The 72,089-nt window shown below is 44.5% G+C and overlaps 1 protein-coding gene across 1 annotated transcript; it reads right to left on the bottom strand.

The window, feature by feature from the left end:
* Positions 1-14,416: 14,416 nt before the first annotated feature.
* LOC135571361 (polypyrimidine tract-binding protein 3-like) lies at positions 14,417-61,648 on the bottom strand. Its single transcript, XM_065017162.1, has 11 exons — positions 59,933-61,648; positions 45,298-45,465; positions 44,407-44,517; positions 39,346-39,520; positions 34,209-34,283; positions 28,486-28,604; positions 27,748-27,781; positions 27,202-27,294; positions 18,009-18,225; positions 16,323-16,400; positions 14,417-15,204 (listed from the first exon to the last, which is right to left on the bottom strand). The coding sequence occupies exons 1-11, from the start codon at positions 60,065-60,067 to the stop codon at positions 15,072-15,074; spliced, it is 1,338 nt and encodes a 445-aa protein (XP_064873234.1). The 5' UTR covers positions 60,068-61,648; the 3' UTR covers positions 14,417-15,071.
* Positions 61,649-72,089: the final 10,441 nt, after the last annotated feature.

Genomic DNA, 72,089 nt, shown 5'->3' with positions numbered 1-72,089 from the left:
TGTAGTGGTAGAGTAGTGGTGTAATAATGTATTGTATTGTAGATATGTAGTGGTGTAATAATGTATTGTATTGTAGATATGTAGTGGTAGAGTAGTGGTGTTATAATGTATTGTATTGTAGATATGTAGTGGTAGAGTAGTGGTGTTATAATGTGTTGTATTGTAGATATGTAGTGGTAGAGTAGTGGTGTAATAATGTATTGTATTGTAGATATGTAGTGGTGTTATAATGTATTGTATTGTAGATATGTAGTGGTAGAGTAGTGGTGTTATAATGTGTTGTATTGTAGATATGTAGTGGTAGAGTAGTGGTGTTATAATGTATTGTATTGTAGATATGTAGTGGTAGAGTAGTGGTGTAATAATGTATTGTATTGTAGATATGTAGTGGTGTAATAATGTGTTGTATTGTAGATATGTAGTGGTAGAGTAGTGGTGTTATAATGTATTGTATTGTAGATATGTAGTGGTAGAGTAGTGGTGTAATAATGTATTGTATTGTAGATATGTAGTGGTGTAATAATGTATTGTATTGTAGATATGTAGTGGTAGAGTAGTGGTGTTATAATGTATTGTATTGTAGATATGTAGTGGTAGAGTAGTGGTGTAATAATGTATTGTATTGTAGATATATAGTGGTGTAATAATGTATTGTATTGTAGATATGTAGTGGTAGAGTAGTGGTGTAATAATGTATTGTATTGTAGATATGTAGTGGTGTAATAATGTATTGTATTGTAGATATGTAGTGGTAGAGTAGTGGTGTTATAATGTATTGTATTGTAGATATGTAGTGGTAGAGTAGTGGTGTAATAATGTATTGTATTGTAGATATGTAGTGGTAGAGTAGTGGTGTAATAATGTATTGTATTGTAGATATGTAGTGGTAGAGTAGTGGTGTAATAATGTGTTGTATTGTAGATATGTAGTGGTAGAGTAGTGGTGTAATAATGTATTGTATTGTAGATATATAGTGGTGTAATAATGTATTGTATTGTAGATATGTAGTGGTAGAGTAGTGGTGTAATAATGTGTTGTATTGTAGATATATAGTGGTAGAGTAGTGGTGTAATAATGTATTGTATTGTAGATATGTAGTGGTAGAGTAGTGGTGTTATAATGTATTGTATTGTAGATATGTAGTGGTGTAATAATGTATTGTATTGTAGATATGTAGTGGTAGAGTAGTGGTGTAATAATGTATTGTATTGTAGATATGTAGTGGTAGAGTAGTGGTGTAATAATGTATTGTATTGTAGATATGTAGTGGTGTAATAATGTATTGTATTGTAGATATGTAGTGGTCCCAGTAGTGGTGTAATAATGTATTGTATTGTAGATATGTAGTGGTAGAGTAGTGGTGTACTAATGTATTGTATTGTAGATATGTAGTGGTAGAGTAGTGGTGTTATAATGTGTTGTATTGTAGATATGTAGTGGTAGAGTAGTGGTGTAATAATGTATTGTATTGTAGATATGTAGTGGTGTAATAATGTATTGTATTGTAGATATGTAGTGGTAGAGTAGTGGTGTAATAATGTATTGTATTGTAGATATGTAGTGGTGTTATAATGTATTGTATTGTAGATATGTAGTGGTAGAGTAGTGGTGTAATAATGTATTGTATTGTAGATATGTAGTGGTAGAGTAGTGGTGTAATAATGTGTTGTATTGTATTGTACAGTTGAAGTCGGAAGTTTACATACACCTTAACCAAATACATTTAAACTCAGTTTTTCACAATTCCTGACATTTAATCCTCGTAAAAATGGTCAGTTAAGATCACCACTTTATTTTAAGAATGTGAAATGTCAGAATATTATTTGAGAGAATAATTTATTTCAGCTTTTATTTCTTTCATCACATTCCCAGTGGGTCAGAAGTTTACATACACTCAATTCGTATTTGGTAGCATTGCCTTTAAATTGTTTAACTTGGGTCAAACGTTTCGGGTAGCCTTCCACAAGCTTCCCACAATAAATTGAGTGAATGTTGGCCCATTCCTCCTGACAGAGCTGGTGTAACTGAGTCAGGTTTGTAGGCCTCCTTGCTCAAACACACTTTTTCAGTTCTGTCCACACATTTTCTATAGGATTGAGGTCAGGGCTTTGTGATGGCTACTCCAATACCTTGACTTTGTTGTCCATTAAGCCATTTTGCCACAACTTTGGAAGTATGTTTGGGGTCATTGTTCATTTCGAAGACCCATTCGCGACCAAGCTTTAACTGATATCTTGAGATGTTGCTTCAATAAAGTTCCACATCATTTTACTACCTCATGATGCCATCTATTTTGTGAAGTGCACCAGTCCCTCCTGCAGCAAAGCACCCACAACATGATGCTGCCACACCCGTGCTTCACAGTTGGGATGGTGTTCTTCGGCTTGCAAGCATCCCCCTTTTTTCCTCCAAACATAACGATGGTCATTATGGCCAAACAGTTCTATTTTTGTTTCATCAGACCAGAGGACATTTCTCCAAAAAGTACAATCAAACCGTAGCCTAACCCTAACCCTTTTTCATGGTGGTTTTGGAGCAGTGGCTTCTTCCCTTGCTGAGCAGCCTTTCAAGTTATGTAGATATAGGACTCGTTTTACTGTGGATATAGATACTTTTGTACCTGTTTCCTCCAGCATCTTCACAGGGTCCTTTTCTGTTGTTCTGGGATTGAGTTGCACTTTTCTCACCAAAGTACGTTCATCTCTAGGAGACAGAACACGTCTCCATCCTGAGCGGTATGACGGCTGCGTGGTCCCATGGTGTTTATACTTGCATACTATTGTTTGTACAGATGAACGTGGTACCTTCAGGCGTTTGGAAATTGCTCCCAAGGATGAACCAGACTTGTAGAGGTCTACAATTTCTTTTCTGAGGTCTTGGCTGATTTATTTTGATTTTCCCATGATGTCAAGCAAAGAGGCACCGAGTTTGAAGGTAGGCCTTGAAATACATCCACAATTGACTCAAATGATGTCAATTAGCCTATCAGAAGCTTCTAAAGCCATGACTTCATTTTCTGTAGTTTTCCAAGCTGTTTAAAGGCACAGTAGACTTAGTGTATGTAAACTTTTCACCAACTGGAATTGTGATACAGTGACAATTGTGAAATAATCTGTCTGTAAATTTTTTGGGGAAAAATTACTTTTGTCATGCACCAAGTAGATGTCCAAACCGACTTGCCAAAACTATAGTTTGTTAACAAGACATTTGTGGAGTGGTTGAAAAACGAGATTTAATTACTCCAACCTAAGTGTGTGTAAACTTCCGTCTTCAACTGTACGTAGTGGTGTAATAATGTGTTGTTTCCTGTTTGGTCCCCAGGGAGAGGATGGAGATCCGTAAATAAAAACACAAAAACAATTATGGGGTGTTGCCTTTAGAGGGCAGAACAGAATAGACAGTTGGTGCTTTGTAGCGGTGAGCAGTGTGATTGGGTAAAAGGACAAGTCAGTTTGTAGAGGTGAGCAGTGTGATTGGGTAAAAGGACAGTCCGTTTGTAGAGGTGAGCAGTGTGATTGGGTAAAATGACAGTCAGTTTGTAGAGGTGAGCAGTGTGATTGGGTAAAAGGACAAGTCCGTTTGTAGAGGTGAGCAGTGTGATTGGGTAAAAGGACAGTCAGTTTGGAGCCGTTACATGTAGTGCACTATATAGGGCATAGGGTGCCATTACAGACACACAGTTGAGACTGGTTTGATTGAGAGCGTGTGAGGGAGAGCCAAGAAGACAGGAAGACTGGAGGACTGAGGACAGTACAGAGGTCATGACATTTATTCAAGGCATGCTACAATTATAGTTGGGATTCTGGTGTAATGATTATAATAAGGATTATGATAATCATAGTTATAATCAATTCAAAAAACATGAATGAAAATGTTTCTATATAAAATACAGAAACTCCACTCAACCGTGCACCGCAAAAAAAAAAAATGTGAAAATATGTTTCTTTAATAGTTGTAATCTATTTGCATTTTAATTACATCAACTCGTAAAGGAAACCTGTTGTTTCTCACCACAAACCTTCCATCCCCACGACGTCACACACACTGCTTTACAAATCAAACTTGGTATTATATCAAAATACACAAGACAAGTTGTTTTTTTCCATGTGCTCATCATCTTCAAATACAAAAAAATATATAAAACGTTCATGTCTTGTTGTTTGTAGCGATCTTGGCCTCATTAACCTTTTTCTTGGCCAGACTAGAAAAAAAAGGACATGTTTGATTACAGCATTTGTTGTTTATTTTGGTAGTGAAACATTGGACTATTAGCTTTAGTCTCCGTTCAGTCTGTATCGCTGAAGCGTTAAAATTAAAAGGTCATTTTCTGATTGAGCCGACACAGGCGGCGTTTACCGAGAACGCAGCCTCCACTAAAACGCTAACGCGGGAACGTTGACGTTTAAACGAAATCGCGATGTTAAGGCCGAATCTCCCCAATACGGATGGAATAGAAACCCAGGTCTGTTATCAAGACTTGCCGTGATGAGACGAAGAAAAACACAAAAAAGAAAACCAGAATGAAATCAGATCAGAAGAGATACTACGACGTCCCAAATGAAACCCCGTCGCCAACAGATAGCACTCATTGGGGAACGTAAATAGGGGATAGAGTCCCATTTGGGATGCGCGCTGACTGGGGCTGCGCGCTGACTGGGTGCTGTGCAAATATAAGGCTCTTTAAAATGTATCATTTCTCCCTTTAATAATAATGGAACAGGAAATCAATTGAATTTCTTAATTGTCTCCCATATAATTCAGTGATTTAAAGTAATGTCAGGAAACACTTAAAACATTCATCAGAATCTCTGAGTCTGGACGCAAAGCGCCACGGTAAAGCAAATCTACTGTAGCGAACTCGAGGGGTGGCCCCGTGCGGGACTCGAGCCCGGGTCCAGCGAAGGACGCTACTCTGTCATCGTGACAGTTCGTTCTAATAGAGGAATCAATTCCTTTGGTTTCAGTGCTAAAGGTTACATTTAGTTCGTTTTTTTGTGTGTTTTGAGGGTAAGTGGGAGCAAATGGGCAAAGCCTGGTATCCAACCTGATATCATTACATTTCTGTAGTGAGCACAGCGTTCAGTCTGGTTGGACCAGGCTAGGAATGGACTCCGTTTTATTTTGATGGAAGCGACGATCTCGTCTTGAGCAATGACGGACTTTCATTTGAATAGTAGTGATGGAGAATGGAACAAGGAGATGAATAACAGATTCAATGAAAGGCACATCAACTTTGGTCCGGTTTGTTTTTTTGTTGTTTGTGATGATTCAGTATAAAACAAAAACATGAGGATTTTAGTGTCTCAGCCCGTTTGATAATGTAAAATGTTAGTCACAATTGAAAAGAAGGCATAAAATCTTTCATCATGGCTGAACTATGCTGCCTGAGTTAAGACGTGGCTTGGTCCACCTCCCAAATGTCACCCTATTCCCCATTTAGTGCACTACTTTTTACCAGTGGCCCTACATAGGGAACAGGGTGCCATTTGGGATTGCAAACCTTGAAACTATTCAGTCGGGACAGAGATGTAGAGAGTGCCGTGTGGTTCGATCTGAAGGTCAGAGAGACATAGAACATTCAGACATTCTAGAATCACCCGCTTTCACGACGATACAAAAGGTTTAGAGTCTGGCTTATTTCCCGTTCAGAAATGAAAAATGTTTCCAATAACATCGCCTATGAGACGTGAGAGAATCAATCCACGGAAAGATAGGTAGGATGAAGACCACGACCGAGGCAGCTCAGTAGCTCTGGTCCAGGGCGTCACTTAAACTCCCTGTGACCCGAGTTAAACTAAGACTTCTGCATAAATAACCAGGATGGTGGTTTATGAGGTTCACAGTCTGAACCAGCCCTCAGACACCACAGTCCTATTCCCTGTATACTATTCCTCACTGTTTTTGATGCACCCAACAGCATTGGGCCGAGGTCAGTGCCCGGGTCAGAAGTACTGCACTATATATAGAACATAGGTTGCTACTGAGGACACATCCTCAGGGGTTTTCAGCAACAAGAAAAACAAACGACTGTTGTTGTGAAAAACAGAGCGACAGACAACCATAACCAGTTTTTTTTTTTTTACCTTTTTAAAGAAAATATTGTAATGAAACACGTTATCACTGCAGATCAAATGAAAAATACCCTCTGATGAATAATATGAGCAACAAGTCAAATAAGATTACAGCTAAAAAGAAGACAAGATGGGAGATTTTCTAAAAACAAGCTTCACTCAAAAACAGCAAAATGGAGGAAAACCTGAAATGACCTGAGAGGGTTGTTGTGGGCCTCAACATCAGAGGAATAAGTGAACCTAGGTAACGTACGTATCACATAGGCTATGTACGTTAGGGTAGAATGTTATTCTATCTATCCAGGTGTATTTTAAAATGAACTGATAACCAGTCAACAGTAGTGCACTATATAGGGAATAGGGTACCATTTTGGTACCCCAGCATCTTTCAGTCATTGAGGGAAACACTACCACTGATTGTCCCTCAATGTGTATTGTGTAATCAGCTCACTACAAACATACTAGAACAATAGTTCACTTCTAACTGTAGAAACTGGTTTCACGTCCACTGTAGAAACTGGCTTCACTTCTAACTGTAGAAACTGGTTTCACTTCTAACTGTAGAAACTGGCTTCACTTCTAACTGTAGAAACTGGCTTCACTTCTAACTGTAGAAACTGGTTTCACTTCTAACTGTAGAAACTGGTTTCACTTCTACTGTAGAAACTGGTTTCACGTCCACTGTAGAAACTGGCTTCACTTCTAACTGTAGAAACTGGCTTCACTTCTACTGTAGAAACTGGTTTCACTTCTACTGTAGAAACTGGTTTCACTTCTAACTGTAGAAACTGGCTTCACTTCTAACTGTAGAAACTGGCTTCACTTCTAACTGTAGAAACTGGTTTCACTTCTAACTGTAGAAACTGGTTTCACTTCTAACTGTAGAAACTGGCTTCACTTCTAACTGTAGAAACTGGTTTCACTTCTAACTGTAGAAACTGGTTTCACTTCTAACTGTAGAAACTGGCTTCACTTCTAACTGTAGAAACTGGCTTCACTTCTACTGTAGAAACTGGTTTCACTTCTAACTGTAGAAACTGGTTTCACTTCTACTGTAGAAACTGGCTTCACTTCTAACTGTAGAAACTGGCTTCACTTCTAACTGTAGAAACTGGCTTCACTTCTAACTGTAGAAACTGGCTTCACTTCTAACTGTAGAAACTGGTTTCACTTCTACTGTAGAAACTGGTTTCACTTCTAACTGTAGAAACTGGCTTCACTTCTAACTGTAGAAACTGGCTTCACTTCTAACTGTAGAAACTGGTTTCACTTCTACTGTAGAAACTGGTTTCACTTCTAACTGTAGAAACTGGTTTCACTTCTAACTGTAGAAACTGGCTTCACGTCCACTGTAGAAACTGGCTTCACTTCTAACTGTAGAAACTGGTTTCACTTCTACTGTAGAAACTGGCTTCACTTCTAACTGTAGAAACTGGCTTCACTTCTACTGTAGAAACTGGCTTCACTTCTAACTGTAGAAACTGGCTTCACGTCCACTGTAGAAACTGGCTTCACTTCTAACTGTAGAAACTGGTTTCACTTCTACTGTAGAAACTGGCTTCACTTCTAACTGTAGAAACTGGCTTCACTTCTACTGTAGAAACTGGCTTCACTTCTAACTGTAGAAACTGGCTTCACTTCTAACTGTAGAAACTGGCTTCACTTCTAACTGTAGAAACTGGTTTCACTTCTAACTGTAGAAACTGGCTTCACGTCCACTGTAGAAACTGGCTTCACTTCTAACTGTAGAAACTGGTTTCACTTTTACTGTTGAAACTGGCTTCACTTCTAACTGTAGAAACTGGTTTCACTTTTACTGTTGAAACCTAAGCCCCTTTTTTTTTGGACCCCACCGGATTTGTTAAACGATCCGTATTTTCTTCAATAAATTGTAATAACAAGGCATTCTGAGGATGCCGCTGCAGAACTGCTTGGCCAAGCGAGCTAATAAAACTAGAATGAAAACCTAAAGCGAGTAACAGCACGTTATACATGCCTACATCCAAGTCCCAAATAAGTGTAAGACTTTGAATAAGTGTTCAAACTTTGAAATAATGACTGTGATAAATGTGTTAAAACACCTACAGGGATAGAGAGGCCCACGGTACACACTGTGGTATTTCAGAGTTTCCTCTTCATTTCTCTAAGAAGTGCACTCAAAGCACCAAACATTAACTTCCATTTCAAAAAGATCATATAATAACAGCCAACATATAAAACACAGTTCTCTACATGAATCAAATCTGTCATAGGATAGTGTCCGTCTCAAATTACACCCTATTCCCTATCTAGTGCACTAGTTTAAATGAATGCATCATATAGGGGATAGGGTGCGATTTGATAGACAGACACCCTATAAAACCTATTGATTATGAACACGTTACATCATAAGGCACGTAATAAGAAGTGAAGTAAATACACAGTAAATATGATTCTGATTTCTTGTCTGATTATAGTGAGGTTTTCATGTGACTTTTCTTCTCTTCTAGAAAAAAGAACAAATGACCCCCAAAAAAATGAAGTAACTTTTTCTTTTTCCTTAAAGAATCTTGACAATCATTTAGGATATAGACTTGAATAGTTCTGCTTTTTGTTAAGATTGTAAACTTCAAAACAATTATTTCAATTGATTTTTAAATATTTTTTTTTAAATTGTAGAAGCATTTACCGTTGCATTTATCTCTTGCCTTACGGATATTTTTTATTAGCATTCTTCTTCCCCTGGCTATTATGAGACATGACATGGGCTGAGGTTAGTTGACACAGTCCTAAATTACCCAGAATGCTACTCAGCGGGTCCACATGACCCTGCTTGGAATGTTAAGGCTAGAACACAGCAGCACTAGACAGACAGACACAGACAGACAGACAGACAGACAGACAGCACCTGGCCTGGACCTGGAGAGAACCCATAGAATTAGAAGGAATCCATTCTATTTCTCCTTCTAGTTCTAGAAGGGAATCCACATGGCTCATCTCTTGGTTTCTGAAGGACACAGCACTTGGACTGAAGCACAACTCAGTGTCACATCTCATGCCAGGCGTACATTGGTTTACACTCTCTTAGGTGGGTCTGTAAAACTGCAAGGCGAAAGAGAGGGAAGCCAATTCACTCTGCTCACTGTGTGGGATGGAGAGGTGGACACCCAGAAGAGAGCAAGGAGAGGGACAGGATCGGGGACAGAGTGAGTAATAACAAGGTAGAACAGGGAGAGGGACAGGATCGGGGACAGAGTGAGTAATAACAAGGTAGAACAAGGAGAGGGGCAGGATCGGGGACAGAGTGAGTAATAACAAGGTAGAACAAGGAGAGGGACAGGATCGGGGACAGAGTGAGTAATAACAAGGTAGAACAAGGAGAGGGACAGGATCGGGGACAGAGTGAGTAATAACAAGGTAGAACAAGGAGAGGGGCAGGATCGGGGACAGAGTGAGTAATAACAAGGTAGAACAAGGAGAGGTACAGGATCGGGGACAGAGGGAGTAATAACAAGGTAGAACAAGGCCATAAGTGCCAGGACACCGAAGCGCTCATCTGTTGAAGAAAATAGAAAACGTTTGAATCGAGTTAAAGATGTCAGATCAGGGCTAACAAACAGATCCACTGTTATTCCCATCATCCACAGACCATGGTTATGGGAGCCAGACAGACCATGGTTATGGGAGCCAGACAGACCATGGTTATGGGAGCCAGACAGACCATGGTTATGGGAGCCAGACAGACCATGGTTATGGGAGCCAGACAGACCATGGTTATGGGAGCCAGACAGACCATTGTTATGGGAGCCAGACAGACCATTGTTACGGGAGCCAGACAGACCATCGTTTTGGGAGCCAGACAGACAGACAGACAGACCATCGTTATGGGAGCCAGACAGACAGACCCTCGTTATGGGTTCCAGACAGACCATCGTTATGGGAGCCAGACAGACCATTGTTATGGGAGACAGACAGACAGACCATTGTTAAGGGAGCCAGACAGACAGTCCATCGTTATAGGAGCCAGACAGACCATCGTTATGGGAGCTAGACAGACCATCGTTATGGGAGACAGACAGACCATCGTTATGGGAGCCAGACAGACCATCATTACGGGAGCTAGACAGACCATTGTTACGGGAGCCAGACAGACCATTGTTACGGGAGCCAGTCAGATCGGGAGCTAGACAGACCATCGTGGGAGCCAGACAGACCGACAGACCATCGTTATGGGAGCCAGACAGACAGACCATCGTTATGGAAGCCAGACAGACCATCGTTATGGGAGCCAGACAGGCCATCATTACGGGAGCTAGACAGACAGATGATCATTATGGGAGCTTCACAGCCAGAAAGACCACCGTTATGGGACTCAGACAGACAGACCATCGTTATGGGAGCCAGACAGACCATTGTTATGGGAGCCAGACAGACAGACCATCGTTATGGGAGCCAGACAGACAGAGAGACCATCGTTATGGGAGCCAGACAGACAGACATGGGATGCATCCCAAATGGCAACATATTCCATATTTAGTGCACTACTTTGTGTACTGGATAGGGAATAGGGTGCTATTTGGGACATTCACATGTCCATTCCCCTCTCAGCAGAGCTTGTCCTCCAGCCAAACGGAGCTGTGCAGTCCGGTGTGGGCCAGTTGGCTTGGGTCATATTCAGTAGTGTACAAAGTAGAAAAGCTGTTTGCAACGGAAAACAAGAGTTCCGTAGTTACAGTCCCATCGCTGAAACTTCCCTACGGACTCGAGAGAGGCAAAGGTCAAGGGCCATGCGTCCTCCTGAAACACGACCCCGCCAAGCCGCACTGCTTGCTTAACCCAAAAGCCATCCGCACCAATGTGTCGGGGGAAACATCGTCCAGCTGGTGACTGAAGTCAGCTTGCAGGCGCCCGGCCTGCCACAAGGAGTCGTTATATCGCGATAGGACAAGGACATGCCGGCCTGCCACAAGGAGTCGTTATATCGCGACAGGACAAGGACATGCCGGCCGGCCTGCCACAAGGAGTCGTTATATCGCGATAGGACAAGGACATGCCGCCCGGCCTGCCACAAGGAGTCATTATATCGCGACAGGACAAGGACATGCCGGCCGGCCTGCCACAAGGAGTCGTTATATCGCGACAGGACAAGGACATGCCGGCCGGCCTGCCACAAGGAGTCGTTATATCGCGACAGGACAAGGACATGCCGCCCGGCCTGCCACAAGGAGTCGTTATATCGCGACAGGACAAGGACATGCCGGCCTGCCACAAGGAGTCGTTATATCGCGACAGGACAAGGACATGCCGGCCTGCCACAAGGAGTCGTTATACCGCGACAGGACAAGGACATGCCGGCCTTCCACAAGGAGTCGTTTAACTGTTTTCTCTCTTTTTTGACATTTCAATGATAACCATCACTGTTAAACAGAACAAAACAGCTGTTGTTGGTGTTATGGTGGAGTAGTGTTTAGCTGAGCTTCTCTGATACTCAGCGTCGCACCATGATGATGTCACACCGTGACGTCACAGAAGAGGAGGCCTGATCATTGGTCCCCCTCAATCAATGTCCTAATGTTACTTGAAATGGAGGCGGCCCATTGGTCAGGAGGAGCGTTGCTATCGGCTTCATCAGCCCTTCGATCCTTCCTCCGTGTCCGTGATGATAACCGTTCAACATGTGTCTCGGATTCATCCGTTTATTCTCATCCAGTAACTGAAGAGTTGCCAGACTACTGGTACACGTGGTTTAAACGACAATGATGTTCACAGTTCACCACTACATGACGTTGGTGTGCTGTTAGTTAAGGAGTAGAGGGGGTTGGTACTTCAGTTATAATGTAACAGTAAGGAGTAGAGGGGGTTGGTGCTTCAGTTATAATGTAACAGTAAGGAGTAGAGGGGGTTGGTGCTTCAGTTATAATGTAACAGTAAGGAGTAGAGGGGGTTGGTGCTTCAGTTATAATGTAACAGTAAGGAGTAGAGGGGGTTGGTGCTTCAGTTATAATGTAACAATAAGGAGTAGAGGGGGTTGGTGCTTCAGTTATAATGTAACAGTAAGGAGTAGAGGGGGTTGGTGCTTCAGTTGTATTGTAACAAGGCGATACAGCTAGAAGTGCCTGGTTCTCATCCAGTAAGGAGTCAGGTTCACCGTGTCAATCATGTCTAAGTGTCTGGCCTTTAGGTGGTGGGTCTGTAGGTGGTGAGTCTGTCTGTGGGTGGTGGGTCTGTAGGTGGTGGGTCTGTAGGTGGTGGGTCTGTAGGTGGTGAGTCTGTAGGAGGTGGGTCTGTAGGTGGTGAGTCTGTAGGTGGGTCTGTAGGTGGTGGGTCTGTAGGTGGTGAGTCTGTAGGTGGGTCTGTAGGTGGTGAGTCTGTAGGTGGGTCTGTAGGAGGTGGGTCTGTAGGTGGTGAGTCTGTAGGTGGGTCTGTAGGTGGTGGGTCTGTAGGTGGTGGGTCTGTAGGTGGTGAGTCTGTAGGTGGGTCTGTAGGTGGTGAGTCTGTAGGTGGGTCTGTAGGAGGTGGGTCTGTAGGTGGTGAGTCTGTAGGTGGGTCTGTAGGTGGTGGGTCTGTAGGTGGTGGGTCTGTAGGTGGTGAGTCTGTAGGTGGTGAGTCTGTAGGTGGGTCTGTAGGTGGTGAGTCTGTAGGTGGGTCTGTAGGTGGTGAGTCTGTAGGTGGGTCTGTAGGAGGTGGGTCTGTAGGTGGTGAGTCTGTAGGTGGGTCTGTAGGTGGTGAGTCTGTAGGTGGGTCTGTAGGAGGTGGGTCTGTAGGTGGTGAGTCTGTAGGTGGGTCTGTAGGTGGTGGGTCTGTAGGTGGTGGGTCTGTAGGTGGTGAGTCTGTAGGTGGGTCTGTAGGTGGTGAGTCTGTAGGTGGGTCTGTAGGTGGTGAGTCTGTAGGTGGGTCTGTAGGTGGTGGGTCTGTAGGTGGGTCTGTAGGAGGTGGGTCTGTAGGTGGTGGGTCTGTAGGTGGTGGGTCTGTAGGTGGTGAGTCTGTAGGTGGGTCTGTAGGTGGTGGGTCTGTAGGTGGTGGGTCTGTAGGTGGGTCTGTAGGTGGGTCTGTAGGAGGGTCTGTAGGTGGGTCTGTAGGTGGTGGGTCTGTAGGAGGTGGGTCTGTAGGTGGGTCTGTAGGTGGTGGGTCTGTAGGTGGGTCTGTAGGAGGTGGGTCTGTAGGTGGTGGGTCTGTAGGTGGGTCTGTAGGTGGTGGGTCTGTAGGTGGTGGGTCTGTAGGTGGGTCTGTAGGTGGTGGGTCTGTAGGTGGGTCTGTAGGTGGGTCTGTAGGTGGTGGGTCTGTAGGTGGGTGTGTAGGTGGGTGTGTAGGTGGTGGGTCTGTAGGAGGTGGGTCTGTAGGTGGTGGGTCTGTAGGTGGGTCTGTAGGTGGGTGTGTAGGTGGTGGGTCTGTAGGTGGGTCTGTAGGTGGGTGTGTAGGTGGTGGGTCTGTAGGTGGGTCTGTAGGTGGGTCTGTAGGTGGGTCTGTAGGAGGTGGGTCTGTAGGAGGTGGGTCTGTAGGTGGTGGGTCTGTAGGTGGTGGGTCTGTAGGTGGGTCTGTAGGTGGTGGGTCCGTAGGTGGTGGGTCTGTAGGTGGGTCTGTAGGTGGTGGGTCTGTAGGTGGGTCTGTAGGTGGTGGGTCTGTAGGTGGGTGTGTAGGTGGTGGGTCTGTAGGTGGGTCTGTAGGTGGTGGGTCTGTAGGTGGTGAGTTGCAGGTGAGCTTTCATAACTCATGCATATTGTGCAACTTGATTGTATAGCAGGGCTAAGTGTCAAGTATTCAATGATTGGTGTGTCTGTGATATACTTGGCAGAAACCTCCCAAGAGCGTTGAATACCTCTCTCCCATCCTGTGGGTTAGGGTCCTATAATGCCAGATAAAGGAGAGTTGAATACCTCTCTCCCATCCCGTGGGTTAGGGTCCTATTTAAGTCTGTAGGTGGGTCTGTAGGTGGTGAGTCTGTAGGTGGGTCTGTAGGAGGTGGGTCTGTAGGTGGTGGGTCTGTAGGTGGGTCTGTAGGAGGTGGGTCTGTAGGTGGTGGGTCTGTAGGTGGGTCTGTAGGTGGTGGGTCTGTAGGTGGTGGGTCTGTAGGTGGGTCTGTAGGTGGTGGGTCTGTAGGTGGGTCTGTAGGTGGGTCTGTAGGTGGTGGGTCTGTAGGTGGGTGTGTAGGTGGGTGTGTAGGTGGTGGGTCTGTAGGAGGTGGGTCTGTAGGTGGTGGGTCTGTAGGTGGGTCTGTAGGTGGGTGTGTAGGTGGTGGGTCTGTAGGTGGGTCTGTAGGTGGTGGGTCTGTAGGTGGGTGTGTAGGTGGTGGGTCTGTAGGTGGGTCTGTAGGTGGGTCTGTAGGAGGTGGGTCTGTAGGAGGTGGGTCTGTAGGTGGTGGGTCTGTAGGTGGGTCTGTAGGTGGTGGGTCCGTAGGTGGTGGGTCTGTAGGTGGGTCTGTAGGTGGTGGGTCTGTAGGTGGGTCTGTAGGTGGTGGGTCTGTAGGTGGGTGTGTAGGTGGTGGGTCTGTAGGTGGGTCTGTAGGTGGGTCTGTAGGTGGTGGGTCTGTAGGTGGTGAGTTGCAGGTGAGCTTTCATAACTCATGCATATTGTGCAACTTGATTGTATAGCAGGGCTAAGTGTCAAGTATTCAATGATTGGTGTGTCTGTGATATACTTGGCAGAAACCTCCCAAGAGCGTTGAATACCTCTCTCCCATCCTGTGGGTTAGGGTCCTATAATGCCAGATAAAGGAGAGTTGAATACCTCTCTCCCATCCCGTGGGTTAGGGTCCTATTTAAGGATTTAATGATGCACCATGCCAACTCATCCCGACTCTCTGTTCTCTTCCCTGCCCTGAATAAATCAACCATCACTCCTTCCAGACCAGCTCTGTCTCTATCTGAAGGCCTTGCATTACAGTAGTCTATTACTCAACAATATCATCTAAACTAGTCAATTGTCTGTTGTTTTTAAGTCAAAGTGGGTCATTCTGTCCCTCACTCCCGCTAGCCCAGCCCAGGAGTGGGGCCTTAGGGGTGGGGAAGTGGGGGTTCAGGCGGGTCAGATGGTGCTCTTGGAGAAGGACACGCGGAGGTGATGGTTCTCTCCCAGGTCGTGGTTGTGGAGGTCGATCAGGGCCTGGATGGCCTCCTCCACTGAACCCAACTGGATCAGAGCCATCTTCCGGTCTTTCCTGAGAGGACAGACAGACAGACAGACAGACAGACAGACAGGATAAGATAGGTAGGTGGATGGATGGTTAGATAAATAGATCTCCAAAGGAAAATTCATTCAAAATCATGAGTATAGTGCAGAGAAAGTGGAGTGAAGTAAATGTTCTTGCAATTCTATACATTTTGCCATGTCTAATGTTTATTCATGTTGAATGTGATATTCGGCAGACTGCAGATAATTGGCTGACGGTATGTCTCCAGGAACAGGGTTGGAGAGTCCTGTTCTAGATAGATGTAAACCTACAGGAGGGTATGTCTCCAGGAACAGGGTTGGAGAGCTAATGGTCTAGATAGATGTAAACCTACAGGATGGTATCTCTCCAGGAACAGGGTTGGAGAGCCCTGGACTAGATGTAAACCTACAGGATGGTATCTCTCCAGGAACAGGGTTGGAGAGCCCTGGACTAGATAGATGTAAACCTACAGCATGGTATCTCTCCAGGAACAGGGTTGGAGAGCCCTGGACTAGATAGATGTAAACCTACAGGATGGTATCTCTCCAGGAACAGGGTTGGAGAGCCAATGGTCTAGATAGATGTAAACCTACAGGATGGTATCTCTCCAGGAACAGGGTTGGAGAGCCCTGAACTAGATAGATGTAAACCTACAGGATGGTATCTCTCCAGGAACAGGGTTGGAGAGCCAATGGTTTAGATAGATGTAAACCTACAGGATGGTATCTCTCCAGGAACAGGGTTGGAGAGCCCTGGACTAGATAGATGTAAACCTACAGGATGGTATCTCTCCAGGAACAGGGTTGGAGAGCCAATGGTCTAGATAGATGTAAACCTACAGGATGGTATCTCTCCAGGAACAGGGTTGGAGAGCCAATGGTCTAGATAGATGTAAACCTACAGGATGGTATCTCTCCAGGAACAGGGTTGGAGAGCCAATGGTCTAGATAGATGTAAACCTACAGGATGGTATCTCTCCAGGAACAGGGTTGGAGAGCCCTGAACTAGATAGATGTAAACATACAGGACCTGCTCTAGGTTTACACTCGTTAGAACACGTATGCTGTGTATTGCAGATATATTGAAGAAGTAGAAGTACTGTAGGTGTCTGAAAGAGAACTTACTGGAAGAACTTGAAGGCCTTGACTGTGTATCCAGGTCCAGAGAAAAGGTCCTTTAGGACGTCCTCTGTTACAGACGGGCTGTTGGACGGAGACAGACGGGTCACAAGGGAAGGAATGTATATTATTAACATCATGTATATTATCTCCATTGAAATAGACCACCTTGCGGTAACTTGCCCAATAAGACCACCCCTCATCACTGTCAAACGCTCCCTAAAACACTTCAGCGAGCAGGGTAGCCTAGTGGTTAGAGTGTTGAACTAGTAACCATAAGGTTGCAAGTTCGAATCCCCGAGCTGACAAGGTACAAATCTGTCGTTCTGCCCCTGAACAGGCAGTTAACCCACTGTTCCTAGGCCGTCATTGAAAATAAGAATTTGTTCTTAACTGACTTGCCTAGTAAAATAAAGGTTAAAAAAATAAATTCTAATTGACCTGGCCCGGGTATCCTGGAAGGATATTGACCTCATTCTGTCAGTAGTTTTTTTTTTAAAGTGATTTCCTCACCGTCTTAAATAAGCATGCTCCATTCAAGAAATGTAGAACTAAGAACAGATAGAGCCCTTGGTTCACTCCAGACCTGACTGCCCTCGACCAGCACAAAAACATCATGTGGCGGACTGCATTAGCATCGAATAGCCCCTGTGATATGCAACTGTTCAGGGAAGTTAGGAACAAATATACACAGTCAGTTAGGAAAGCTAGTCTATAGGCCTACCTAGGCTTCCAGATGTCCATTCAGCATGGAGCTAGTCTATAGGCCTACCTAGGCTTCCAGATGTCCATTCAGCATGGAGCTAGTCTATAGGCCTACCTAGGCTTCCAGATGTCCATTCAGCATGGAGCTAGTCTATAGGCCTACCTAGGCTTCCAGATGTCCATTCAGCATGGAGCTAGTCTATAGGCCTACCTAGGCTTCCAGATGTCCATTCAGCATGGAGCTAGTCTATAGGCCTACCTAGGCTTCCAGATGTCCATTCAGCATGGAGCTAGTCTATAGGCCTACCTAGGCTTCCAGATGTCTATTCAGCATGGAGCTAGTCTATAGGCCTACCTAGGCTTCCAGATGTCTATTCAGCATGGAGCTAGTCTATAGGCCTACCTAGGCTTCCAGATGTCTATTCAGCATGGAGCTAGTCTATAGGCCTACCTAGGCTTCCAGATGTCCATTCAGCATGGAGCTAGTCTATAGGCCTACCTAGGCTTCCAGATGTCCATTCAGCATGGAGCTAGTCTATAGGCCTACCTAGGCTTCCAGATGTCCATTCAGCATGGAGCTAGTCTTTTAATTAATTTTAAAAAATTTACCTTTATTTAACCAGGCAAGTCAGTTAAGAACAAATTCTTATTTTCAATGACGGCCTAGGAACAGTGGGTTAACTGCCTGTTCAGGGGCAGAATGACAGATTTGTACCTTGTCAGCTCGGGGATTTGAACTTGCAACCTTTCGGTTACTAGTCCAACACTCTAACCACTAGGCTACCCTGGGCCTACCTAGGCTTTCAGATGTCCATTCAGCATGAAGCTAGGTATAGAGGGAGATATAGTTGGAGAGGGGGAAGAGGGAGATATAGTTGGGGAGGGAGAGTAGGGAGGTGTAGTTGGATAGAGGGAGAGGAGGGAGGTATAGTTGGAGAGGGGGAGGTATAGTTGGAGAGAGAGAGGGGGACGTAAAGTGAATCTCACGGGATGTTGGATAGATGGAGGGTGGCAGAGGGAGGGAAGATGTTCTGAAAGTTCTTGGATCCAGGCTTCTTGAAGCGGTGTAGCGGGGAGCCGCTGAAGTCTTTAGTGAGGCCCTGGTCTTCCTGTCCCTCCCTGGGCAGTTGGACCGTCTGGTGCTTAGAGATGGTCACTCTGATCACCTTGCCGTGCAGCCGCTGGCCGTTCAGGTGGGACATTGCTGGAGGAGACGAGGAGAAGAGTCAGACACCGTACAGACTGACACAGCTAGCTATGCATGTCTGCTGGCCATTTGCAGTAGATTAGAGAACCAGGGAGAGGAGACGAGGAGAAGAGTCAGACACCGTACAGACTGACACAGCTAGCTATGCATGTCTGCTGGCCATTTGCAGTAGATTAGAGAAGCAGGGAGAGGAGACGAGACAGTCAGACACAGTACAGCCTGACACAGCTAGCTATGCATGTCTGCTGGCCATTTGCAGTAGATGACAGAACCAGGGAGAGGAGAAGGGGCCAGGTCAGAGAAGTGTACAGAATGTTTCCGTTTACGACTGGTTTCCTGGACAGATTAAGCCTCGACTAACAAGCCCTTTCAATGGAGATTCAGGACTAGTTTAAATGTGCGTCTGGTAAACCAGCCCTTAGTGATTGACCAAAAGAAAATGGTGTCTAATTCCTTGTTCTGAACATTTTATAGAGATATAATACATTATCACAATATGTTATGATATCATATTTTCACGTTCGTTTATATGTTTACCTGTTCTGGTGTCTCAGTGTAACAGTGGGATCTGTTCTGAGTGGGATCTGTTCTGGTGTCTCAGTGTAACAGTGGGATCTGTTCTGAGTGGGATCTGTTCTGGTGTCTCAGTGTAACAGTGGGATCTGTTCTGTTCTCTCAGTGTAACAGTGGGATCTGTTCTGAGTGGGACCTGTTCTGTTGTCTCAGTGTAACAGTGGGATCTGTTCTGAGTGGGATCTGTTCTGGTGTCTCAGTGTAACAGTGGGATCTGTTCTGAGTGGGATCTGTTCTGGTGTCTCAGTGTAACAGTGGGATCTGTTCTGAGTGGGATCTGTTCTGGTGTCTCAGTGTAACAGTGGGATCTGTTCTGAGTGGGACCTGTTCTGTTCTCTCAGTGTAACAGTGGGATCTGTTCTGAGTGGGATCTGTTCTGGTGTCTCAGTGTAACAGTGGGATCTGTTCTGGTGTCTCAGTGTAACAGTGGGATCTGTTCTGTTGTCTCAGTGTAACAGTGGGATCTGTTCTGGTGTCTCAGTGTAACAGTGGGATCTGTTCTGTTGTCTCAGTGGGATCTGTTCTGTTGTCTCAGTGTAACAGTGGGATCTGTTCTGGTGTCTCAGTGGGATCTGTTCTGTTGTCTCAGTGTAACAGTGGGATCTGTTCTGTTGTCTCAGTGGGATCTGTTCTGTTGTCTCAGTGTAACAGTGGGATCTGTTCTGTTGTCTCAGTGTAACAGTGGGATCTGTTCTGTTGTCTCAGTGTAACAGTGGGATCTGTTCTGGTGTCTCAGTGTAACAGTGGGATCTGTTCTGTTGTCTCAGTGGGATCTGTTCTGTTGTCTCAGTGTAACAGTGGGATCTGTTCTGGTGTCTCAGTGGGATCTGTTCTGTTGTCTCAGTGTAACAGTGGGATCTGTTCTGGTGTCTCAGTGTAACAGTGGGATCTGTTCTGGTGTCTCAGTGGGATCTGTTCTGTTGTCTCAGTGGGATCTGTTCTGTTGTCTCAGTGGGATCTGTTCTGGTGTCTCAGTGTAACAGTGGGATCTGTTCTGTTGTCTCAGTGTCTCAGTGGGATCTGTTCTGTTGTCTCAGTGGGATCTGTTCTGTTCTCTCAGTGTAACAGTGGGATCTGTTCTGTTGTCTCAGTGGGATCTGTTCTGTTCTCTCAGTGTAACAGTGGGATCTGTTCTGGTGTCTCAGTGTAACAGTGGGATCTGTTCTGTTGTCTCAGTGTAACAGTGGGATCTGTTCTGTTGTCTCAGTGGGATCTGTTCTGGTGTCTCAGTGTAACAGTGAGATCTGTTCTGGTGTCTCAGTGTAACAGTGGGATCTGTTCTGTTCTCTCAGTGTAACAGTGGGATCTATTCTGGTGTCTCAGTGTAACAGTGGGATCTGTTCTGAGTGGGATCTGTTCTGTTGTCTCAGTGGGATCTGTTCTGGTGTCTCAGTGTAACAGTGGGATCTGTTCTAAGTGGGATCTGTTCTGGTGTCTCAGTGTAACAGTGGGATCTGTTATGTTCTCTCAGTGTAACAGTGGGATCTGTTCTGAGTGGGACCTGTTCTGTTGTCTCAGTGTAACAGTGGGATCTGTTCTGAGTGGGATCTGTTCTGAGTGGGATCTGTTCTGGTGTCTCAGTGTAACAGTGGGATCTGTTCTGAGTGGGATCTGTTCTGGTGTCTCAGTGTAACAGTGGGATCTGTTCTGAGTGGGACCTGTTCTGTTCTCTCAGTGTAACAGTGGGATCTGTTCTGAGTGGGATCTGTTCTGGTGTCTCAGTGTAACAGTGGGATCTGTTCTGGTGTCTCAGTGTAACAGTGGGATCTGTTCTGTTGTCTCAGTGTAACAGTGGGATCTGTTCTGGTGTCTCAGTGTAACAGTGGGATCTGTTCTGTTGTCTCAGTGGGATATGTTCTGTTGTCTCAGTGTAACAGTGGGATCTGTTCTGGTGTCTCAGTGGGATCTGTTCTGTTGTCTCAGTGTAACAGTGGGATCTGTTCTGTTGTCTCAGTGGGATCTGTTCTGTTGTCTCAGTGTAACAGTGGGATCTGTTCTGTTGTCTCAGTGTAACAGTGGGATCTGTTCTGGTGTCTCAGTGTAACAGTGGGATCTGTTCTGTTGTCTCAGTGGGATCTGTTCTGTTGTCTCAGTGTAACAGTGGGATCTGTTCTGGTGTCTCAGTGGGATCTGTTCTGTTGTCTCAGTGTAACAGTGGGATCTGTTCTGGTGTCTCAGTGTAACAGTGGGATCTGTTCTGGTGTCTCAGTGGGATCTGTTCTGTTGTCTCAGTGGGATCTGTTCTGTTGTCTCAGTGGGATCTGTTCTGTTGTCTCAGTGGGATCTGTTCTGGTGTCTCAGTGTAACAGTGGGATCTGTTCTGTTGTCTCAGTGTCTCAGTGGGATCTGTTCTGTTGTCTCAGTGGGATCTGTTCTGTTCTCTCAGTGTAACAGTGGGATCTGTTCTGTTGTCTCAGTGGGATCTGTTCTGTTGTCTCAGTGGGATCTGTTCTGTTCTCTCAGTGTAACAGTGGGATCTATTCTGTTCTCTCAGTGTAACAGTGGGATCTGTTCTGGTGTCTCAGTGTAACAGTGGGATCTGTTCTGGTGTCTCAGTGGGATCTGTTCTGTTGTCTCAGTGTAACAGTGGGATCTGTTCTGTTGTCTCAGTGGGATCTGTTCTGGTGTCTCAGTGTAACAGTGAGATCTGTTCTGGTGTCTCAGTATAACAGTGGGATCTGTTCTGTTCTCTCAGTGTAACAGTGGGATCTATTCTGTTCTCTCAGTGTAACAGTGGGATCTGTTCTGTTCTCTCAGTGTAACAGTGGGATCTATTCTGGTGTCTCAGTGTAACAGTGGGATCTGTTCTGAGTGGGATCTGTTCTGTTGTCTCAGTGGGATCTGTTCTGGTGTCTCAGTGTAACAGTGGGATCTGTTCTGGTGTCTCAGTGTAACAGTGGGATCTGTTCTGTTGTCTCAGTGTAACAGTGGGATCTGTTCTGGTGTCTCAGTGTAACAGTGGGATCTGTTCTGGTGTCTCAGTGGGATCTGTTCTGTTGTCTCAGTGGGATCTGTTCTGGTGTCTCAGTGTAACAGTGGGATCTGTTCTGTTGTCTCAGTGTCTCAGTGGGATCTGTTCTGTTGTCTCAGTGGGATCTGTTCTGTTCTCTCAGTGTAACAGTGGGATCTGTTCTGTTGTCTCAGTGGGATCTGTTCTGTTGTCTCAGTGGGATCTGTTCTGTTCTCTCAGTGTAACAGTGGGATCTATTCTGGTGTCTCAGTGTAACAGTGGGATCTGTTCTGAGTGGGATCTGTTCTGTTGTCTCAGTGGGATCTGTTCTGGTGTCTCAGTGTAACAGTGGGATCTGTTCTGGTGTCTCAGTGTAACAGTGGGATCTGTTCTGTTCTCTCAGTGTAACAGTGGGATCTGTTCTGAGTGGGATCTGTTCTGGTGTCTCAGTGTAACAGTGGGATCTGTTCTGTTGTCTCAGTGTAACAGTGGGACCTGTTCTGTTGTCTCAGTGTAACAGTGGGATCTGTTCTGTTCTCTCAGTGTAACATTGGGATCTGTTCTGTTGTCTCAGTGTAACAGTGGGATCTGTTCTGTTGTCTCAGTGTAACAGTGGGATCTGTTCTGTTCTCTCAGTGGGATCTGTTCTGTTGTCTCAGTGTAACAGTGGGATCTGTTCTGTTCTCTCAGTGTAACAGTGGGATCTGTTCTGGTGTCTCAGTGTAACAGTGGGATCTGTTCTGGTGTCTCAGTATAACAGTGGGATCTGTTCTGGTGTCTCAGTATAACAGTGGGATCTGTTCTGTTCTCTCAGTATAACAGTGGGATCTGTTCTGTTCTCTCAGTGTAACAGTGGGATCTGTTCTGTTGTCTCAGTGGGATCTGTTCTGTTGTCTCAGTGGGATCTGTTCTGTTGTCTCAGTGTAACAGTGGGATCTGTTCTGTTGTCTCAGTGTAACAGTGGGATCTGTTCTGGTGTCTCAGTGTAACAGTGGGATCTGTTCTGGTGTCTCAGTGTAACAGTGGGATCTGTTCTGTTCTCTCAGTGGGATCTGTTCTGTTGTCTCAGTGTCTCAGTGGGATCTGTTCTGTTCTCTCAGTGTAACAGTGGGATCTGTTCTGTTGTCTCAGTGTAACAGTGGGATCTGTTCTGGTGTCTCAGTGTAACAGTGGGATCTGTTCTGGTGTCTCAGTGTAACAGTGGGATCTGTTCTGGTGTCTCAGTGTAACAGTGGGATCTGTTCTGGTGTCTCAGTGTAACAGTGGGATCTGTTCTGTTCTCTCAGTGGGATCTGTTCTGTTGTCTCAGTGTAACAGTGGGATCTGTTCTGTTCTCTCAGTGTAACAGTGGGATCTGTTCTGGTGTCTCAGTGTAACAGTGGGATCTGTTCTGGTGTCTCAGTGTAACAGTGGGATCTGTTCTGTTCTCTCAGTGTAACAGTGGGATCTTTTCTGTTCTCTCAGTGTAACAGTGGGATCTTTTCTGTTCTCTCAGTGTAACAGTGGGATCTGTTCTGTTGTCTCAGTGGGATCTGTTCTGGTGTCTCAGTGTAACAGTGGGATCTGTTCTGGTGTCTCAGTGTAACAGTGGGATCTGTTCTGAGTGGGATCTGTTCTGGTGTCTCAGTATAACAGTGGGATTTGTTCTGTTCTCTCAGTGTAACAGTGGGATCTGTTCTGTTCTCTCAGTATAACAGTGGGATCTGTTCTCTCAGTGTAACAGTGGGATCTGTTCTGGTGTCTCAGTGTAACAGTGGGATCTGTTCTGTTGTCTCAGTGTAACAGTGGGATCTGTTCTGTTCTCTCAGTGTAACAGTGGGATCTTTTCTGTTCTCTCAGTGTAACAGTGGGATCTGTTCTGTTGTCTCAGTGTAACAGTGGGATCTGTTCTGAGTGGGATCTGTTCTGGTGTCTCAGTATAACAGTGGGATCTGTTCTGTTCTCTCAGTATAACAGTGGGATCTGTTCTGTTCTCTCAGTGTAACTGTGGGATCTGTTCTGTTGTCTCAGTGGGATCTGTTCTGTTGTCTCAGTGGGATCTGTTCTGTTGTCTCAGTGTAACAGTGGGATCTGTTCTGTTGTCTCAGTGTAACAGTGGGATCTGTTCTGTTGTCTCAGTGTAACAGTGGGATCTGTTCTGGTGTCTCAGTGTAACAGTGGGATCTGTTCTGGTGTCTCAGTGTAACAGTGGGATCTGTTCTGTTCTCTCAGTGGGATCTGTTCTGTTGTCTCAGTGTCTCAGTGGGATCTGTTCTGTTGTCTCAGTGTAACAGTGGGATCTGTTCTGTTGTCTCAGTGTAACAGTGGGATCTGTTCTGGTGTCTCAGTGTAACAGTGGGATCTGTTCTGGTGTCTCAGTGTAACAGTGGGATCTGTTCTGTTGTCTCAGTGTAACAGTGGGACCTGTTCTGTTGTCTCAGTGTAACAGTGGGATCTGTTCTGTTCTCTCAGTGTAACAGTGGGATCTGTTCTGTTGTCTCAGTGTAACAGTGGGATCTGTTCTGTTGTCTCAGTGTAACAGTGGGATCTGTTCTGTTCTCTCAGTGGGATCTGTTCTGTTGTCTCAGTGTAACAGTGGGATCTGTTCTGTTCTCTCAGTGTAACAGTGGGATCTGTTCTGGTGTCTCAGTGTAACAGTGGGATCTGTTCTGGTGTCTCAGTGTAACAGTGGGATCTGTTCTGTTCTCTCAGTGTAACAGTGGGATCTTTTCTGTTCTCTCAGTGTAACAGTGGGATCTTTTCTGTTCTCTCAGTGTAACAGTGGGATCTGTTCTGTTGTCTCAGTGGGATCTGTTCTGGTGTCTCAGTGTAACAGTGGGATCTGTTCTGGTGTCTCAGTGTAACAGTGGGATCTGTTCTGAGTGGGATCTGTTCTGGTGTCTCAGTATAACAGTGGGATTTGTTCTGTTCTCTCAGTGTAACAGTGGGATCTGTTCTGTTCTCTCAGTATAACAGTGGGATCTGTTCTGTTCTCTCAGTGTAACAGTGGGATCTGTTCTGGTGTCTCAGTGTAACAGTGGGATCTGTTCTGTTGTCTCAGTGTAACAGTGGGATCTGTTCTGTTCTCTCAGTGTAACAGTGGGATCTTTTCTGTTCTCTCAGTGTAACAGTGGGATCTGTTCTGTTGTCTCAGTGTAACAGTGGGATCTGTTCTGAGTGGGATCTGTTCTGTTCTCTCAGTATAACAGTGGGATCTGTTCTGTTCTCTCAGTGTAACAGTGGGATCTGTTCTGTTGTCTCAGTGGGATCTGTTCTGTTGTCTCAGTGTAACAGTGGGATCTGTTCTGTTGTCTCAGTGTAACAGTGGGATCTGTTCTGGTGTCTCAGTGTAACAGTGGGATCTGTTCTGGTGTCTCAGTGTAACAGTGGGATCTGTTCTGTTCTCTCAGTGGGATCTGTTCTGTTGTCTCAGTGTAACAGTGGGATCTGTTCTGTTATCTCAGTGGGATCTGTTCTGTTGTCTCAGTGTAACAGTGGGATCTGTTCTGAGTGGGATCTGTTCTGGTGTCTCAGTGTAACAGTGGGATCTGTTCTGTTGTCTCAGTGTAACAGTGGGATCTGTTCTGTTGTCTCAGTGTAACAGTGGGATCTGTTCTGGTGTCTCAGTGTAACAGTGGGATCTGTTCTGGTGTCTCAGTGTAACAGTGGGATCTGTTCTGTTCTCTCAGTGGGATCTGTTCTGTTGTCTCAGTGTAACAGTGGGATCTGTTCTGTTGTCTCAGTGGGATCTGTTCTGTTGTCTCAGTGGGATCTGTTCTGTTGTCTCAGTGTAACAGTGGGATCTGTTCTGTTGTCTCAGTGTAACAGTGGGACCTGTTCTGTTGTCTCAGTGTAACAGTGGGATCTGTTCTGTTGTCTCAGTGTAACAGTGGGATCTGTTCTGTTGTCTCAGTGTAACAGTGGGATCTGTTCTGTTCTCTCAGTGTAACAGTGGGATCTGTTCTGTTGTCTCAGTGTAACAGTGGGATCTGTTCTGTTGTCTCAGTGTAACAGTGGGATCTGTTCTGTTCTCTCAGTGTAACAGTGGGATCTGTTCTGAGTGGGATCTGTTCTGGTGTCTCAGTGTAACAGTGGGATCTATTCTGTTGTCTCAGTGTAACAGTGGGATCTGTTCTGGTGTCTCAGTGTAACAGTGGGATCTGTTCTGTTGTCTCAGTGTAACAGTGGGACCTGTTCTGTTGTCTCAGTGTAACAGTGGGATCTGTTCTGTTGTCTCAGTGTAACAGTGGGATCTGTTCTGTTCTCTCAGTGTAACAGTGGGATCTGTTCTGTTCTCTCAGTGTAACCGTGGGATCTGTTCTGTTGTCTCAGTGTAACAGTGGGATCTGTTCTGTTGTCTCAGTGTAACAGTGGGATCTGTTCTGTTCTCTCAGTGTAACAGTGGGATCTGTTCTGAGTGGGATCTGTTCTGGTGTCTCAGTGTAACAGTGGGATCTATTCTGTTGTCTCACCAAGCTGTGCCTGAGTAGTATAACAGTAGCATCTGTCCTCTCAGTATTAAAACAGTAGGTTCTGTCCTCTCAGTATTAAAACAGTAGGTTCTGTCCTCTCAGTATTATAACAGTAGGTTCTGTCCTCTCAGTATTATAACAGTAGGTTCTGTCCTCTCAGTATTAAAACAGTAGGTTCTGTCCTCTCAGTATTAAAACAGTAGGTTCTGTCCTCTCAGTATTAAAACAGTAGGTTCTGTTCTCTCAGTATTAAAACAGTAGGTTCTGTCCTCTCAGTATTAAAACAGTAGGTTCTGTCCTCTCAGTATTATAACAGTAGGTTCTGTCCTCTCAGTATTAAAACAGTAGGTTCTGTCCTCTCAGTATTAAAACAGTAGGTTCTGTCCTCTCAGTATTAAAACAGTAGGTTCTGTCCTCTCAGTATTATAACAGTAGGTTCTGTCCTCTCAGTATTAAAACAGTAGGTTCTGTCCTCTCAGTATTAAAACAGTAGGTTCTGTCCTCTCAGTATTAAAACAGTAGGTTCTGTCCTCTCAGTATTAAAACAGTAGGTTCTGTCCTCTCAGTATTAAAACAGTAGGTTCTGTCCTCTCAGTATTAAAACAGTAGGTTCTGTTCTCTCAGTATTAAAACAGTAGGTTCTGTCCTCTCAGTATTGTAACAGTAGGTTCTGTTCTCTCAGTATTAAAACAGTAGGTTCTGTCCTCTCAGTATTAAAACAGTAGGTTCTGTCCTCTCAGTATTAAAACAGTAGGATCTGTCCTCTCAGTATTATAACAGTAGGTTCTGTTCTCTCAGTATTAAAACAGTAGGTTCTGTCCTCTCAGTATTAAAACAGTAGGTTCTGTCCTCTCAGTATTAAAACAGTAGGTTCTGTCCTCTCAGTATTAAAACAGTAGGTTCTGTCCTCTCAGTATTAAAACAGTAGGTTCTGTCCTCTCAGTATTAAAACAGTAGGATCTGTCCTCAGTATTATAACAGTAGGATCTGTCCTCTCACCAAGCTGAGCCTGAGTAGCGTCGGCCATCTGGATTAAGGCATTCTCTTTCTTGTTGAACAGAATCTTGACCCGATGCACATCACCATACACCCCTAGAGAGAGAGAAGGAGGGGAGGGAGAGATAGAAGGAGGAGGGCAGAGAGAAAGGGGGGGAGGAGGGAGGAGAGAGAGGGGGAGGAGGGGGGAGAGAGATAGAAGGGGGAGGGCAGAGAGGTGTGAGGCACATACAGTGCATTACTTCTCTGCATTGTTTAGTCCCGTGTGTTAGAGGGAGATAGAGGTGTGTGTGTGTGTGTGTGTGTGTGTGTATATATATAGAACAGAACAGAGAAGATTCCGGATGAGTGGTTAGACAGGAAGTATCCTTATCAGCCAATCACAGATTACCGTGGTTACTGTTAGTCACGGTAACCACGGTAGCCACACAAGCAGGCTATGCAGTGCCTAACAACCAAAGACATTACTACATTTGTCCCATTTCAATGCTTGTCTTTATGAAATCTAATAAATATATTTCCGCCAATAATAAATCCAAGCCTCCTTACCAAATAGGATGAACAGTTCGTGTGGTGATATGCTCTGCAGGGAGAAAGAGGAAGAAGAATGAGCAAGTCAGTCAGCTGGTTAAGTTAAGACTGGTGTGGTGTGATATACATTGCTCTCTAATTAAATTGGCTCAGTAGCCAACCAAGTCTGTTCCATTTCCTTTCCTTGTCTCATATTGATGACTTCATCAGCCAGCCAGCCACCCAGGCAGCAAGCCACCCAGCCATGCAGCAAGCCACCCAACCAGGCAGCCAGCCAGCCACCCAACCAGCCAGCCAGGCAGCCAGCCACCCACCCAACCAGCCAGCCAGCCAGCCAGGCAGGCAGCCAGCCACCCAGCTAGTCAGGCAGCCAGCCAGGCAGCCAGCCACCCACCCACCCAACCAGCCAGCCAGGCAGCCAGCCACCCAGCTAGTCAGGCAGCCAGCCACCCAGCCAGCCAGCCAGCCACCCAACCAGCCAGCCAGCCAGCCAGGCAGCAGTAGCTCAGCCCTAATGCTGCTTATCTGAAGAATCCAATAAGACCCAGCAGAATTCTATTCAACACGTTAAGTCCCTAATGGCCCCCTATACCCTATGTGGTGCACTACTTTAGACACAAAACCCATAGTGCTTTGGTCAAAAGTAGTACACTATATAGGGAATAGGTAGTACACTATATAGGGAATAGGGAGCCATTAGGGAGGAAAACAATGAGGATAGAGGGGACATTGACAGGGTCACAGGGGGTCACTCACATCGGGGTTGAGGTTGGAGACAAGGAGAACAGAGTGAACGGCGGTGGGCGCCATGCCGTGCAGGGTCATCCGTCCCGAGACCAGGGGTCCCATTCCTGCCATCGTGTGCATGGACAGACCTGGGGGCACGCATGAGAGCAGGTCAAAGGGCGGGCCTACTGGAGAAGGGGGAGGACTCGGGGTCATAGGAGGAGGGAGGGCCCTTAGTCAGAAGGAGGGGGGAGGGCCCTTGGTCATAGGAGGGAGGGTAGGAGGGGGAGGGCCTAGGGTCATAGGAGGGAGAGGGGTAGGGGAGGAGGACCCAGGGACATGAGAGGGGGAGGGGAGAGGGGAGGGCCCAGGGTCAGAAGGTGGAGGGGAGGGCCCTTGGTCAGAAGGTGGAGGGGAGGGCCCAGGGTCAGAAGGTGGAGGGGAGGAGGGGGGGCCCTTGGTCAGAAGGAGGAGGGGAGGAGGGGGAGGACTCAGGGTCAGAAGGAGGAGGGGAGGAGGGCCCTTGGTCAGAAGGAGGAGGGAGGGCCCTTGGTCAGAAGGAGGGGGGAGGAGGGCCCAGGGTCGTAGGAGGGAGAGGAGGGGGAGGGCCCAGGGTCATAGGAAGGAGAGGAGGAGGGCCTAGGGTCATAGGAGGGAGAGGAGGAGGGGGAGGGCCCAGGGTCATAGGAGGGAGAGGAGGAGGGGGGGGGGAGGAGGGTTGAGGGCCCAGGGTCATAGGAGGGAGAGGAGGAGGGGGAGGGCCCAGGGTCATAGGAGGGAGAGGAGGAGGGGTAGGGGAGGAGGGTTGAGGGCCCAGGGTCATAGGAGGGAGAGGAGGAGGGGGGAGGGCCCAGGGTCATAGGAGGGAGAGGAGGAGGGGTAGGGGAGGAGGGTTGAGGGCCCAGGGTCATAGGAGGGAGAGGAGGAGGACCTAGGGTCATAGGAGGGAGAGGAGGAGGGGAGGGCCCAGAGTCCTAGGAGGGAGGGAAGGAGGGGGAGGGCCCTTGGTCATAAGGAGGAGGGGGAGGGCCCAGGGTCGTAGGGAGGGAGAGGGCCCAGGGTCGTAGGAGGGAGAGGAGGAGGGGGAGGGCCCAGGGTCATAGGAGGGAGGGGGAGGGGAGGAGGGGGTGGCCCAGGGTCATAGGAGGGAGAGGAGGAGGGGGAGGGCCCAGGGTCATAGGAGGGAGAGGGGAGGGCCCAGGGTCATAGGAGGGAGAGGAGGAGGGGGAGGGCCCAGGGTCATAGGAGGGAGAGGAGGAGGGGAGGGCCCAGGGTCATAGGAGGGAGAGGAGGAAGGGGAGGGCCCAGGGTCATAGGAGGGAGAGGAGGAGGGGGAGGGCCCAGGGTCATAGGAGGGAGAGGAGGAGGGGAGGGCCCAGGGTCATAGGAGGGAGAGGAGGAGGGGAGGGCCCAGGGTCGTAGGAGGGAGAGGGGGAGGGCCCAGGGTCGTAGGAGGGAGAGGAGGAGGGGAGGGCCCAGGGTCATAGGAGGGAGAGGAGGAGGGGGAGGGCCCAGGGTCGTAGGAGGGAGAGGGGGAGGGCCCAGGGTCGTAGGAGGGAGAGGGGGAGGGCCCAGGGTCGTAGGAGGGAGAGGAGGAGGGGGAGGGCCCAGGGTCGTAGGAGGGAGAGGGCCCAGGGTCGTAGGACGATTTGAGACAATTCAAACATGGATTGTGTATGTGTGCTATTCAGAAGATGAAAGACTAAACATTAAAGTGTCTTTGAACGGGGTATGGTAATAGGTGCACCGGTTTCTGTCAAGAACGGCAACGTTGGGCCTCCCGAGTGGCACAGTGGTCTAAGGCACTGCATCGCAGTGCTAGTTGTGCCACTAGAGATTCTGGGTTCGAGTCCAGGTTCTGTAGGAGCCGGCCACGACCGGGAGACCCATGGGGCGGCGCACATTTGGCCCAGTGTCGTCTGGGTTAGGGGAGAGTTTGGCCGGCAGGGATGTCCTTGTCCCATCGCTCACTAGCGACTCCTGTGGCGGGCCTGGGCGTAGTGCACGCTGGCACGGTCGCAAGGTGTTTCCTCCGACACATTGGTGCGGCTGGCTTCCGGGTTAAGCGGGCATTGTGTCAAGAAGCAGTGCGGCTTGGTTGGGTTGTGTTTCGGAGGATGCACGGCTCGACTTTGGACCCCCCCGAGTCCATACGGGAGTTGCAGTGATGAAACAAGACTGTAACTACCAATTGGATACCACAAAAAGGGGTAAAAGTAACAAAAAGAAAGAACTGCAATGCTGATGGGTTTTTCACGCTCAACAGTTTCCTATGTGTATCAAGAATGGTCCACCAACCAAAGGACATCCAGCCAACTTGACATAACTGTGGGATTTCACTTTTGGATAAATAGCGTGCCTAATTTCAACTTCCTCATGCCAAGAATATAAGATTATTAGTAGATTTGGATAGAAAACACTCTGACGTTTCTAAAACTGTTTGAATCATGTCTGTGAGTATAACAGAACTTATGTAGCAGGCAAAACCCAGAGGACCAATTTTCAGATTTTTTTTTTGACGTCTCTGTTCAGTGAGTTCTCCTTTGCAAACGATATTTCTTAGGAACTAGTTTTCAGTTCCTACCGCTTCCACTGGATGTCACCAGTCTTTGGAATTTGGTTGAGATTATTCATTTGTGCAATGAAGAAGTAGGCCAATTTGAACCTGGGTAACACTGTTGAGAGTTGCGCAAGACGTGAAAGGTAGCGTTGGTTTGTTGTCTTCCTGTATTGACCACAGATAGACCCGTCTACAATTTGATCGATTAGGAACGTTTAAAAATACCTACAGTTGTATTACAAAAGTAGTTTGAAATATTTTGGCAAAATTTATAGGCAACTTTTGAACTATTTTGTCGTGACGTTGCGTTTTTTGGAAGCTGTTTTTTTCTGGATCAAACGCGCTTTATAAATGAACATTTGGAAGGAATTAATCGAACAACAGGACCCATTTTGATGTTTATGGGACATATTGGAGTGCCAACAAAAGAAGCTCGTCAAAGGTAATGCATGTTTTATATTTTATTTCTGCGTTTTGTGTAGCGCCTGCAAGGTTGAAATATGCTACCCTCTTTGTTTACTGTTGTGCTATCATCAGATAATGGCTTCTTATGCTTTCGCCGAAAAGCCTTTTTAAAATCTGACATGTTGGCTGGATTCACAACGAGTGTAGCTTTAATTGAGTATCTTACATGTGTGATTTAATGAACGTTTGCTGTATTTTCCCTGGTTTTTGTGACTGTCCCGCCTATCTGTAAGAAGTTTTTTAACACAATTTTACTCCTGAACTTATTTAGGCTTATTTTGCCCCACTGATAAAAGCAGTGTACCACAGAGCCTTCGGAAAGTATTCAGACCCTTTGACCTTTTACTTATTTTCCACCATCATTTGCAAATAAATTCATTAAAAATCCTACAATGTGATTTTCTGGATTTTTTTTCTCATTTTGTCTGTCATAGTTGAAGTGTACCTATGATGAAAATGACAGGCTTCTCTCATCTTTTCAAGTGGGAGAACTTGCACACTTGGTGGCTGACTGAATACTTTTTTGCCCCACTGTATGTAAATGTAATGTTTAATTTTTTATTTTTTTTATATAAATGAGAAAAAATGTTTAAAACAAAACTAGTTTTTACTTTGTCATTATGGGGTATTGTGTGCAGATTGATGAGGGGGAAAAAAACAATTGAATACATTTCAGAATAAGGCTGTAATATAACAAAATGTGTAAAAAGTGAAGGGGTCTGAATTTGAGACCCGGAAGTGGGAGGAGGAGGAGGATGATGGCGGTGATGTACCAATAGAAATATAAGGACTTCCCCCACAATTCAATGGGGATGGTGTGGTCTGAGGGGCTATGTCTGTCTTTGGACCTACCTACCTACCTACCTACCTACCTACTTAGGGAGTATGGGGCTGGAGGAGGGTGATAGTGGGTGATAGTGGGGTGGTACCTACATATATAGGGGGTATGGGGCAGGAGGAGGGTGATAGCTACCTATATAGGGTGTATGTGACAGGAGAAGGGTGATAGCTACCTATATAGGGGGTATGGGGCTGGAGGACGGTGATACCTATCTATATAGGGGGTATGGGGCTGGAGGAGGGTGATACCTATCTATATAGGGGTATGGGGCTGGAGGAGGGTGATACCTACCTATAGGGGGTATGGGGCTGGAGGAGGGTGATAGTGGGGTGGTACCTACCTATATAGGGGGTATGGGGCAGGAGGAGGGTGATACCTACCTATATAGGGGGTATGGGGCAGGAGGAGGGTGATAGTGGGGTGGTACCTACCTATATAGGGGGTATGGGGCAGGAGGAGGGTGATACCTACCTATATAGGGGTATGGGGCTGGAGGAGGGTGATAGTGGGGTGGTACCTACCTATATAGGGGTATGAGGCTGGAGGAGGGTGATAGTGGGGTGGTACCTACCTATATAGGGGTATGGGGCAGGAGGAGGGTGATACCTACCTATAGGGGGTATGGGGCAGGAGGAGGGTGATACCTACCTATATAGGGGTATGGGGCTGGAGGAGGGTGATACCTACCTATATAGGGGGTATGGGGCAGGAGGAGGGTGATACCTACCTATATAGGGGTATGGGGCAGGAGGAGGGTGGTACCTACCTATATAGGGGGTATGGGGCAGGAGAAGGGTGATACCTACCTATATAGGGGGTATGAGGCTGGAGGAGGGTGATACCTACCTATATAGGGGGTATGAGGCTGGAGGAGGGTGATAGTGGGGTGGTACCTACCTATATAGGGGGTATGGGGCAGGAGGAGGGTGATACCTACCTATATAGGGGGTATGGGGCAGGAGGAGGGTGGTACCTACCTATATAGGGGGTATGGAGCAGGAGAAGGGTGATACCTACCTATATAGGGGGTATGAGGCTGGAGGAGGGTGATACCTACCTATATAGGGGGTATGGGGCTGGAGAAGGGTGATACCTACCTATATAGGGGGTATGAGGCTGGAGGAGGGTGATACCTACCTATATAGGGGTATGGGGCTGGAGAAGGGTGATACCTACCTATATAGGGGGTATGAGGCTGGAGGAGGGTGATACCTACCTATATAGGGGGTATGGGCCAGGAGAAGGGTGATGCCTGCCTATATATGGGGTATGGGGCTGGAGGAGGGTGATAGTGGGGTGATGCCTACCTATATAGGGGGTATGGGGCTGGAGGAGGGTGATAGTGGGGTGATGCCTACCTATAGGGGGTATGGGGCAGGAGGAGGGTGATAGTGGGGTGATACCTACCTATATAGGGGTATGGGGCAGGCGGAGGGTGATACCTACCTATAGGGGGTATGGGGCAGGAGGAGGGTGGTACCTACCTATATAGGGGTATGGGGCAGGAGGAGGGTGATACCTACCCTATAGGGGGTATGGGGCAGGAGGAGGGTGATAGTGGGGTGATACCTACCTATATAGGGGTATGGGGCAGGAGGAGGGTGATACCTACCTATATAGGGGGTATGGGGCAGGAGGAGGGTGATACCTACCTATATGGGGCAGGAGGAGGGTGATACCTACCTATATAGGGGGTATGGGGCAGGAGGAGGGTGATAGTGGGGTGATACCTACCTATATAGGGGGTATGGGGCAGGAGGAGGGTGATAGTGTGGTGGTACCTACCTATATAGGGGGTATGGGGCAGGAGGAGGGTGATAGTGTGGTGGTACCTACCTATATAGGGGGTATGGGGCAGGAGGAGGGTGATAGTGTGGTGGTACCTACCTGCTTGGGAGAATCCGATCGTGGGGCAAAAACCTGCTGCCCCAGCATAAGGCGAAGAGATGATACCTGGAGCACCTGGAAATACAAATCAATCAATCAATTAATCAGGTGTGTATTATAAAGCCTTGTTAACCCACCCTAAACCCCAAAGAGCAAATCAGTCGAAACACTCCCTAGACCACACAAAGACACATAGGGGAGAGTGGGGCAAACACTCCCTAGACCACACAAAGACACATAGGGGAGAGTGGGGCAAACACTCCCTAGACCACACAAAGACACATAGGGGAGAGTGGGGTAAACACTCCTTAGACCACACAAAGACACATAGGGGAGAGTGGGGTAAACACTCCTTAGACCACACAAAGACACATAGGGGAGAGTGGGGTAAACACTCCTTAGACCACACAAAGACACATAGGGGAGAGTGGGGTAAACACTCCTTAGACCACACAAAGACACATAGGGGAGAGTGGGGTAAACACTCCTTAGACCACACAAAGACACATAGGGGAGAGTGGGGTAAACACTCCCTAGACCACACAAAGACACATAGGGGAGAGTGGGGCAAACACTCCCTAGACCACACAAAGACACGTAGGGGAGAGTGGGGTAAACACTCCTTAGACCACACAAAGACACATAGGGGAGAGTGGGGTAAACACTCCTTAGACCACACAAAGACACATAGGGGAGAGTGGGGTAAACACTCCTTAGACCACACAAAGACACATAGGGGAGAGTGGGGTAAACACTCCTTAGACCACACAAAGACACATAGGGGAGAGTGGGGTAAACACTCCTTACCTAACAAACAATTGTTTAACACAGGCTTAACACCTAACAAACACTTGTCAACACAGGCTTAACACCTCTAGGACTATAGGCAAACATTTGGACTATATTAGCCCACACAGCTAAGAGGATGCATGTTCATGCTCAAGTCCTCAACTGGCAGCTTCGTTAAATAGTACCCACAAAATACCAGAGTTCCTCTGTCCAGTGTCTGTGTTCTTTTGCCCATCTCAATATTTTATTTTTATTGTCCAGTCTGAGATATGGCTTTTGGGCAATTTCTCGCATGGAATAGCCTTCATTTCTCAGAACAAGAATAGACTGATGAGTTTCAGAAGAAAGGTCTTTGTTTCTGGACATTTTGAGCCTGTAATTGAACCCACAAATGCTGATGCTCCAGATACTGAACTAGTCTAAAGAAGGCCCGTTTTATTGCTTCTTTAATCAGAACAACAGTTTTCAGCTGTGCTAACATAACTGCAAAAGGGTTTTCTAATGATCAATTAGCCTTTTAAAATGATAAACTTGGATTAGCTAACATTATGTGCCATTGGAACACAGGAGTGATGGTCGCTAATATTGGGCCTCTGTACGCCTATGTAGATATTCCATTAAAAATCAGACGTTTCCAGCTACAATAGTAATTTACATTAACAATGTCTACACTGTCACGGATCCCTCCAGAACTTTCATTACTCACACATGGCCCCCATTCCCAGTGATTAGTAATTGTATAAGTGTGTCCTTGGTTTATCATTGTCCTATCGATTATTGTTACAATGTCTGTTGGTGGGTGTGAGTACCTGTGCTGTGTGTAATTTGGGTATAATAATAAACCCTATTACACATTGCTGCGCCTGTCTCCCGACCCTTTATACCAGCGTGACATACACTGTATTTCTGATCATATTTATGTTATTTTAATGGACAAATGTGTTTTTCTTTCAAAAACAAGTACATTTCTAAGTGACCCCCAAACTTTTGAACGGTAGTTTGCAAAATATACTTATGACATCTTGCTAAATATTTGGTCAAATGATTAATTTGGTGTAAAGTTTTCCAATAAACAAGGGTGGATCAACTTCCCCCACTCTCCCCTACTGTACAAAACGAACCAATCACAACAATCAACTTCCCCCACTCTCCCCTACTGTATAAAACGAACCAATCACAACAATCAACTTCCCCCCACTCTCCCCTACTGTATAAAACGAACCAATCACAACAATCAACTTCCCCCCCACTCTCCCCTACTGTATAAAACAAACCAATCACAACAATCAACTTCCCCCCACTCTCCCCTACTGTATAAAACGAACCAATCACAACAATCAACTTCCCCCACTCTCACCTACTGTATAAAACGAACCAATCACAACAATCAACTTCCCCCACTCTCCCCTACTGTATAAAACGAACCAATCACAACAATCAACTTCCCCCCACTCTCCCCTACTGTATAAAACGAACCAATCACAACAATCAACTTCCCCCACTCTCCCCTACTGTATAAAACGAACCAATCACAACAATCAACTTCCCCACTCTCCCCTACTGTATAAAACGAACCAATCACAACAATCAACTTCCCCACTCTCCCCTACTGTATAAAACGAACCAATCACAACAATCAACTTCCCCCACTCTCCCCTACTGTATAAAACGAACCAATCACAACAATCAACTTCCCCCACTCTCCCCTAATGTATAAAACGAACCAATCACAACAATCAACTTCCCCCACTCTCCCTACTGTATAAAACGAACCAATCACAACAATCAACTTCCCCCACTCTCACCTACTGTATAAAACGAACCAATCACAACAATCAACTTCCCCCCCACTCTCCCCTACTGTATAAAACGAACCAATCACAACAATCAACTTCCCCCACTCTCCCCTACTGTATAAAACGAACCAATCACAACAATCAACTTACCCCCACTCTCCCCTACTGTATAAAACGAACCAATCACAACAATCAACTTCCCCCACTCTCCCCTACTGTATAAAACGAACCAATCACAACAATCAACTTCCCCCACTCTCCCCTACTGTATAAAACGAACCAATCACAACAATCAACTTCCCCCACTCTCCCCTACTGTATAAAACGAACCAATCACAACAATCAACTTCCCCACTCTCCCTAATGTATAAAACGAACCAATCACAACAATCAACTTCCCCCACTCTCCCCTACTGTATAAAACGAACCAATCACAACAATCAACTTACCCCCACTCTCCCCTACTGTATAAAACGAACCAATCACAACAATCAACTTCCCCCACTCTCCCTACTGTATAAAACGAACCAATCACAACAATCAACTTCCCCCTCTCCCCTACTGTATAAAACGAACCAATCACAACAATCAACTTACCCCCACTCTCCCCTACTGTATAAAACGAACCAATCACAACAATCAGCTTCCCCCACTCTCCCCTACTGTATAAAACGAACCAATCACAACAATCAACTTACCCCCACTCTCCCCTACTGTATAAAACGAACCAATCACAACAATCAACTTACCCCCACTCTCCCCTACTGTAAACATCCAATCACAACAATCAACATTCTGAATATTCAAATCTGAGATTCCAAATTCAAGCCCCCTACAATCTGTGAAATTCCATGAGACACATTCTTCTGTTTGCCCCTCAAAACAACACAAAAGCAATCCCAAACGGGAACACTGCTTTTTCAATTTCCTCATAGAGGGAGTTGTTGGAATGGCAGTACAGGAAATTAAAATGTTGGACGGTTCACAGTTCATTAAAGAAGAATGTTCACAGGCTCAGTCCATACAAGCATTTCACTCTCACAGACAGGAGAGTTAGGTTACATCCCAAATGGCTCGTTATTCCCTACATAGTGCACTACTTTTGACCAGTGCCCATATAGTGAACAATATAGGGAATTTAGCCATTTGGGACACAGACAGTCTCTACTCTACAGAACCAACCAGTTTCCTCCTCAGGACAGCAGAGAGCTAGGTGTCTCAACAACAACACAGGTTGAACCAGTTGACTGTGGTTTAATAAAGGGGACATCATGGGTTAATAATGGGACATCACGGTTTAATAATGGGACATCATGGTTTAATAATGGGACATCATGGTTTAATAATGGGACATCATGGGTTAATAATGGGACATCATGGTTTAATAATGGGACATCATGGGTTAATAATGGGACATCATGGTTTAATAATGGGACATCATGGGTTAATAATGGGACATCACGGGTTAATAATGGGACATCATGGTTTAATAATGGGACATCACGGTTTAATAATGGGACATCACGGTTTAATAATGGGACATCATGGTTTAATAATGGGACATCATGGTTTAATAATGGGACATCACGGTTTAATAATGGGACATCACGGTTTAATAATGGGACATCACGGTTTAATAATGGGACATCATGGTTTAATAATGGGACATCACGGTTTAATAATGGGACATCATGGTTTAATAATGGGACATCACGGTGAATTCACCAGCAACCACCCACCTTGGGTTGCCCGTGTGTGTGTGTGTGTGTGTGTGTGATTAGGAAGGGGGTGGGTGGTGGTGCATCTTGTTGTTCCAGGCTGCTTTATAAATCAGAAGAGCTGTCTGAACAGAGGGTTGCTGGAGATACTGAGAAAACACACACACACACACACACACTGAGCAGCGGCTCAGTTCTGTGGGCAGTAGAACAACGTGGCCTTTGTGGCCTTTGTATCGGATGATAAAAAGACAAGATTTCTCTTTGATGTATGTGCACTGCAGTGTGCTCCAAGCTGATAGCATTAACATCACATAGACACACAGGAACACCATCATCACCATCATCATCATCATCAGCCAGGGAACCAGCCAACCAACAACAGACATCCACAACGTCCCTGGCTAGGAATGAACCATTTTAAATGGCAGTAATAGGAGAAATCACATCATTCTAAGGGAAATTATTTACCCAAATCAGCCAACACAACAACACTGATAAGAGGTAGAGTTTTCAACCGTAAACATAATAACCATTAAACCGTGCAGGAGATGGATGACAGGGTTTTGTCGAACAATCTATACCCTTCACCAGGACTCATTCGCTGACGTCACAGTTCCACAAGGAGCTTTATATAGAGTGAGAATAGTAGCTAATTGGACGAGTTGTGAATGAGACAGTAAAGGGGACAGACAGGACATGGAATGGACAGAGAGGAAGGGTGAAGGGGACAGAAAGGAAGTGGATGAGACTGTTTAGCATGGGGGGCTAAGAGTGACATTATGGGAAATTCTAACTGTTCTTGGTCTTAGTAATAACTGTGTTTGATCTCACCGAAGGCGGCGGTCATAGCAGGGTCCATGGTGGGCTGTCCGTCTCCGGAGGGAAGGTCCAGGCGGGTGAAGTCTCGGCTCTTGTCGTTGTTGTACTTCACATTCAGGCTGGTCAGCTTGGAGAACTCCACACGCAGAGTGCAGCACGCGTTATAGATGTTCTGGCCATCCAAAGTCTGGAGAGAGAGAGAGACAAACAAACAGAAAGGGGGTTAGATCAACCAATTGAAAAGGACAGACTTTCATTGGGCCAATTGTATACCAAAGTATTCAGAATTGTGTAAACTATTTCATGGTAACTGGCTCCCAGTTACGTTTTAATATCTCTCAGACCTCCATAGAGAAAGACATGGTCCTAGTGAAGAAAGAATTGCCCCCTTTATAGTGTAGTGCACAGAGGGAAAAATAACTTCTCCCATCGTCAGAAAACCACAGTGTTTAACATCTAGAAGTAAATGGGGCGGCAGGGTAGCCTAGTGGTTAGAGCGGTGGACTAGTAACCGAAAGGTTGCAAGTTCAAATCCCGAGCTGACAAGGTACAAATCGGTCGTTCTGCCCCTGAACAGGCAGTTAACCCACTGTTCCTAGGGCGTCATTGAAAATAATTATTTGTTCTTAACTGACTTGCCTAGTTAAATAAAGGTAAAAAATAAAATAAAAAAGCTGTATCCTAAATGTCTTAAATAAAGGTAATATAATGACAGTAATGACATAATATGGGTCACTCAGAGGATATAGAACAACAAGCTCCTCCGTAGAGCAGTCCATCCAGGGAGACTGCTCTACCTCTCCATCTCACTCTCACTCCCTCATCCCCCAACCCCTCCCTCAAAAAAACTTGCACTGTTGTTCATCAGAAGCAAAAAAGGGAAATAGCTCAAAAGGTAAGAACCTGTAGGACAGTGGTCGCCAACCTGGTCGATCTTCAAGGCATTGCTAGTCGATCACCAAACATGTGGCTATGAATTTGAGGCAGATGCAGTGCGGCTGGAGCTTTGCCATCTGAGTGGTACAGGAAGACAGTGTCTCTCTGGCCAGTCTCACCGGAGGAAAGCAAGGAGAGAGCAAGGGACCATGAGAGGCTCCCTCCCTCCGCTGAGACTAATGCCGTGTTCAAAACAACTGGGAACTCGGAAATCTTTCACTTCCGACTTCAGTGTGTTCAAGACAACTAGAAACTAAAAAAACACGATCTGACTGGGAAAAATCATTTTGAACAGTCATCCAAATTGGAATTCCAAGTTGGAAACTCTGGCATCTTTCTAGAGCCCCGACTTTCAGACCTGAAGATCAACAACGTCATGATTTGACCAGTTTTTTTTTTGTTCCCAGTTCTCTTGGAAGCACCATGACCATCAGATGCAGATACAAAGCAAATTAAATCTGTGTCTTGCTGGAAGCCCCACCGTCCACAGTGAGGCTTGGATTCATTCCTTCAATTATTCCGTTCTTCACCTTGGTCTGAACAGGAACGATTCATTCTACTGAAACAAACAAGCGGAACACCAGACTGTCTCACGTTGACCCAACTAAACTGTCCCTTAGTGGTAAAGCGTGCTCTCCCCCTGGACGTTGTGGGCTGAAGTTAGTATGGTCCTAATGAGTTTCCTAATCACAAGCATTTATTCTTCTCCCTTAGTTTTCACTCTACAATAAAACAATGTCAGTGGGCGTTTACAAAAAAAGTAGCTGAGAGTCTGAATTACCATTAATTTATGTAGTAAATAAGTAGTGAAACACAGGCATTGAGTAGAACCTGTGAGGTTAGTGATGAATAGTAAATTAGTTGGGTATTTTCATGAGGGAGTGGTGATATACTGCCATCTGGTGGCGACTAGAAACAACAGCATAATAAGACCTATTATAAATTGATGGACTCGTGACCCGACCAATGGGGACTCAGACTTCAGCCATGGGAACTCGTGTCTCGAATTGGCCTTGGGTTTTAGTGACTCGACTACAACACTGGCGTGTCTCGAATTGGCCTTGGGTTTTAGTGACTCGACTACAACACTGGCGTGTCTCGAATTGGCCTTGGGTTTTAGTGACTCGACTACAACACTGGCGTGTCTCGAATTGGCCTTGGGTTTTAGTGACTCGACTACAACACTGGCGTGTCTCGAATTGGCCTTGGGTTTTAGTGACTCGACTACAACACTGGCGTGTCTCGAATTGGCCTTGGGTTTTAGTGACTCGACTACAACACTGGTGTGTGTGATTTGAGATTTGTGGGCTCTAGCTTACATCCAGGTGTTGCATGGAGATCGAGGAGGCCAGGCAGTAAAACACATCTCTCGTCCAAACCCACATCTATGAAGAAACCGAGTGCTCATTTTTCTTTATTTTGGGATAGTGACCCGTTGAAGTGTCCTGGAGTAAGGTATGTTTTTTTCAAATGTTTTTTTATCAAGTCCCTCAGTCGAGCACCTGATTCCCTTCATGTTCAAGCTAGACTGAAGCGTGTTTGGGTAATGTTTTTTTATCAAGTCCCTCAGTCGAGCACCTGATTCCCTTCATGTTCAAGCTAGACTGAAGCGTGTTTGGGTAATGTTTTTTTATCAAGTCCCTCAGTCGAGCACCTGATTCCCTTCATGTTCAAGCTGAAGGTTACAGACTGAAGCGTGTTTGTTTTGCTACACCCACAATAACATGTTCTAAATATGTGTATGTGACCAATCAAATTTGAAACAGCAATGGTTGGGGTTGTATTTGGTTTACAGCATGGTTGGGGTTGTATTTGGTTTACAGCATGGTTGGGGTTGTATTTGGTTTACAGCATGGTTGGGGTTGTATTTGGTTTACAGCATGGTTGGGGTTGTATTTGGTTTACAGCATGGTTGGGGTTGTATTTGGTTTACAGCATGGTTGGGGTTGTATTTGGTTTACAGCATGGTTGGGGTTGTATTTGGTTTACAGCATGGTTGGGGTTGTATTTGGTTTACAGCATGGTTGGGGTTGTATTTGGTTTACAGCATGGTTGGGGTTGTATTTGGTTTACAGCATGGTTGGGGTTGTATTTGGTTTACAGCATGGTTGGGGTTGTATTTGGTTTACAGCATGGCTGGGGTTGTATTTGGTTTACAGCATGGTTGGGGTTGTATTTGGTTTACAGCATGGTTGGGGTTGTATTTGGTTTACAGCATGGTTGGGGTTGTATTTGGTTTACAGCATGGTTGGGGTTGTATTTGGTTTACAGCATGGTTGGGGTTGTATTTGGTTTACAGCATGGTTGGGGTTGTATTTGGTTTACAGCATGGTTGGGGTTGTATTTGGTTTACAGCATGGTTGGGGTTGTATTTGGTTTACAGCATGGTTGGGGTTGTATTTGGTTTACAGCATGGTTGGGGTTGTATTTGGTTTACAGCATGGTTGGGGTTGTATTTGGTTTACAGCATGGTTGGGGTTGTATTTGGTTTACAGCATGGTTGGGGTTGTATTTGGTTTACAGCATGGTTGGGGTTGTATTTGGTTTACAGCATGGTTGGGGTTGTATTTGGTTTACAGCATGGTTGGGGTTGTATTTGGTTTACAGCATGGTTGGGGTTGTATTTGGTTTACAGCATGGTTGGGGTTGTATTTGGTTTACAGCATGGTTGGGGTTGTATTTGGTTTACAGCATGGTTGGGGTTGTATTTGGTTTACAGCATGGTTGGGGTTGTATTTGGTTTACAGCATGGTTGGGGTTGTATTTGGTTTACAGCATGGTTGGGGTTGTATTGGGATGTATTGGGAAAAAGAATAAAAAGGCTAGATTGATAGAACCAAGGGTTGTAATGGAGACCAAAACTTATCTGGGCTAAACTGAGCTGAGAGGGAATATATCTGATATTATTTTAATGCTTTTATCCAAACACATCAGGACATATCTGACATTATTAAGGCTTTTAACCAAACACATCAGGACAGAAATAGACAGACTCTAGATCCGGCTTCAGGATGAGATCTTTGTTATGCTCTCTCCTGCCTCTTCTGACTGCTGCGTGATATTTTAGAGCTGTGCTGCTATTCCTCACAGTTACATCAGGTTGTCTGACATCCAAAGACCTAGCCAAAGACCTAGCCAGAGGCCTACCAAAGACCTAGACCTAGCCAAATACCTAGTCAAAGACCTAGCCAGAGGCCTACCAAAGACCTAGACCTAGCCAAATACCTAGCCAAAGACCTAGCCAGAGGCCTACCAAAGACCTAGCCAAAGACCTAGCCAAAGACCTACCCAGAGACCTAGCCAAAGACCTACCCAGAGACCTACCCAGAGACCTAGCCAAAGACCTAGCCAAAGACCTAGCCAAAGACCTAGCCAAAGACCTAGCCAAATACCTAGCCAAAGACCTAGCCAAAGGCCTAGCCAAAGACCTAGCCAAAGACCTAGCCAAAGACCTAGCCAGAGGCCTACCAAATACCTAGCCAAAGACCTAGCCAAATACCTAGCCAAAGACCTAGCCAAATACCTAGCCAAAGACCTAGCCAAAGACCTAGCCAGAGGCCTACCAAATACCTAGCCAAAGACCTAGCCAAATACCTAGCCAAAGACCTAGCCAAAGACCTAGCCAAAGACCTAGCCAAAGGCCTACCCAGAGACCTAGCCAAAGGCCTACCCAGAGACCTAGCCAGAGACCTAGCCAGAGACCTAGCCAGAGACCTAACCAGAGACCTAGCCAAAGACCTAGCCAAGGACCTAGCCAGAGACCTAGCCTAGCCATTTCCACCCCATGTGAGGAGGTACGTACCACTGGCATGGTGGGCATTTATAGAGTCAGTACGTACCACTGGTGTGGTGGGCATTTATAGAGTCAGTACGTACCACTGGCGTGGTGGGCATTTATAGAGTCAGTACGTACCACTGGTGTGGTGGGCATTTATAGAGTCAGTACGTACCACTGGTGTGGTGGGCATTTATAGAGTCAGTACTTACCACTGGTGTGGTGGGCATTTATAGAGTCAGTACTTACCACTGGTGTGGTGGGCATTTATAGAGTCAGTACGTACCACTGGCGTGGTGGGCATTTATAGAGTCTGTACGTACCACTTTGGCATGGTGGGCATTTATAGAGTCAGTACGTACCACTTTGGCATGGTGGGCATTCATCGGGTCAGCATATTGTAGCAGGGCCTGGAACTGGTTGTTCTTGGTGAAAGTGATGATCTTCAGGACCGTCCCGAACTTAGAGAAGATCTACGGAGGCAAAACAAAAACCAAGTTCATATAAACATTAGCACCATACTCTCATTCAGTATTCTGTGTTATGATCTGGGGTGCATGATCTGGTGCAGCACCTCCAGTGATACATGGGTAAAAGAGGTTAGAGGTCAGATGTCAGGGTTACCTGGTGTAGGACCTACAGTGATACAGGGTAGAAGAGGTTAGAGGTCAGGGTTACCTGGTGTAGGACCTCCAGTTATACAAGGCAGAAGAGGTTAGAGGTCAGGGGTCAGGGTTACCTGGTGTAGGACCTCCAGTGATACAGGGCAGAAGAGGTTAGAGGTCAGGGGTCAGGGTTACCTGGTGTAGGACCTCCAGTGATACAGGGCAGAAGAGGTTAGAGGTCAGGGTTACCTGGTGTAGGACCCCCAGTGATACAGGGTAGAAGAGGTTAGAGGTCAGGGTTACCTGGTGTAGGACCTCCAGGTATACAGGGTAGACGAGGTTAGAGATCAGGGTTACCTGGTGTAGGACCTCCAGTTATACAGGGTAGAAGAGGTTAGAGGTCAGGGTTACCTGGTGTAGGACCTCCAGTGATACAGGGCAGAAGAGGTTAGAGGTTAGAGGTCAGGGTTACCTGGTGTAGGACCTCCAGTGATACAGGGCAGAAGAGGTTAGAGGTTAGAGGTCAGGGTTACCTGGTGTAGGACCTCCAGTGATACAGGGCAGAAGAGGTTAGAGGTCAGGGTTACCTGGTGTAGGACCTCCAGTGATATAGGGTAGAAGAGGTTAGAGGTTAGAGGTCAGGGTTACCTGGTGTAGGACCTCTAGTGATACAGGGTAGAAGAGGTTTTCTACAATGATGCGCAGCACGGGGCTCTGTCCTGGCATCAAGGCTCCATCACTGCCCGATGCTGAACCGCCCAACGCCATATTCCCAGAATGCACTGCGTTGACCGCCTGCAACGCTGCCTGAGCTCTCTGTTGGGGAAAGGAGTAGAGATGGGAAGAGAGGGGAAGAGAGGGGAAGAGAGGGAGAGTGGAGAAGAGAGGGGGATGTTGGGTTTAACACCCTAAGCAAACAATAATCTAAAGAGAGAGAGAGAGAGAGAGAGAGGTTGTAACATTATACTGTACAGTAGATTAGTTGTGGACTGGACACGCCTGCTGCTGGAATTGTCATATCACACAATCAGTTCCCAAACCTACAGTATAACCTATAACCTACAGTATAACCTGTAACCTACAGTATAACCTGTAACCTACAGTATAACCTGTAACCTACAGTATAACCTATAACCTACAGTATAACCTATAACCTACAGTATAACCTGTAACCTACAGTATAACCTATAACCTACAGTATAACCTATAACCTACAGTATAACCTGTAACCTACAGTATAACCTATAACCTACAGTATAACCTATAACCTACAGTATAACCTGTAACCTACAGTATAACCTGTAACCTACAGTATAACCTATAACCTACAGTATAACCTGTAACCTATAACCTACAGTATAACCTGTAACCTACAGTATAACCTATAACCTATAACCTACAGTATAACCTATAACCTACAGTATAACCTATAACCTATAACCTAGTATAACCTGTAACCTACAGTATAACCTATAACCTATAACCTACAGTATAACCTACAGTATAACCTATAACCTATAACAACCTATAACCTGTAACCTACAATATAACCTGTAACCTACAGTATAACCTGTAACCTACAGTATAACCTGTAACCTACAGTATAACCTATAACCTACAGTATAACCTGTAACCTACAGTATAACCTATAACCTACAGTATAACCTATAACCTACAGTATAACCTGTAACCTACAGTATAACCTGTAACCTACAGTATAACCTGTAACCTATAACCTACAGTATAACCTGTAACCTACAATATAACCTGTAACCTACAGTATAACCTATAACCTACAGTATAACCTATAACCTACAGTATAACCTATAACCTACAATATAACCTGTAACCTACAGTATAACCTGTAACCTACAGTATAACCTGTAACCTACAGTATAACCTATAACCTATAACCTACAGTATAACCTACAGTAACCTAACACAGTATAACCTGTAACCTACAGTATAACCTATAACCTACAGTATAACCTATAACCTACAGTATAACCTATAACCTACAGTATAACCTATAACCTATAACCTACAGTATAACCTGTAACCTACAGTATAACCTGTAACCTACAGTATAACCTATAACCTATAACCTACAGTATAACCTATAACCTATAACCTACAGTATAACCTGTAACCTACAGTATAACCTATAACCTATAACCTACAGTATAACCTGTAACCTATAACCTATAACCTACAATATAACCTGTAACCTACAGTATAACCTATAACCTACAGTATAACCTGTAACCTATAACCTACAGTATAACCTGTAACCTACAGTATAACCTATAACCTACAGTATAACCTGTAACCTATAACCTACAGTATAACCTGTAACCTATAACCTACAGTATAACCTGTAACCTACAGTATAACCTATAACCTACAGTATAACCTATAACCTACAGTATAACCTGTAACCTACAGTATAACCTATAACCTACAGTATAACCTACCTACAGTATAACCTGTAACCTACAGTATAACCTATAACCTACAGTATAACCTATAACCTGTAACCTACAGTATAACCTGTAACCTACAGTATAACCTATAACCTACAGTATAACCTATAACCTGTAACCTACAGTATAACCTGTAACCTACAGTATAACCTATAACCTATAACCTACAGTATAACCTATAACCTACAGTATAACCTATAACCTATAACCAGTATAACCTAACCTACAGTATAACCTATAACCTATAACCTGTAACCTACAGTATAACCTATAACCTACAGTATAACCTATAACCTACAGTATAACCTATAACCTACAGTATAACCTGTAACCTATAACCTACAGTATAACCTATAACCTATAACCTACAGTATAACCTATAACCTATAACCTACAGTATAACCTGTAACCTACAGTATAACCTATAACCTACAGTATAACCTATAACCTACAGTATAACCTATAACCTACAGTATAACCTATAACCTACAGTATAACCTATAACCTACAGTATAACCTATAACCTACAGTATAACCTGTAACCTACAGTATAACCTATAACCTAACCTACAGTATAACCTATAACCTAACCTAGTATAACCTATAACCTACAGTATAACCTAACCTAACCTAACAGTATAACCTATAACCTACAGTATAACCTATAACCTACAGTATAACCTATAACCTACAGTATAACCTGTAACCTATAACCTAGTATAACCTAACCTAACCTACAGTATAACCTATAACCTACCTAGTATAACCTATAACCTACAGTATAACCTATAACCTATATAACCTATAACCTACAGTATAACCTATAACCTATAACCTAGTATAACCTGTAACCTACAGTATAACCTATAACCTGTAACCTACAGTATAACCTATAACCTACAGTATAACCTGTAACCTACAGTATAACCTATAACCTACAGTATAACCTATAACCTATAACCTACAGTATAACCTGTAACCTATAACCTACAGTATAACCTATAACCTACAGTATAACCTGTAACCTACAGTATAACCTGTAACCTACAGTATAACCTGTAACAGTATAACCTATAACCTACAGTATAACCTATAACAGTATAACCTATAACCTGTAACCTACAGTATAACCTATAACCTGTAACCTACAGTATAACCTATAACCTACAGTATAACCTATAACCTACAGTATAACCTATAACCTACAGTATAACCTATAACCTACAGTATAACCTATAACCTATAACCTACAGTATAACCTATAACCTACAGTATAACCTATAACCTACAGTATAACCTATAACCTACAGTATAACCTATAACCTACAGTATAACCTATAACCTATAACCTACAGTATAACCTGTAACCTACAGTATAACCTATAACCTACAGTATAACCTATAACCTACAGTATAACCTGTAACCTACAGTATAACCTATAACCTACAGTATAACCTATAACCTATAAACCTGTAACCTAGTATAACCTGTAACCTACAGTATAACCTGTAACCTACAGTATAACCTATAACCTAACCTAACCTGTAACAGTATAACCTATAACCTACAGTATAACCTATAACCTACAGTATAACCTATAACCTACAACCTACAGTATAACCTATAACCTACAGTATAACCTATAACCTACAGTATAACCTATAACCTATAACAGTATAACCTGTAACCTACAGTATAACCTGTAACCTACAGTATAACCTATAACCTAACCTAGTATAACCTATAACCTATAACCTACAGTATAACCTATAACCTATAACAGTATAACCTATAACCTATAGTAAACCTGTAACCTACAGTATAACCTGTAACCTACAGTATAACCTGTAACCTATAACCTATAACCTATAACCTACAGTATAACCTATAACCTGTAACCTACAGTATAACCTGTAACCTACAGTATAACCTATAACCTATAACCTGTAACCTACAGTATAACCTGTAACCTACAGTATAACCTGTAACCTATAACCTATAACCTACAGTATAACCTATAACCTAACAGTATAACCTATAACCTACAGTATAACCTATAACCTATAACCTATAACCTACAGTATAACCTATAACCTACAGTATAACCTATAACCTACAGTATAACCTGTAACCTACAGTATAACCTATAACCTACAGTATAACCTATAACCTACAGTATAACCTATAACCTACAGTATAACCTATAACCTACCTATAACCTAGTATAACCTATAACCTACAGTATAACCTATAACCTACAGTATAACCTATAACCTACAGTATAACCTATAACCTACAGTATAACCTATAACCTACAGTATAACCTATAACCTACAGTATAACCTATAACCTACAGTATAACCTATAACCTATAACCTACAGTATAACCTATAACCTACAGTATAACCTATAACCTACAGTATAACCTATAACCTACAGTATAACCTATAACCTACAGTATAACCTATAACCTATAACCTATAACCTACAGTATAACCTATAACCTACAGTATAACCTGTAACCTACAGTATAACCTATAACCTATAACCTACAGTATAACCTATAACCTACAGTATAACCTATAACCTATAACCTACAGTATAACCTATAACCTACAGTATAACCTGTAACCTACAGTATAACCTATAACCTACAGTATAACCTATAACCTACAGTATAACCTGTAACCTATAACCTATAACCTATAACCTACAGTATAACCTATAACCTACAGTATAACCTGTAACCTATAACCTACAGTATAACCTATAACCTATAACCTACAGTATAACCTGTAACCTACAGTATAACCTATAACCTACAGTATAACCTATAACCTACAGTATAACCTATAACCTATAACCTACAGTATAACCTATAACCTACAGTATAACCTATAACCTACAGTATAACCTATAACCTACAGTATAACCTATAACCTACAGTATAACCTATAACCTACAGTATAACCTATAACCTACAGTATAACCTATAACCTATAACCTACAGTATAACCTGTAACCTACAGTATAACCTGTAACCTACAGTATAACCTATAACCTATAACCTACAGTATAACCTATAACCTACAGTATAACCTGTAACCTACAGTATAACCTATAACCTACAGTATAACCTGTAACCTACAGTATAACCTGTAACCTATAACCTATAACCTAGTATAACCTGTAACCTACAGTATAACCTGTAACCTACAGTATAACCTATAACCTACAGTATAACCTGTAACCTACAGTATAACCTGTAACCTATAACCTATAACCTACAGTATAACCTATAACCTACAGTATAACCTATAACCTACAGTATAACCTGTAACCTACAGTATAACCTGTAACCTACAGTATAACCTATAACCTATAACCTACAGTATAACCTATAACCTGTAACCTACAGTATAACCTATAACCTACAGTATAACCTATAACCTACAGTATAACCTATAACCTACAGTATAACCTATAACCTGTAACCTACAGTATAACCTAACCTACAGTATAACCTATAACCTACAGTATAACCTATAACCTACAGTATAACCTATAACCTGTAACCTACAGTATAACCTATAACCTACAGTATAACCTATAACCTATAACCTACAGTATAACCTATAACCTACAGTATAACCTATAACCTACAGTATAACCTATAACCTATAACCTACAGTATAACCTGTAACCTACAGTATAACCTATAACCTACAGTATAACCTGTAACCTACAGTATAACCTATAACCTACAGTATAACCTATAACCTACAGTATAACCTATAACCTATAACCTACAGTATAACCTATAACCTATAACCTACAGTATAACCTATAACCTACAGTATAACCTATAACCTACAGTATAACCTATAACCTATAACCTACAGTATAACCCTACAGTATAACCTGTAACCTACAGTATAACCTATAACCTACAGTATAACCTATAACCTACAGTATAACCTGTAACCTACAGTATAACCTGTAACCTACAGTATAACCTGTAACCTACAGTATAACCTGTAACCTACAGTATAACCTATAACCTAACCTACAGTATAACCTATAACCTACAGTATAACCTATAACCTATAACCTACAGTATAACCTGTAACCTACAGTATAACCTATAACCTATAACCTACAGTATAACCTGTAACCTACAGTATAACCTATAACCTACAGTATAACCTATAACCTATAACCTACAGTATAACCTATAACCTACAGTATAACCTATAACCTACAGTATAACCTATAACCTACAGTATAACCTATAACCTATAACCTACAGTATAACCTGTAACCTACAGTATAACCTGTAACCTACAGTATAACCTATAACCTACAGTATAACCTATAACCTGTAACCTACAGTATAACCTATAACCTACAGTATAACCTGTAACCTACAGTATAACCTATAACCTACAGTATAACCTATAACCTACAGTATAACCTATAACCTGTAACCTAACCTATATAACCTGTAACCTAGTATAACCTATAACCTACAGTATAACCTATAACCTAACCTAGTATAACCTATAACCTACAGTATAACCTATAACCTACAGTATAACCTATAACCTACAGTATAACCTATAACCAGTATAACCTGTAACCTACAGTATAACCTATAACCTACAGTATAACCTATAACCTACAGTATAACCTGTAACCTACAGTATAACCTATAACTGTAACCTACAGTATAACCTACAGTAAACCTATAACCTACAGTATAACCTATAACCTATAACCTACAGTATAACCTGTAACCTACAGTATAACCTGTAACCTACCTATAACCTACAGTATAACCTATAACCTATAACCTACAGTATAACCTATAACCTACAGTATAACCTGTAACCTACAGTATAACCTATAACCTACAGTATAACCTATAACCTACAGTATAACCTATAACCTACAGTATAACCTGTAACCTACAGTATAACCTATAACCTAACCTATAACCTATAACCTATAACCTACAGTATAACCTATAACCTACAGTATAACCTATAACCTAGTATAACCTATAACCTATAACCTACAGTATAACCTATAACCTACAGTATAACCTGTAACCTACAGTATAACCTATAACCTATAACCTACAGTATAACCTATAACCTATAACCTACAGTATAACCTATAACCTGTAACCTACAGTATAACCTATAACCTACAGTATAACCTATAACCTACAGTATAACCTGTAACCTACAGTATAACCTATAACCTATAACCTACAGTATAACCTGTAACCTACAGTATAACCTATAACCTACAGTATAACCTATAACCTACAGTATAACCTATAACCTACAGTATAACCTATAACCTATAACCTACAGTATAACCTGTAACCTACAGTATAACCTATAACCTACAGTATAACCTATAACCTACAGTATAACCTATAAACCTACAGTATAACCTATAACCTATAACCTATAACCTATAACCTACAGTATAACCTATAACCTACAGTATAACCTGTAACCTACAGTATAACCTATAACCTATAACCTACAGTATAACCTATAACCTATAACCTACAGTATAACCTGTAACCTACAGTATAACCTATAACCTACAGTATAACCTATAACCTACAGTATAACCTATAACCTACAGTATAACCTATAACCTACAGTATAACCTGTAACCTACAGTATAACCTATAACCTACAGTATAACCTATAACCTATAACCTACAGTATAACCTATAACCTACAGTATAACCTATAACCTACAGTATAACCTGTAACCTACAGTATAACCTATAACCTACAGTATAACCTATAACCTATAACCTACAGTATAACCTGTAACCTACAGTATAACCTATAACCTACAGTATAACCTATAACCTACAGTATAACCTATAACCTACAGTATAACCTATAACCTACAGTATAACCTGTAACCTACAGTATAACCTATAACCTACAGTATAACCTATAACCTACAGTATAACCTATAACCTACAGTATAACCTATAACCTACAGTATAACCTGTAACCTACAGTATAACCTATAACCTATAACCTACAGTATAACCTGTAACCTACAGTATAACCTATAACCTACAGTATAACCTATAACCTAAACCTACAGTATAACCTATAACCTACAGTATAACCTATAACCTACAGTATAACCTGTAACCTACAGTATAACCTATAACCTACAGTATAACCTATAACCTATAACCTACAGTATAACCTGTAACCTACAGTATAACCTATAACCTATAACCTACAGTATAACCTATAACCTGTAACCTACAGTATAACCTGTAACCTACAGTATAACCTATAACCTACAGTATAACCTATAACCTATAACCTACAGTATAACCTATAACCTACAGTATAACCTGTAAACCTACTATAACCTATAACAGTATAACCTATAACCTATAACCTACAGTATAACCTGTAACCTACAGTATAACCTATAACCTACAGTATAACCTGTAACCTACAGTATAACCTATAACCTACAGTATAACCTATAACCTACAGTATAACCTGTAACCTACAGTATAACCTATAACCTACAGTATAACCTATAACCTGTAACCTACAGTATAACCTATAACCTATAACCTACAGTATAACCTGTAACCTACAGTATAACCTATAACCTACAGTATAACCTATAACCTATAACCTACAGTATAACCTATAACCTATAACCTACAGTATAACCTATAACCTATAACCTACAGTATAACCTATAACCTATAACCTACAGTATAACCTATAACCTACAGTATAACCTGTAACCTACAGTATAACCTGTAACCTACAGTATAACCTATAACCTATAACCTACAGTATAACCTATAACCTACAGTATAACCTGTAACCTACAGTATAACCTGTAACCTATAACCTGTAACCTACAGTATAACCTATAACCTACAGTATAACCTATAACCTACAGTATAACCTGTAACCTACAGTATAACCTATAACCTACAGTATAACCTATAACCTACAGTATAACCTGTAACCTACAGTATAACCTGTAACCTAACCTACAGTATAACCTATAACCTGTAACCTACAGTATAACCTATAACCTACAGTATAACCTGTAACCTACAGTATAACCTATAACCTATAACCTACAGTATAACCTGTAACCTACAGTATAACCTGTAACCTACAGTATAACCTATAACCTATAACCTACAGTATAACCTATAACCTACAGTATAACCTATAACCTATAACCTGTAACCTACAGTATAACCTATAACCTACAGTATAACCTATAACCTACAGTATAACCTATAACCTACAGTATAACCTATAACCTATAACCTACAGTATAACCTATAACCTACAGTATAACCTATAACCTATAACAGTATAACCTATAACCTATAACCTATAACCTATAACCTACAGTATAACCTATAACCTACAGTATAACCTATAACCTATAACCTATAACCTGTAACCTACAGTAACCTAAACCTGTAACCTACAGTATAACCTATAACCTACAGTATAACCTATAACCTATATAACCTGTAACCTACAGTATAACCTATAACCTACAGTATAACCTATAACCTACAGTATAACCTGTAACCTACAGTATAACCTATAACCTACAGTATAACCTATAACCTACAGTATAACCTGTAACCTATAACCTGTAACCTACAGTATAACCTATAACCTACAGTATAACCTATAACCTACAGTATAACCTATAACCTACAGTATAACCTATAACCTACAGTATAACCTATAACCTACAGTATAACCTATAACCTACAGTATAACCTATAACCTATAACCTAGTATAACCTATAACCTATAACAGTATAACCTAACCTATAACCTACAGTATAACCTATAACCTACAGTATAACCTGTAACCTACAGTATAACCTATAACCTATAACAGTATAACCTATAAGTATAACCTATAACCTATAACAGTATAACCTATAACCTACAGTATAACCTATAACCTACATAACCTATAACCTACAGTATAACCTATAACCTATAACCTACAACCTATAACCTACAGTATAACCTATAACCTATATAACCTACAGTATAACCTATAACCATAACTACAGTATAACCTATAACCTACAGTATAACCTATAACCTAACCTACAGTATAACCTATAACCTATAACCTACAGTATAACCTAACCTAACCTACAGTATAACCTATAACCTACAGTATAACCTATAACCTACAGTATAACCTATAACCTACAGTATAACCTGTAACCTATAACCTACAGTATAACCTATAACCTACAGTATAACCTATAACCTATAACCTATAATAACCTATAACCTAAGTATAACCTGTAACCTACAGTATAACCTATAACCTACAGTATAACCTAACCTAATAACCTATAACCTACAGTATAACCTAAACCTAATAACCTAACCTACAGTATAACCTGTAACCTATAACCTAGTATAACCTGTAACCTACAGTATAACCTATAACCTACAGTATAACCTATAACCTACAGTATAACCTGTAACCTACAGTATAACCTATAACCTACAGTATAACCTATAACCTACAGTATAACCTATAACCTACAGTATAACCTATAACCTACAGTATAACCTATAACCTACAGTATAACCTACAGTAAACCTATAACCTAGTATAACCTATAACCTACAACCTGTAACCTACAGTATAACCTATAACCTATAACCTACAGTATAACCTGTAACCTACAGTATAACCTATAACCTACAGTATAACCTATAACCTATAACCTACAGTATAACCTGTAACCTACAGTATAACCTGTAACCTACAGTATAACCTGTAACCTACAGTATAACCTATAACCTATAACCTATAACCTACAGTATAACCTATAACCTACAGTATAACCTATAACCTACAGTATAACCTATAACCTAGTATAACCTATAACCTACAGTATAACCTGTAACCTACAGTATAACCTATAACCTACAGTATAACCTATAACCTACAGTATAACCTATAACCTATAACCTACAGTATAACCTGTAACCTACAGTATAACCTATAACCTACAGTATAACCTATAACCTACAGTATAACCTGTAACCTACAGTATAACCTATAACCTGTAACCTATAACCTACAGTATAACCTGTAACCTACAGTATAACCTATAACCTACAGTATAACCTATAACCTATAACCTACAGTATAACCTATAACCTATAACCTACAGTATAACCTATAACCTACAGTATAACCTATAACCTACAGTATAACCTATAACCTAACCTAGTATAACCTGTAACCTACAGTATAACCTATAACCTAGTATAACCTGTAACCTACAGTATAACCTATAACCTATAAACCTATAACCTACAGTATAACCTATAACCTACAGTATAACCTATAACCTACAGTAAACCTATAACCTACAGTATAACCTATAACCTACAGTATAACCTATAACCTACAGTATAACCTATAACCTACAGTATAACCTGTAACCTACAGTATAACCTATAACCTACAGTAACCTGTAACCTACAGTATAACCTATAACCTAACCTAGTATAACCTATAACCTACAGTATAACCTATAACCTACAGTATAACCTATAACCTGTAAAACCTGTAACCTACAGTATAACCTAACCTAACCTACAGTATAACCTATAACCTACAGTATAACCTATAACCTACAGTATAACCTATAACAGTATAACCTATATAACCTACAGTATAACCTATAACCCTACAGTATAACCTATAACCTAACCTACAGTATAACCTATAACCTACAGTATAACCTACCTATAACCTAACCTGTAACCTACAGTATAACCTATACAGTATAACCTGTAACCTACAGTATAACCTGTAACCTACAGTATAACCTATAACCTATAACCTACAGTATAACCTGTAACCTACAGTATAACCTATAACCTACAGTATAACCTATAACCTACAGTATAACCTGTAACCTACAGTATAACCTATAACCTACAGTATAACCTATAACCTACAGTATAACCTGTAACCTACAGTATAACCTATAACCTACAGTATAACCTATAACCTACAGTATAACCTATAACCTACAGTATAACCTATAACCTGTAACCTACAGTATAACCTATAACCTACAGTATAACCTGTAACCTACAGTATAACCTGTAACCTACAGTATAACCTATAACCTACAGTATAACCTGTAACCTACAGTATAACCTGTAACCTACAGTATAACCTGTAACCTGTAACCTACAGTATAACCTATAACCTACAGTATAACCTATAACCTACAGTATAACCTATAACCTACAGTATAACCTATAACCTACAGTATAACCTATAACCTACAGTATAACCTATAACCTACAGTATAACCTGTAACCTACAGTATAACCTGTAACCTATAACCTACAGTATAACCTATAACCTACAGTATAACCTATAACCTACAGTATAACCTAACCTACAGTATAACCTATAACCTACAGTATAACCTATAACCTACAGTATAACCTATAACCTATAACCTACCTATAACCTACAGCAGTAACCTACAGTATAACCTGTAACCTAACCTATAACCTACAGTATAACCTGTAACCTATAACCTGTAACCTACAGTATAACCTATAACCTACAGTATAACCTGTAACCTACAACCTACAGTATAACCTATAACCTACAGTATAACCTGTAACCTAACCTATAACCTACAGTATAACCTATAACCTACAGTATAACCTATAACCTGTAACCTACAGTATAACCTATAACCTACAGTATAACCTGTAACCTACAGTATAACCTATAACCTACAGTATAACCTATAACCTACAGTATAACCTGTAACCTACAGTATAACCTATAACCTGTAACCTACAGTATAACCTATAACCTACAGTATAACCTATAACCTACAGTATAACCTGTAACCTACAGTATAACCTATAACCTATAACCTATAACCTACAGTATAACCTATAACCTACAGTATAACCTGTAACCTACAGTATAACCTATAACCTACAGTATAACCTATAACCTACAGTATAACCTATAACCTACAGTATAACCTATAACCTACAGTATAACCTGTAACCTACAGTTTTTAGTGCTTTTGACCAGGGCCCATAGGGAACAGGAAAGGGTAGAGATAGGAGGAGAGGGGTATAGGCGAGGGTAGAGGTAGAGGTAGGAGGAGAGGGTAGAGATAAGACGAGAGGGTAGGGGTAGAGGTAGGAGGAGAGGGTAGAGGTAGAGGTAGGAGGAGAGTGTAGAGGTAGGAGTAGGAGGAGAGGGTAGAGGTATAGGTAGGAAGAAGGGGAGAGGTAGGAGTAGGAGGAGAGGGTAGGGGTAGAGGTAGGAGGAGAGGGTAGAGGTAGGAGGAGAGGGTAGAGGTAGGAGGAGAGGGTAGAGGTAGGAGGAGAGGGTAGGGGTAGAGGTAGGAGGAGAGGGTAGAGGTAGGATGAGAGTGTAGAGGTAGAGGTAGGAGGAGAGGGTAGGGGTAGAGGTAGGAGGAGAGGGTAGAGGTATAGGTAGGAGGAGAGTGTAGAGGTAGGATGAGAGTGTAGAGGTAGGATGAGAGTGTAGAGGTAGAGGTAGGAGGAGAGGGTAGAGGTAGAGTTAGGAGGAGAGGGTAGAGGTAGAGGTAGGAGGAGAGGGTAGGGGTAGGAGGAGAGGGTAGAGGTAGAGGTAGGAGTAGAGGCACATTGGGAACAGGATGTTGTTTGGGACACAGTGGCTGTTCAGGGCAAGGACCATGTACTGTACATGTGGTGGACTCAGCCCCTTATTGGTCAGGTTGGGCTGTCCTCAACCCCTGATGGGTCAGGTTGAACTATCCTCAACCCCTGATGGGTCAGGTTGGACTGTACTCAACCCCTGATTGGTCAGGTTGGACTGTACTCAACCCCTGATTGGTCAGTTTGGACTGTCCTCAACCCCTGATTGGTCAGTTTGGACTGTACTCAACCCCGGATTGGTCAGTTTGGACTGTACTCAACCCCGGATTGGTCAGGTTGGACTGTACTCAACCCCTGATTGGTCAGGTTGGACTGTACTCAACCCCGGATTGGTCAGTTTGGACTGTACTCAACCCCTGATTGGCCAGGTAACACTGTGCTCAGCCCCTGATTGGTCAGGTTGGACTGTACTCAGCCCCTGATTGGTCAGGTTGGACTGTGCTCAGCCCCTGATTAGTCAGGTTGGACTGTACTCAGCCCCTGATTGGCCAGGTAACACTGTGCTCAGCCCCAGATTGGCCAGGAAACACTGTACTCAGCCGCTGATTGGCCAGGTAACACTGTACTCAGCCCCTGATTGGCCAGGTAACACTGTACTCAGCCCCTGATTGGCCAGGTAACACTGTACTCAGCCCCTGATTGGCCAGGTAACACTGTACTCAGCCCCTGATTGGCCAGGTAACACTGTACTCAGCCCCTGATTGGCCAGGTAACACTGTACTCAGCCCCTGATTGGGAAGGTTGGACTGTACTTAACCCCTGATTGGTCAGGTTGGACTGTACTCAGCCCCTGATTGGTCAGGTTGGACTGTACTCACCCCCTAATTGGGCAGGTTGGACTGTACTCACCCCCTGATTGGGCAGGTTGGACTGTACTCACCCCCTGATTGGTCAGGTTGGACTGTACTCCGCCCCTGATTGGGCAGGTTGGATTGTACTTAGCCCCTGATTGGGCAGGTTGGACTGTACTCAACCCCTGATTGGGCAGGTTGGACTATACTCACCCCCTGATTGGGCAGGTTGTCTGTCTTGAGCTCGCGGTGGTTGGAGTACTGGATGTAGACCGGCTGGTTGCGTACGTGAGGTGTTGCTGTGGTGTAGTAGTTCACCATGGTGATCGCTGCCTCTTCAGAAGCCATTTCTATAAAAGCCTGGTTGGTTAGGGAGGGAACACAAAGACACTCATGCTAGACACTTAGTACAAGACAGAGATTTTGGGGAAACGGAAAAGGAAAACGTAGTAGGGGTGATATTAGTGTTAACAGAAAATGTCATCTCAATTCAATAATTTTGAACGTGGTATTTTGTCTGCCCTGATCTCACTTCATTAACGTAACGTGGAACGTGAGACTGTTGGATGAGAATGATGCTGCGTAGTGATCGACCATGTTTTGTTTCAGAAGACAGCAGCGTGTTAAAAAAGTAACACTATACAATAACAAAGCTATACACAGGGGAGTGGAGGCTATATACAGGGGGTACCGGTACAGAGTCAATGTGGAGGCTATATACAGGGGGTACCGGTACAGAGTCAATGTGGAGGCTATATACAGGGGGTACCGGTACAGAGTCAATGTGGAGGCTATATACAGGGGGTACCGATACCAAGTCAATGTGGAGGCTATATACAGGGGGTACCGGTACAGAGTCAATGTGGAGGCTATATACAGGGGGTACTGGTACAGAGTCAATGTGGAGGCTATATACAGGGGGTACCGGTACAGAGTCAATGTGGAGACTATATACAGGGTGTTACGGTACAGAGTCAATGTGGAGACTATATACAGGGTGTTACGGTACAGAGTCAATGTGGAGGCTATATACAGGGGGTACCGGTACAGAGTCAATGTGGAGGCTATATACAGGGGGGTACCGGTACAGAGTCAATGTGGAGACTATATACAGGGTGTTACGGTACAGAGTCAATGTGGAGACTATATACAGGGTGTTACGGTACAGAGTCAATGTGGAGGCTATATACAAGGGGTACCGGTACAGAGTCAATGTGGAGGCTATATACAGGGGGTACCGGTACAGAGTCAATGTGGAGGCTATATACAGGGGGTACCGGTACAGAGTCAATGTGGAGGCTATATACAGGGGGTACCGGTACAGAGTCAATGTGGAGGCTATTTACAGGGGGTACGGGTACAGAGTCAATGTGGAGGCTATATACAGGGGGTACCGGTACAGAGTCAATGTGGAGGCTATATACAGGGGGTACCGGTACAGAGTCAATGTGGAGGCTATATACAGGGGGTACCGGTACCAAGTCAATGTGGAGGCTATACACAGGGGGTACCGGTACAGAGTGAATGTGGAGGCTATATACAGGGGGTACCGGTACAGAGTCAATGTGGAGGCTATATACAGGGGGTACCGATACCAAGTCAATGTGGAGGCTATATACAGGGGGTACCGGTACAGAGTCAATGTGGAGGCTATATACAGGGGGTACCGATACCAAGTCAATGTGGAGGCTATATACAGGGGGTACTGGTACAGAGTCAATGTGGAGGCTATATACAGGGGGTACCGGTACAGAGTCAATGTGGAGGCTATATACTGGGGGTACCGGTACAGAGTCAATGTGGAGGTTATATACAGGGGGTACCAGTACAGAGTCAATGTGGAGGTTATATACAGGGGGTACCGGTACAGAGTCAATGTGGAGGCTATATACAGGGGGTACTGGTACAGAGTCAATGTGGAGGCTATATACAGGGGGTACCGTTACAGAGTCAATGTGGAGACTATATACAGGGTGTTACGGTACAGAGTCAATGTGGAGGCTATATACAGGGGTACCGGTACAGAGTCAATGTGGAGGCTATATACAGGGGGTACCGGTACAGAGTCAATGTGGAGACTATATACAGGGTGTTACGGTACAGAGTCAATGTGGAGGCTATATACAGGGGGTACCGGTACAGAGTCAATGTGGAGGCTATATACAGGGGGGTACCAGTACAGAGTCAATGTGGAGACTATATACAGGGTGTTACGGTACAGAGTCAATGTGGAGACTATATACAGGGTGTTACGGTACAGAGTCAATGTGGAGGCTATATACAGGGGTCAATGTGGAGGCCGGTACAGAGTCAATGTGGAGGCTATATACAGGGGGTACCGGTACAGAGTCAATGTGGAGGCTATATACAGGGGTACCGGTACAGAGTCAATGTGGAGGCTATATACAGGGGGTACCGGTACAGAGTCAATGTGGAGGCTATATACAGGGGGTACCGGTACAGAGTCAATGTGGAGGCTATATACAGGGGGTACCGGTACCAAGTCAATGTGGAGGCTATACACAGGGGGTACCGGTACAGAGTGAATGTGGAGGCTATATACAGGGGGTACCGGTACAGAGTCAATGTGGAGGCTATATACAGGGGGTACCGATACCAAGTCAATGTGGAGGCTATATACAGGGGGTACTGGTACAGAGTCAATGTGGAGGCTATATACAGGGGGTACCGGTACAGAGTCAATGTGGAGGCTATATACTGGGGGTACCGGTACAGAGTCAATGTGGAGGTTATATACAGGGGGTACCGGTACAGAGTCAATGTGGAGGTTATATACAGGGGGTACCGGTACAGAGTCAATGTGGAGGCTATATACAGGGGGTACTGGTACAGAGTGAATGTGGAGGCTATATACAGGGGGTACCGGTACAGAGTCAATGTGGAGGCTATATACAGGGGGTACCGATACCAAGTCAATGTGGAGGCTATATACAGGGGGTACCGGTACAGAGTCAATGTGGAGGCTATATACAGGGGTACTGGTACCGATGTGGAGGCCAAGTCAATGTGGAGGCTATATACAGGGGGTACTGGTACAGAGTCAATGTGGAGGATATATACGGGGGGTACCGGTACAGAGTCAATGTGGAGGCTATATACTGGGGGTACCGGTACAGAGTCAATGTGGAGGTTATATACAGGGGGTACCAGTACAGAGTCAATGTGGAGGTTATATACAGGGGGTACCGGTACAGAGTCAATGTGGAGGCTATATACAGGGGGTACTGGTACAGAGTCAATGTGGAGGCTATATACAGGGGGTACCGTTACAGAGTCAATGTGGAGACTATATACAGGGTGTTACGGTACAGAGTCAATGTGGAGGCTATATACAGGGGGTACCGGTACAGAGTCAATGTGGAGGCTATATACAGGGGGTACCGGTACAGAGTCAATGTGGAGGCTATATACAGGGTGTTACGGTACAGAGTCAATGTGGAGGCTATATACAGGGGGTACCGGTACAGAGTCAATGTGGAGGCTATATACAGGGGGTACCAGTACAGAGTCAATGTGGAGACTATATACAGGGTGTTACGGTACAGAGTCAATGTGGAGACTATATACAGGGTGTTACGGTACAGAGTCAATGTGGAGGCTATATACAAGGGGTACCGGTACAGAGTCAATGTGGAGGCTATATACAGGGGGTACCGGTACAGAGTCAATGTGGAGGCTATATACAGGGGGTACCGGTACAGAGTCAATGTGGAGGCTATATACAGGGGTACCGGTACAGAGTCAATGTGGAGGCTATATACAGGGGGTACCGGTACAGAGTCAATGTGGAGGCTATTTACAGGGGTACGGTACAGAGTCAATGTGGAGGCTATATACAGGGGGTACCGGTACAGAGTCAATGTGGAGGCTATATACAGGGGTACCGGTACAGAGTCAATGTGGAGGCTATATACAGGGGTACCGGTACCAAGTCAATGTGGAGGCTATACACAGGGGGTACCGGTACAGAGTGAATGTGGAGGCTATATACAGGGGGTACCGGTACAGAGTCAATGTGGAGGCTATATACAGGGGGTACCGGTACCAAGTCAATGTGGAGGCTATATACAGGGGGTACCGGTACAGAGTCAATGTGGAGGCTATATACAGGGGGTACCGGTACAGAGTCAATGTGGAGGCTATATACAGGGGGTACTGGTACAGAGTCAATGTGGAGGCTATATACAGGGGGTACCGGTACAGAGTCAATGTGGAGGCTATATACTGGGGGTACCGGTACAGAGTCAATGTGGAGGTTATATACAGGGGGTACCAGTACAGAGTCAATGTGGAGGTTATATACAGGGGGTACCGGTACAGAGTCAATGTGGAGGCTATATACAGGGGTACTGGTACAGAGTGAATGTGGAGGCTATATACAGGGGTACCGGTACAGAGTCAATGTGGAGGCTATATACAGGGGGTACCGATACAAGTCAATGTGGAGGCTATATACAGGGGTACCGGTACAGAGTCAATGTGGAGGCTATATACAGGGGGTACCGATACCAAGTCAATGTGGAGGCTATATACAGGGGGTACTGGTACAGAGTCAATGTGGAGGCTATATACAGGGGGTACCGGTACAGAGTCAATGTGGAGGCTATATACAGGGGGTACTGGTACAGAGTCAATGTGGAGGCTATATACAGGGGGTACCGGTACATAGTCAATGTGGAGACTATATACAGGGTGTTACGGTACAGAGTCAATGTGGAGACTATATACAGGGTGTTACGGTACAGAGTCAATGTGGAGGCTATATACAGGGGGTACCGGTACAGAGTCAATGTGGAGGCTATATACAGGGGGGTACCGGTACAGAGTCAATGTGGAGACTATATACAGGGTGTTACGGTACAGAGTCAATGTGGAGGCTATATACAGGGGGTACCGGTACAGAGTCAATGTGGAGGCTATATACAGGGGGTACCAGTACAGAGTCAATGTGGAGACTATATACAGGGTGTTACGGTACAGAGTCAATGTGGAGACTATATACAGGGGTTACGGTACAGAGTCAATGTGGAGGCTATATACAGGGGTACCGGTACAGAGTCAATGTGGAGGCTATATACAGGGGGTACCGGTACAGAGTCAATGTGGAGGCTATATACAGGGGGTACCGGTACAGAGTCAATGTGGAGGCTATATACAGGGGGTACCGGTACAGAGTCAATGTGGAGGCTATATACAGGGGGTACCGGTACAGAGTCAATGTGGAGGCTATTTACAGGGGGTACTGGTACAGAGTCAATGTGGAGGCTATATACAGGGGTACCGGTACAGAGTCAATGTGGAGGCTATATACAGGGGTACCGGTACAGAGTCAATGTGGAGGCTATATACAGGGGGTACCGGTACAGAGTCAATGTGGAGGCTATATACAGGGGGTACCGGTACAGAGTCAATGTGGAGGCTATATACAGGGGGTACCGGTACAGAGTCAATGTGGAGGCTATATACAGGGGTACCGGTACAGAGTCAATGTGGAGGCTATATACAGGGGTACCGGTACAGAGTCAATGTGGAGGCTATATACAGGGGGTACCGATACAGAGTCAATGTGGAGGCTATATACAGGGGTACTGGTACAGAGTCAATGTGGAGGCTATATACAGGGGTACCGGTACAGAGTCAATGTGGAGGCTATATACAGGGGGTACCGGTACAGAGTCAATGTGGAGGCTATATACAGGGGGTACCAGTACAGAGTCAATGTGGAGGCTATATACAGGGGGTACCGGTACAGAGTCAATGTGGAGGCTATATACAGGGGTACTGGTACAGAGTCAATGTGGAGGCTATATACAGGGGTACCGGTACAGAGTCAATGTGGAGGCTATATACAGGGGGTACCGATACAGAGTCAATGTGGAGGCTATATACAGGGGTACCGGTACAGAGTCAATGTGGAGGCTATATACAGGGGTACCGATACAGAGTCAATGTGGAGGCTATATACAGGGGTACTGGTACAGAGTCAATGTGGAGGCTATATACAGGGGGTACCGGTACAGAGTCAATGTGGAGGCTATATACAGGGGTACTGGTACAGAGTCAATGTGGAGGCTATATACAGGGGTACTGGTACAGAGTCAATGTGGAGACTATATACAGGGTGTTACGGTACAGAGTCAATGTGGAGACTATATACAGGGTGTTACGGTACAGAGTCAATGTGGAGGCTATATACAGGGGGTACCGGTACAGAGTCAATGTGGAGGCTATATACAGGGGGTACCGGTACAGAGTCAATGTGGAGGCTATATACAGGGGGTACCGGTACAGAGTCAATGTGGAGGCTATATACAGGGGTACCGGTACAGAGTCAATGTGGAGGCTATATACAGGGGGTACCGATACAAGTCAATGTGGAGGCTATATACAGGGGTACCGGTACAGAGTCAATGTGGAGGCTATATACAGGGGTACCGGTACAGAGTCAATGTGGAGGCTATATACTGGGGGTACCGGTACAGAGTCAATGTGGAGGCTATATACAGGGGTACCGGTACAGAGTCAATGTGGAGGTTATATACAGGGGTACCGGTACAGAGTCAATGTGGAGGCTATATACAGGGGTACTGGTACAGAGTCAATGTGGAGGCTATATACAGGGGGTACCGGTACAGAGTCAATGTGGAGGCTATATACAGGGGTACCGATACCAAGTCAATGTGGAGGCTATATACAGGGGTACCGGTACAGAGTCAATGTGGAGGCTATATACAGGGGTACCGATACAGAGTCAATGTGGAGGCTATATACAGGGGGTACTGGTACAGAGTCAATGTGGAGGCTATATACAGGGGTACCGGTACAGAGTCAATGTGGAGGCTATATACAGGGGGTACCGGTACAGAGTCAATGTGGAGGCTATATACAGGGGGTACCAGTACAGAGTCAATGTGGAGGCTATATACAGGGGGTACCGGTACAGAGTCAATGTGGAGGCTATATACAGGGGTACTGGTACAGAGTCAATGTGGAGGCTATATACAGGGGTACCGGTACAGAGTCAATGTGGAGACTATATACAGGGTGTTACGGTACAGAGTCAATGTGGAGGCTATATACAGGGGGTACCAGTACAGAGTCAATGTGGAGGCTATATACAGGGGGTACCGGTACAGAGTCAATGTGGAGACTATATACAGGGTGTTACGGTACAGAGTCAATGTGGAGGCTATATACAGGGGTACCGGTACAGAGTCAATGTGGAGGCTATATACAGGGGGTACCAGTACAGAGTCAATGTGGAGACTATATACAGGGTGTTACGGTACAGAGTCAATGTGGAGACTATATACAGGGTGTTACGGTACAGAGTCAATGTGGAGGCTATATACAGGGGTACCGGTACAGAGTCAATGTGGAGGCTATATACAGGGGGTACCGGTACAGAGTCAATGTGGAGGCTATATACAGGGGTACCGGTACAGAGTCAATGTGGAGGCTATATACAGGGGGTACCGGTACAGAGTCAATGTGGAGGCTATATACAGGGGGTACCGGTACAGAGTCAATGTGGAGGCTATATACAGGGGGTACGGTACAGAGTCAATGTGGAGGCTATATACAGGGGTACCGGTACAGAGTCAATGTGGAGGCTATATACAGGGGGTACCAGTACAGAGTCAATGTGGAGGCTATATACAGGGGTACCGGTACAGAGTCAATGTGGAGGCTATATACAGGGGGTACCGGTACAGAGTCAATGTGGAGGCTATATACAGGGGGTACCGGTACAGAGTCAATGTGGAGGCTATATACAGGGGTACCGGTACAGAGTCAATGTGGAGGCTATATACAGGGGTACCGGTACAGAGTCAATGTGGAGGCTATATACAGGGGTACCGGTACAGAGTCAATGTGGAGGCTATATACAGGGGTACCAGTACAGGGTCAATGTGGAGACTATATACAGGGGGTACCGGTACAGAGTCAATGTGGAGGCTATATACAGGGGTACCAGTACAGAGTCAATGTGGAGGCTATATACAGGGGTACCAGTACAGAGTCAATGTGGAGGCTATATACAGGGGTACCGGTACAGAGTCAATGTGGAGGCTATATACAGGGGTACTGGTACAGAGTCAATGTGGAGGCTATATACAGGGGTACCGGTACAGAGTCAATGTGGAGGCTATATACAGGGGTACCGATACAGAGTCAATGTGGAGGCTATATACAGGGGGTACCGGTACAGAGTCAATGTGGAGGCTATATACAGGGGGTACCGTACAGAGTCAATGTGGAGGCTATATACAGGGGTACCAGTACAGAGTCAATGTGGAGGCTATATACAGGGGGTACCGGTACAGAGTCAATGTGGAGGCTATATACAGGGGTACCGGTACAGAGTCAATGTGGAGGCTATATACAGGGGCACTGGTACAGAGTCAATGTGGAGGCTATATACAGGGGTACCAGTACAGAGTCAATGTGGACTATATACAGGGGGTACCCCCTGGTACAGAGTCAATGTGGAGGCTATATACAGGGTACCTGTACAGAGTCAATGTGGAGGCTATATACAGGGGTACTGGTACAGAGTCAATGTGGAGGCTATATACAGGGGTACTGGTACAGAGTCAATGTGGAGGCTATATACAGGGGTACTGGTACAGAGTCAATGTGGAGGCTATATACAGGGGTACTGGTACAGAGTCAATGTGGAGGCTATATATACCCTGTATATAGAAGCTATATCACGGAGGCTTACTGGTACAGAGTCAATGTGGAGGCTATATACAGGGTACTGGTACAGAGTCAATGTGGAGGCTATATACAGGGGTACCAGTACAGAGTCAATGTGGAGGCTATATACAGGGAGTCAATACCAGGTACAGAGTCAATGTGGAGGCTATATACAGGGGTACCAGTACAGAGTCAATGTGGAGGCTATATACAGGGGTACCAGTACAGAGTCAATGTGGAGGCTATATACAGGTACCGGTACAGAGTCAATGTGGAGGCTATATACAGGGGGTACCACAGAGTCAATGTGGAGGCTATATACAGGGGTTACATTACAGAGTCAATGTGGAGGCTATATACAGGGGTACCAGTACAGAGTCAATGTGGAGGCTATATACAGGGGTACCAGGTACAGAGTCAATGTGGAGGCTATATACAGTACCCCAGTACAGAGTCAATGTGGAGGCTATATACAGGGGTACTGTACAGAGTCAATGTGGAGGCTATATACAGGGGGTACCAGTACAGAGTCAATGTGGAGGCTATATACAGGGGTACCAGTACAGAGTCAATGTGGAGGCTATATACAGGGGCTACCAGACAGAGTCAATGTGGAGGCTATATACAGGGGGTACCAGTACAGAGTCAATGTGGAGGCTATATTGGGGCTACCACTGAGTACAGAGTCAATGTGGAGGCTATATACAGGGTACCAGTACAGAGTCAATGTGGAGGCTATATAGCCTCCACAGAGTCAATGTGGAGGCTATATACAGGGGGCCAGTACAGAGTCAATGTGGAGGCTATATACAGGGGTACTAGTACAGAGTCAATGTGGAGGCTATATACCAGGGTACTGGTACAGTCAATGTGGAGACTATATACAGGGCTACCACAGAGTCAATGTGGAGACTATATACAGGGGTGTATATAGCCTCAATGTGGAGGCTATTGGGCTACTGTAGTCAATGTGGAGGCTATATACAGAGGCTATATACAGGGGGTTGACTGGTACAGAGTACCAATGTGGATATAGCCTCCACACTGGACTCTGTCAATGTGGAGCTATATAGGGTACTGGTACAGAGTCAATGTGGAGGCTATATACAGGGTCCACAGACTCAATGTGGAGGCTATATACAGGGGTCCACTGGTACAGAGTCAATGTGGAGGCTATATACAGGGGCTCCACAGAGTCAATGTGGAGGCTATATACAGGGGTACTGGTACAGAGTCAATGTGGAGGCTCTATACAGAGGTACCCCTGTATATAGTCAATGTGGAGGCTATATACAGGGGTACCCTGTACAGAGCCTCCACATGTGAGGCTCTGTACAGGTACCCCTGTATAGAGTCAATGTGGAGACTATGTACAGGGGTACCCCTGTACAGAGTCCAATGTGACTCTATACAGGGGCCCTGTATATAGTCAATGTGGAGGCTATGTACAGGGTACCCAGAGTCAATGTAGGCTATATAGCCTCCACAGAGTCTGTATGTGGAGGCTGTATATAGCCTCCACATTGACTCTGTACCGGTGTGGAGTATATAGCCTCCACATTGACTCTGTGCCGGTACCCCTGTATATAGCCTCACATTGACTCTGTACCGGTACCCCCTGTATATAGCCTCCACATTGACTCTGTACCCGGTGCCCCCCTGTATATAGCCTCCACATTGACTCTGTGCCGGTACCCCTGTATATAGCCTCACATTGACTCTGCCAGTACCCCTGTATATAGCCTCCACGTGATCTGTGCCGGTAACCCCTGTATAGCCTCCACATTGACTCTGTACCGGTACCCCTGTATATAGCCTCACATTGATCTGTACCGGTACCCCTGTATATAGCCTCCACATTGACTCTGTACCGTACCCCTGTATATAGCCTCCACATTGACTCTGTGTGCCCCTGTATATAGCCTCCACATTGACTCTGTGCCGGCCCCCTGTATATAGCCTCCACATTGACTCTGTGCCGTGACCCCCTGTATATAGCTCCACATTGACTCTGTGCCGTACCCCCTGTATATAACCTCCACATTGACTCTGTACCGTACCCCTGTATATAGCCTCCACATTGACTCTGTACCGTACCCCCTGTATATAGCCTCCACATTGACTCTGTACCGGTACCCCTGTATATAGCCTCCACATTGACTCTGTGCCGGTACCCCCTGTATATAGCCTCCACATTGACTCTGTACCGGTGCCCCTGTATATAGCCTCCACATTGACTCTGTACCGTACCCCCTGTATATAGCCTCCACATTGACTCTGTACCGGTACCCCCTGTATATAGCCTCCACATTGACTCTGTACCGGTACCCCTGTATATAGCCTCCACATTGACTCTGACTACCCCCTGTATATAGCTCCACATTGACTCTGTACCCCCCCTGTATATAGCCTCCACATTGACTCTGTACCGGTACCCCCTGTATATAGCCTCCACATTGACTCTGTACCGGTACCCCTGTATATAGCCTCCACATTGACTCTGTACCGGTACCCCCTGTATATAGCCTCCACATTGACTCTGTACCGTACCCCCTGTATATAGCCTCCACATTGACTCTGTGCCGTAACACCCTGTATATAGCCTCCACATTGACTCTGTACCGGTACCCTGTATATAGCCTCCACATTGACTCTGTGCCGGTACCCCTGTATATAGCCTCCACATTGACTCTGTACCGGTACCCCCTGTATATAGCCTCCACATTGACTCTGTGCCCCTGTATATAGCCTCGCATTGACTCTGTACCCCCTGTATATAGCCTCCACATTGACTCTGTACCGGTACCCCCTGTATATAGCCTCCACATTGACTCTGTACCGGTACCCCTGTATATAGCCTCCACATTGACTCTGTACCGTACCCCTGTATATAGCCTCACATTGACTCTGTGCCGGTACCCCTGTATATAGCCTCCACATTGACTCTGTACCGGTACCCCCTGTATATAGCCTCCACATTGACTCTGTGCCGGTACCCCTGTATATAGCCTCCACATTGACTCTGTACCGGTACCCCCTGTATATAGCCTCCACATTGACTCTGTACCAGTACCCCTGTATATAGCCTCCACATTGACTCTGTACCGGTACCCCCTGTATATAGCCTCCACATTGACTCTGTACCGGTACCCCTGTATATAGCCTCCACATTGACTCTGTACCGTACCCCTGTATATAGCCTCCACATTGACTCTGTGCAGTACCCTGTATATAGCCTCCACATTGACTCTGTACCGTACACCCATATAGCCCGTTGACTCTGTACCGGTACCCCCTGTATATAGCCTCCACATTGACTCTGTACCGTACCCCCTGTATATAGCCTCCACATTGACTCTACCAGTACCCCTGTATATAGCCTCCACATTGACTCTGTACCGGTACCCCCTGTATATAGCCTCCACATTGACTCTGTGCCGGTACCCCCTGTATATAGCCTCCACATTGACTCTGTACCGGTACCCCTGTATAGCCTCCACATTGACTCTGTACCGGTACCCCTGTATATAGCCTCCACATTGACTCTGTACCGTGTACCCCTGTATATAGCCTCCACATTGACTCTGTGCCGGTACCCCCTGTATATAGCCTCCACATTGACTCTGTACGGTACCCCTGTATATAG

This window comes from Oncorhynchus nerka, linkage group LG4 (assembly GCF_034236695.1).
Source record: "Oncorhynchus nerka isolate Pitt River linkage group LG4, Oner_Uvic_2.0, whole genome shotgun sequence".
Lineage (NCBI taxonomy): Eukaryota > Metazoa > Chordata > Actinopteri > Salmoniformes > Salmonidae > Oncorhynchus > Oncorhynchus nerka.
This window is presented reverse-complemented; position numbering and strand designations above follow the sequence as displayed.

Coding starts and splice junctions, on each gene's coding strand:
- LOC135571361 (XM_065017162.1), bottom strand. CDS start 60,067: ATGGCTTCTGAAGAGGCAGCGATCACCATGGTGAACTACTACACCACA. Junction 45,466..59,932: donor ACAACCTGCCCAATCAGGGG/GTGAGTATAGTC, acceptor TTTCCCCAACAG/AGAGCTCAGGCAGCGTTGCA. Junction 34,284..39,345: donor TGCTATGACCGCCGCCTTCG/GTGAGATCAAAC, acceptor TTGTATTTCCAG/GTGCTCCAGGTATCATCTCT.